Here is a 72,089-nt window from a genome sequence, read left to right as displayed (position 1 = left end):
TCAACTTCAGGTTTTCTACAACCGGACATTAACAAATTCCCATCTGCCCATAACCGCGGGCACGGCTTTCGAAAGTTCAAATCCCTGCAGGGTGTCCCAACTTAGCCCATGACAAGCTCTCACGGTCAACGAAGGAATAGACCTCCTCCCGAGACATTCCGATCAGACTCGGTATCCCGGTTCTACAAGACATCCTCGACAATGGTAAAACAAGTCCAGTAAGACCACCCGCTGTGCCGACAAATCCCGATAGGAGCTGCACATATCTCGTTCTCAGGGCACACCGGATAAGCTAACCGTACAGGAGCCGACGTAACCCAAGTTGCCAAGGGATGGCCCTGCACGGTGCTCTGGGTTGGACCAACACTCAGAGGAGCACTGGCCCGGGGGTTTAAATAAAGATGACCCTTGAGTCTGCAGAACCCAAGGGAAAGAAAAGGCTAGGTGGCAAATGGTAAAACCAATGTTGGGCCTTGCTGGAGGAGTTTTATTCAAGGCGAACTGTCAAGGGGTTCCCATTATAACCCAACCGCGTAAGGAACGCAAAATCCGGGAACATAACACTGATATGACGGAAACTAGGGCGGCAAGAGTGGAACAAAACACCAGGCATAAGGCCGAGCCTTCCACCCTTTACCAAGTATATAGATGCATTAATTAAAATAAGAGATATTGTGATATCCCAACAAAATATCCATGTTCCAAACATGGAACAAGCTCCAATCTTCACCTGCAACTAACAACGCTATAAGAGGGGCTGAGCAAAGCGGTAACATAGCCAAACAATGGTTTGCTAGGACAAGGTGGGTTAGAGGCTTGGTTCAACAATATGGGAGGCGTGATAAGCAAGTGGTAGGTATCGCAGCATAGTCATAGCAAAAGAGCGAGCAACTAAGCAAGAAAAGATAGAAGTGATTTCGAGGGTATGGTCATCTTGCCTGAAATCCCGCAAGGAAGAAGAACGAGTCCATGAAGAAGACCAACTGACATAGTCGAACGGTTCCTTACAAAAGCGACGTTACCGGAACCAACCCGAAGAAGCCACACCGGAAAGAAGCAAACAACATAGTGAACAACCACCACATAGACATGGCATGATGCACAACCAAGTATGATGCATGTCCGGTTTAATGAGGCATGGCATGGCAAAGTGCAACAAACAATACTACAAGTTAAGTGGAGCTCAATATGCAACTCCGTTGCATATTGACGAAACACCACGTGACTTATTTAGTTCGATCTTGTTTATGTACCCAACAATATTAAATGTTGTTAAACATGGCAAGAAGTGAAGCAAAGCAAAACTACCTATCTAGTCAAGTTTAAATGAGTCCGGGAACAACAAACAACAAATCCGGAAACTCCTCATGTGCATATATTAGGTTAGGTCCTGTTCTGCCCTAAACCATATTTTTGAGTTGTTTAACATGCAAGATGAGTGCACCATGTTAAACTAGGCAAAATTCTACCCCATTTACATATAAAGTTTATTAAATTCGGAGTTACGGTTATTTAGTTATGAATTAAAGCATTTTAACATGGCATAGGAGAAAATTTAATCAGACATCATTTTAAACATCTTAAACATGGGTGAAAGTTGCATATTGAGAAACTAGATGAAATTCTAAGCAAGTTTCATATATAAATTATTTAGATCCGATGCACGGTTGAGAAGTTATTAAATGCATGAAGTTTAAGGGCTATTCTGCTAAACAGGTCTTCTCTGGAATATTAGGAAAAACCTCCTAAACTAAAAAAAACATCACGGGCCGAATCTGCAGGCTGCTGGGGTGCTCACCATGGGCTGAGGCCCGGTTCGGTGAAGAGGTAGGCTAGAAGGGGCGGCGCGGATCTGGCCTGACTGGAAGCGGTGCTGGGCCGCGGTTGGAGAGGAGGCCGGCCCACCTGCGTGGACGAGGTCAGCAATGCGGATGCCGTTGTCCTCCTCCCGACAAGGACGAGCGGCGGCGGCTTGCAGCCTCCGGCGAAATGACGTGGGAAGGAGCTGGGGTTGAACGGCGGCATCAGATTCGGGCGGATCTGGACCCAGGGGACCCATTCCCGACGCCGGTGGCGCCCGACGATGCAAGGTTGGCCGGATCTAGCAGCAATAGCCTCACCTGCGAGAGAGAGAACGAGAGGTGAGCGCTGGGAGGAGAAGAAAGAGAGAAGAGAGGGGGACGGCGGAGCTCTGGCCTCAGGTGGAGGTCGCCGGCGGAAGCACTCCGGTGGCCGGTGGAAGGAGGCGAAGCGCGAGGCGGCGCATGGCTCCAGCGGGAGGAGGCATATGAGCGGGCGAGCGAGCGTGCTCGGGCGCACCGCGACAGGGCGATTCGGGCCCGGGCAGCCCGGAGCGGGGCTCCCATGGGCTCTGAGGGCCGCGGCGAAGTGGGGCGCAGGGGAGGACACGCGGCGATGCGGGATTGGGTGCAGGGGCGGCGCGGCTGATGTGGCGGCGGCGGCGGGTGGCTCTGGCGGCGACAAGTGGCGGCGGGGTGCTGGTTGGGCGCTGAAAGCGAGGTAGGAGATGACGGCGGTTGTGGGGGGAGGAGGTTTAGGCCATTTTTGGCAGGGGTAGGGCTATATATAGACAGATGATAGGGTTAGGGGGGTTAGGAGGGGTTTTCGGAGCCTCCGATCGCGATCTGACGGCTCCGGACACGAGGAGGGGTAGATTGGAGCGTGTGGGTTGTGCAGAAGGCCTCGGGCAGAGAGGAGAGAAGAGAGATAGAGGCCCGGCGACTGTTTCCGGAGACCGAAAACGTCCGACGTTTGACCGACTATAATGTCGCTATAGTTATCCGTTGGGGGATCAAATGAACTCCGAATGCGATGAAATTTGACAGGTGGTCTATCTACACTATAACAAGACCACACGCCAACTCTCATCTCATTCTGAGAACATTTTCCGACCACTTATAAAATAATATTCGGACATGCCGCGGGCGCGTGCAAGTGTGTCTGGGCTCAGAACGGACAATGGGGAGAACTGGGAGAACCCGGACGAATGCAAGTTTTGAAAACATGATGATGCAATGCACATGATGACATGATAATATGCAACACGCAAGCAAATGACATGGCAACAACATCGAATAACTGGAAGACACCTGGCGCATCGGTCTCGGGGCGTTACAACACTCCACCACTACGAGAGGATCTCGTCCTGAGATCTAGAATGGCACCGGAGGGAAAAACGGAAGATAAAGAGAAGAGGTAAAACTAAGTTGCTTCTTTGACAAATGAGTGAAACCAAAGAACCTTGCGAGGTTGAACAAATTCGAGACAGAATACAACGAAGGTGAACAAGGTCAAAAACACTCCTTTAGAAAAGAGGAACAAAGAACATTGCGAAAAAACCTTGAGGTTGAAGGGCAAGATAAATATTGAAACCACTCCGGTTAAAACAAGATAGAAAAGGATTAATAATGATATAATTTGGACAGCACTCCGACTGAAAAGAAAAGGAATTGAATAAGAACTTGATAAGACGAGAAGATACTTGGTGAAATCAACAACACACTGCCTCCGGAACTATTGAAAGAATGGCACAAGGGGGTAAGAACGATTTTAGACATCACTCCGGTTGAGAAAGGATGTAAAACTTGATAAGATGAGAGAACTGGCATGAAAACACAACACTCCGGTCGAATGGATAAGCAAAGGAAAGAACATGATCCTGACAAAACAAGAAGATGAGTTGAAGAGAGCAACATCCCAATGCCTCCGGAAGAAAGAAATAGATGATAGATAAATGAAAAAGAAGGAATAGAGAAGAAAATGACAACTTCTGCCACCCATGATCTTGGAAGGCACCCTTCCAAGAAGGTTAAAACGTAGTTGTTGGGAAAGACCAACAACAAAACGAATAAGTTTGTAGTGGGCTTATGGAAAAACATCTCAAAACTATGAGGTGAAATTTTTGCCACTAACGGAACCAATAGATTGGATTGATATCAGCAAGGAAACGAGAAACTATTTCACCGGAAGGATAAATGAAAAACTTGGGTCATTTATAAACACCATAAATGGCAACATTCCCAATGGAAGGCTTTCGGTGAAATCTAAACTGAGATAACTCCAATGAAGAGATTGGTGGATTTAAATACCTCACTCTTGAAAACATGTGAATCATGAAACATGAACTCAAATTATCAAAAATGACATAATACCACCTCCAAAGATACGGAAGAAAGAATTGCACTCCGGATAGCAAGATGAAGAATGCTTGAGCTCCCTAGAAATGAACCTCGATGAAAACTTCGAGAAGGAATTAAATCCTTGATGGATCCATCATGTAGAACCTTCATAAAGAACTCCGGTAATAAAAGAATGATCCCAAAATAATTGACTGATGAAAAGAATAAGATTGAAGCCTCGCAATGATTTAGATAGAGATCTCCGTGATAATAAAATTGAAAGAGGTTGGAACTCCGGAAAAGAAAGATGAACAAATGAGATCAAGAATTTGAAGGGCCTCCGGAATAAGGAATTAATCATTTGAATGAACAAGAATAAGAATTATGTTATTCTTATCCTTCACCAATTAAATTGATGGCAATCAATGGATTTGGCATATTACTTATTCTCGTAGAAAAGGATTAAGATAGATATGGCGCAAACTTGGAAGATCTTCAACGAACCACCGTTAGAGTTTGGGACAACGAATACATAGATATGATAAACGAAGGAAGAAGAAACTCTTGAACGAACCACCGTAAGAATTGGTTATGAACGAAGTAAGGATAAAGAAACACCGGGAAGAATTATGAAATGAACGAAGATACTTGAGAGGATTTAGATACATTAGAACGAAGAGATCACGAGCCGATAAAAGATCACTTGAACGAAGCACCGGTAAAATAGGAGACTGATAACTGACAGCTGAGAATGAATAAACCTGAATTGACGGACTCCGGATAACAAACTGAGAAGACTCTTGAATTGCTCCGGATAGGTGAAAAGAATTCTCACGAACAAAACAATTATGGGAGGATGGCAACAAGCTAGAATCATGAATCTTGAAGAGAATTGATTAGATTAGGAGGAAAAACTCTTCCTCGGTCTTCAAATCCTGAGAATGACGACGAGAAACACCAACAAAAATTATTTAGACACTCCGGAATGAAGAATGGAAAGGTTAAGCCAACGATGAAAAGAATTTAACCGATCTTGGAGAAAGGCATTTGACTGATGATAATCATTCTTACGTCAAACTTCGAAAAGAAATTTGAGGATAGCTCCGGTAAAATAAGAAGAGTCAGGTAAGATCCTGAGAAAATACCTGTGGGTTAGGGCCCACTCAAAAGAAACACCGTTGAAAAGATTTAAAGAGAGAATGCACCGGTTGAATTAAAAGACTTGAATGAGATAACAACCTCGAAAGAACTTGAACGAATGTAGAGTGGAAACACGAATCTTCTGAGATATCTTTAGCACTCCGAAACAAAAGAATAGCGAGAGGTGAACGATTATGAGGTGCACTGGCGTAAGAAAAGCATTGGACAAAAAGAAAAGACAATGCTCAATACCAAAGTTTGAATTGAAACCACCGGAGAAGGAAAATGAGTGACGAGAGACGAACTTGAAGCTTCATTAGCATCTTCATGAGAATCACCGGATAAGAATATTGATAGAAAAGAATGGAGAGACTTCACAACATTAAAATGAATAGTGATTAAGAAATCTGAATCCTTGAAGAAAAAGGGTGGGTGGGCGGGGAAAAAACAAAGGAAACTTGGAGACGAAAGAAACAAACACCATTGAGAAGAACTGAAATTGAATCTTGCAGATGTTGACAAGATTGGATCCACTTGAAGAGAAAAAACACGCCGGGTGAAAAGTTTTGACAAGACAAACTTGATGATCAAGAAGGATTGGTATCCACATCGGAGTATGAGAACACCATTTGGGGAAGGTATGGAATCAACATTTGACTTCGAAGCAACTCGAATACCACAACTCAAAAGCAAAACAAAGGATTGGCTTGCGAAATAAGCCGGAACAAACATATGATAGAGATTTCGTCCGAAGTTTTCGTGGTGGGGCCTACACGGGCTCGATCGTACAGCACCATCATGTACAAGGCAGTGCACATGACATACGAAGCGTCCCCGAGTCGGCATAGCCAAGGACTCTTTAAGACACAACGAGACCACTGTAAAACCGATCGTGGATAGGCGGACCACTAGACGTCGAACCCCAATTTCATATCATACACCTGTCGGAAAGATTTTCTAAGAGCTACTTGAATTCCCACCTATGAAACTCCCAAACCTTTCCGGTTATGCAATTAGGTGTTGGGGATACAGGGGAAGCGTAATATCTCACCCAAAACTAGCAAATCCTACATCCAGCTGTATCCATCCTTCAACACATAACCAAGAAACCTTCGGAAATCATCTACCTCAACCTTCGAAAAGCATCCGTTATACAAGTTATGGCAATACTCCCGAACTCCCGCCCCAGTACTGGGTGGCGTCGAGGTTATCTCACCAACAACTTCATAAAAGAGATTTTCGATGTCGGCGAAACTAATCTCAGGTGTTCCAGAACTGCAACGATAAAATTATGACAACAACACCTCAGAGCTCAACTCCCCGGGACACTTCCACAAAACCCCTGACAGGAGGCACCAAGACAATGTTCTCGTCACAAAACTATCGGAATGATTCCAAGATACCCGCGTGATCCTAAAAAAAATTAGTGAAATTTGTGAAGAGAAGAGTCAAAACTCTACGTCAAGATGCCTTACCAGAGCGATGAAGGGACTGGGAAGTAAAAAGAATTCCTAAACTCTCCGATATATAATTCCTAAATGACTCAAAACATTTTTCTAGACACAACTCGGCCGCTAAAAACAATCAAGCAATGGGGCTCCTAAGGTCAGGGAAGGCTCTGATACCAACTTGTAACGCCCTCGATGCGGCTATATCTCCCATGTGTCGAAGCACGACTTAGAGGCATAACCGCATTGAAAGCAATGTCGCAAGTGAGGTAATCTTCACACAACCCATGTAATACATAAGGGAAAGAGATACATAGTTGGCTTACAATCGCCACTTCACACAATACATGAATAAAGCATTACATCATCCAAATACAATCAAGGTACGACTACGGAACCAAAATAAAAGAAGAACCCCAAGTGCGACAAAGGTCCCCGACCGACCCCAACTGGGCTCCACTACTGATCAACTAGAACGGAACAACACAAAGGACAAGATCTTCATCGAGCTCCTCCTGAGCTTGGTTGCGTCATCTGCACAGACTCATCAGCACCTGCAAGCTGGTTTTGGAAGTATCTGTGAGCCACAGGGACTCAGCAATCTCGCACCCTCGCGATCAAGACTATTTAAGCTTATGGGTAAGGTAAAGGTATGAGGTGGAGTTGCAGCAAGCGGCTAGCATATATGGTGGATAACATACGCAAATGAGAGCGAGAAGAGAAGGCAAAGCACGGTCGATACAAGTATGATCAAGAAGTGATCCTAAAACAACCTACGTCAAGCATAACTCCAACACCGTGTTCACTTCCCGGACTCCGCCGGAAAGAGACCATCACGGTAACACACGCGGTTGATGTATTTTAATTAAGGTCAACTTCAGGTTTTCTACAACCGGACATTAACAAATTCCCATCTGCCCATAACCATGGGCACGGCTTTCGAAAGTTCAAACCCCTGCAGGGGTGTCCCAACTTAGCCCATGACAAGCTCTCACGGTCAACGAAGGAATAGACCTCCTCGCGAGACATTCCGATCAGACTCGGCATCCCGGTTCTACAAGACATCCTCAACAATGGTAAAACAAGTCCAGCAAGACCACCCGCTGTGCCGACAAATCCTGATAGGAGCTGCACATATCTCGTTCTCAGTGCACACCGGATAAGCTAAGCGTACAGGAGCCGACGTAACCCAAGTTGCCAAGGGATGGCCCTGCACGGTGCTCTGGGTTGGACCAACACTCAGAGGAGCACTGGCCCGGGGGTTTAAATAAAGATGACCCTTGAGTCTGCAGAACCCAAGGGAAAGAAAAGGCTAGGTGGCAAATGGTAAAACCAATGTTGGGCCTTGTTGGAGGAGTTTTATTCAAGGCGAACTGTCAAGGGGTTCCCATTATAACCCAACCGCGTAAGGAACGCAAAATCCGGGAACATAACACCGATATGACGGAAACTAGGGCGGCAAGAGTGGAACAAAACACCAGGCATAAGGCCGAGCCTTCCACCCTTTACCAAGTATATAGATGCATTAATTAAAATAAGAGATATTGTGATATCCCAACAAAATATCCATGTTCCAAACATGGAACAAGCTCCAATCTTCACCTGCAACTAACAACGCTATAAGAGGGGCTGAGCAAAGCGGTAACATAGCCAAACAACGGTTTGCTAGGACAAGGTGGGTTAGAGGCTTGGTTCAACAATATGGGAGGCATGATAAGCAAGTGGTAGGTATCGCAGCATAGTCATAGCAAAAGAGCGAGCAACTAAGCAAGAAAAGATAGAAGTGATTTCGAGGGTATGGTCATCTTGCCTGAAATCCCGCAAGGAAGAAGAACGAGTCCATGAAGAAGACCAACTGACATAGTCGAACGGTTCCTTACAAAAGCGACGTTACCGGAACCAACCCGAAGAAGCCACACCGGAAAGAAGCAAACAACATAGTGAACAACCACCACATAGACATGGCATGATGCACAACCAAGTATGATGCATGTCCGGTTTAATGAGGCATGGCATGGCAAAGTGCAACAAACAATACTACAAGTTAAGTGGAGCTCAATATGCAACTCCGTTGCATATTGACGAAACACCACGTGACTTATTTAGTTCGATCTTGTTTATGTACCCAACAATATTAAATGTTGTTAAACATGGAAAGAAGTGAAGCAAAGCAAAACTACCTATCTAGTCAAGTTTAAATGAGTCCGGGAACAACAAACAACAAATCCGGAAACTCCTCATGTGCATATATTAGGTTAGGTCCTGTTCTGCCCTAAACCATATTTTTGAGTTGTTTAACATGCAAGATGAGTGCACCATGTTAAACTAGGCAAAATTCTACCCCATTTACATATAAAGTTTATTAAATTCGGAGTTACGGTTATTTAGTTATGAATTAAAGCATTTTAACATGGTGAGGGAGTCCTGGATTAGGGGGTGTTCGGGTAGCCGGATTATACCTTCAGCCGGACTCCTGGATTAGGGGGTGTTCGGGTAGCCGGACTATACCTTCAGCCGGACTCCTGGACTATGAAGATACAAGATTGAAGACTCCGTCCCGTGTCCGGATGGGACTTTCCTTGGCGTGGAAGGCAAGCTTGGCGATGCGGATATTCAAGATCTCCTACCATTGTAACCGACTCTGTGTAACCCTAACCCTATCCGGTGTCTATATAAACCGAAGGGTTGTAGTCCGTAGGCAATCAACTCCATACACAACAATCATACCATAGGATAGCTTCTAGGGTTTAGCCTCCTTGATCTCGTGGTAGATCTACTCTTGTACTACCCATATCATCAATATTAATCAAGCAGGAGTAGGGTATTACCTCCATCGAGAGGGCCCGAACCTGGGTAAAACAAAGTGTCCCCTGTCTCCTGTTACAATCCGGCCTAGACGCACAGTTCGGGGCCCCCTACCCGAGATTCGCCGGTTTTGACACCGACATTGGTGCTTTCATTAAGAGTTCCTCTGTGTCGTCGCTTTTATGCCCGATGGCTCCTTCGATCATCAACAACGATGCAGTCCAGGGTGAGACTTTTCTCCCCGGACAGATCTTCGTCTTCGGCGGCTTCGCACTGCGGGCCAATTCGCTTGGCCACCTTGAGCAGATCGAAAGCTATGCCCCTGGCCATCAGGTCAGGTTTGGAAGCCTAAACTACAGGGCTGACATCCGCGGGGACTTGATCTTCGACGGATTCGAGCCACAGCCAAGCGTGCCGCACTGTCTCGATGGGCATGATATAGCTCTGCCACCGAATAGCGCCTTGGAGGCCGCACACGCATCGGTTCCGACCATTGATTCGGAGCCCACTGCACCGATCGAGGATCAGCGGTTGGACGCTGCCTCAGGGGCTGTGATCTCAGAGGCGATTGAGCCGAACTCCATCCCCGCACTCCGCATGGCCCATGACTCCGAGGAGCTGGATTCCTCTCCGAGCTCCGAGCCCCCCGCGCCCCTGCCGATCGAATCCGATTGGGCGCCGATCATGGAGTTCACCGCCGCGGACATCTTTCAGCACTCGCCCTTCGGCGATATCCTGAATTCTCTAAAGTCTCTCTCTTTATCAGGAGAGCCCTGGCCGGATTACAGTCAGCAAGGATGGGATACGAACGATGAAGAAATTCAAAAATTACATCCTTGGTACATTCATCCGCTACAAGGCGGGCACCCGCAAGAACATCCTTATAGTAGTTCTCAGGCTTGCGATGCTCCTTCCCCGGCGGCGGCCCGTCCCTCACAAGCTTCTCACCGTCCAGCTTACCCCAGTGCACCTTAGCACGGGCAAGGGCCCGACGGGCACCTTCGATGCAGACGGAGCGCTTGACGACCTCGAGCCTTGGACAGGCCTCCACCAGCCGCCGCACCAGCCCGAAGTAGCTCCCAGGTAGGGCCTCTCCGGGCCACAGCCGAACTATGAAGCCCTTCATGGCCTGTTCGGCCGCCTTGTGGAGCTCGACCAGCTGTTTCAGCTGGTCGCTCAAGGGCACAGGGTGTCCGGCCTCAGCATACTGAGACCAGAACACCTTCTCCGTCGAGCTGCCCTCTTCAGCTCGGTAGAATGCGGCGGCGGCGGATACGTTGCGGGGAAGGTCCGCGAATTCCCCTGGAGAGCTCCGGATTCGGGTAAGTAACAAGTAGTTTACTTTTATATTTCTGCTTTGCATAAAGAATGCCTTACCCGCTGCTATCTTTTTCACCTCCTCCAACTCTTGGAGGGCCTTTTGGGCTTCGGCCTTGGCAGACATGCCAGTCTCAAGGGCCGTCGCGAGCTTGGACACTTGGGTCTTTGACTCAAGCTCCAAACTCTCATGTTTTTTCATGAGAGCCTGAAGCTCTTGCTGCACCTCGCCGACCTGAGCCCCAAGTTTCTCTCGCTCGGTGCGCTCTGCGGCCGTTTTCTTTTCGGCCTCAGATAGCGCCTGCTTGAGGGTCGCCACCTCAGTCATGGCCCCTACAATAAGCAGTACAATCCTGTTATTTTTTGCAATCACGCCTCTCTATAGGCACTTTTTCTGTAAGGTATTTCTTACCTTCTTTCTCCTCGAGCTGCCGCTTGGCAAGGCCGAGCTCTTGCTCGGTCCGCTCAAGGTCCTGCTTCAGGACACCCACCTCCGCAGTCAGTGCGGCGGTGGATAGCAGCGAAGCCTGCATACGCATATTGACTCTTTTTGTTAGACTCCTGCGAAATTTACTAGATCCTCTATTCGGCTTTTCTTTCCGAACGCCAAACAGAGCATCAGGGGCTACTGTCTATGCGGTAATATTGTTACATATTTTTTTTACTTACCTCGAAGCCTGTTAGGAGGCTAGCACAAGCTTCACTCAGTCCGCTCTTGGCGGACTGAACCTTCTGGATCACCGTACTCATAATAGTACGATGTTCCTCGTCGATGGAGGCGCCTTCAAGCACCTCCAGCAGATTGTCCGGCACCTCTGGTTGGACGGAGGCTGACGGCTCAGAAGGCTTGCTCCTCTTTGAAGGAGTTCGCCTGCCGCGATCCGGAATTGTTGAAGATTCCGGCACGGTGTCCGGCTCAAAGCCGGACTTGGAGCCCTGGGGGGTCTTGTCCCCTTTACTCCTGGAGTCCGGGAGGTCGCCTTGCGGCTCCTCCAGGACCACTTCCTCCTGCCCCAAAGCTCGTTGCGACACCACTTCGGCGTCATCCGCAGTGCGGGGGGAGACAACGGGCGGAACTGAGTTCACGTCCGATGAATCCAAGGAGCCGCTCGACGACTCGTTGAGTTCGGCCCGGGGCGGGCTGCATGATTATGTTCGACATTAGGGAAAGTTGTGCAACAAAAGGAATATCATGAGTTACTCTGGTATCCGAACACTTACGATTTCGCCGGATGCCTGGCCCTGTCCGGCCACTCATCTTCGTCCTCGTCGGCGTCGGGGGCGTAGTCCGGCGGAGGGGTCTTCCTCTTCTTGGACCCTTCGGCCTTCCCCCTTGGGGCGGCCTTCCTTTTCTTTCCTCCCTCCGCTGGGGGGGGGAGAGCTTTCTTCTTCCTCCTCCTCGTTTTCACGGGAGGAGGGCGTCTCGGACTCGTCGGATGACGAGTCCGACAACACCACATTGCGGGTACTCTTTTGAGTCCCCGTGGTCTTCTTCTTCTTGGCCTTCTTTTCCGGCACCACATAAGGCGCCGGAGCCAGCAGCTTCACTAGTAGAGTTGGGGCTGGGTCTTCGGGCAGCGGAGCCGGATAGTTAACCGGTCCGGATACCGCCCGCCAAGCATGTCAAAGGTAAGGGAGTTTAGATCCCGCATAGAGTTAAACTATGAAAAAAGCTGAACATCCTGTAAAAGGTGAAAATAGCTTACCTCGCTAGCGTGACGCTGCGAGCTGTATCCGTGGTCCTCGGAAGCAGATGCGGGAGCCCTGGCACCTTTGATTAGCGCCTTCCAGACATCTTCATACGTCGTGTCGAAGAGCCTATTAAGGGTTCGGTGCTGTGCCGGGTCGAACTCCCACAGAGTAAAGTCCCGTTGTTGACACGGGAGGATTCGGCGAACGAGCATGACCTGGACTACATTTACAAGCCTGATTGACTTGTTTACCAGGGACTGGATGCATGTCTTCAGTCCGGTCACCTCTTTGTCGTTACCCCATGATAGGCCCGTCTCTTTCCAGGACGTGAGCCGCGTGAGGGGTCCGGATCGGAACTCAGGGGCTGCGATCCATTTCGGATCACATGGCTCGGTGATGTAAAACCACCTGGCTTGCCACCCCTTCAGGGTCTCTACGAAGGAGCCCTCGAACCACAGGACGTTGGCAATCTTGCCCGCCATGGCGCCTCCGCACTCCGCCTGGTTACTGCGCACCACCTTGGGCTTGACGTTGAAGGTCTTGAGCCAGAGGCCGAAATGGGGGCGGACGCGGAGGAAGGCCTCGCACACGACGATAAACGCCGAGATGTTGAGGATGAAGTTCGGGGCCAAATCGTGAAAATCCAGGCCGTAGTAGAACATGAGCCCCCGGACGAATGGATGAAGTGGAAAACCCAGTCCGCGGAGGAAGTGGGGGAGGAATACTACCCTCTCATCTGGAGAAGGTTGAGGTGAGAAGTGCGGGCTTGGGCGCTGGAGCTCGAGTGCACAGGAGATGGATAGGCAAAGGAGGAAGAAGGCGTAGTTAAAAAGGTGGATCCTTATCCCCTTATATGGGCGGATGCGGTTGTGCGTCCCCACCTGCCTAATAAAACTCGCTTGCCTCCCAAGCGCCGTGGTAAATGGCGCGGTTAGGGTTACCCACGTCCGTATTGATGAGAATCATGTAAAAAGGGTACACGATCTCTGCTTTGACAAGACGTACCAAGGAAACCGCCTCGCAAAACATGCTGAGGTGGAAAAGTAAAAACGATTCGAGTAAAGGACTTGGCCGTGGTGTGATAGCGCACTGCGGAATACGTCAGCAGATTTGATTTGTGTCAATATTATTCTCTCTATGGCAATATGTGGAAACTTATTTTGCAGAACCGGACACTACTCTTGGTGTGTACAAAACTTCTATGAAGGACTTGGAGGAGGAACCCGCCTTGCAATGCCGAAGACAATTTGCGCACCGGACTCGTCGTCATTGAAGCCTGGTTCAGGGGCTACTGAGGGAGTCCTGGATTAGGGGGTGTTCGGGTAGCCGGACTATACCTTCAGCCAGACTTCTGGACTATGAAGATACAAAATTGAAGACTTCGTCCCATGTCCGGATGGGACTTCCCTTGGCGTGGAAGGCAAGCTTGGCGATGCAGATATTCAAGATCTCCTACCATTGTAACCGAGTCTGTGTAACCCTAACCCTATCCGGTGTCTATATAAACCGGAGGGTTGTAGTCCGTAGGCAATCAACTCCATACACAACAATCATACCATAGGCTAGCTTCTAGGGTTTAGCCTCCTTGATCTCGTGGTAGATCTACTCTTGTACTACCCATATCATCAATATTAATCAAGCAGGAGTAGGGTATTACCTCCATCGAGAGGGCCCGAACCTGGGTAAAACAAAGTGTCCCCTGTCTCCTGTTACCATCCGGCCTAGACGCACAGTTCGGGACCCCCTACCCAAGATCCGCCGGTTTTGACACCGACACATGGCATAGGAGCAAATTTAATCAAACATCATTTTAAACATCTTAAACATGGGTGAAAGTTGCATATTGAGAAACTAGATGAAATTCTAAGCAAGTTTCATATATAAATTATTTAGATCCGATGCACGGTTGAGAAGTTATTAAATGCATGAAGTTTAAGGGCTATTCTGCAAAACAGGTCTTCTCTGGAATATTAGGAAAAACCTCCTGAACTGAAAAAAACATCACGGGCCGAATTTGCAGGCTGCTGGGGTGCTCACCATGGGCTGAGGCCCGGTTCGGTGAAGAGGTAGGCTGGAAGGGGCGGCGCGGATCTGGCCCGACTGGAAGCGGTGCTGGGCCGCGGTTGGAGAGGAGGCCGGCCCACCTGCATGGATGAGGTCAGCGATGCGGACGCCGTTGTCCTCCTCCCGACAAGGACGAGCGGCGGCGACTTGCAGCCTCCGGCGAAATGACGTGGGGAGGAGCTGGGGTTGAACGGCGGCATCAGATTCGAGCGGATCTGGACCCAGGGGACCCATTCCCGACGCCGGTGGCGCCCGGCGATGCAAGGTTGGTCGGATCTGGCAGCAATAGCCTCACCTGCAAGAGAGAGAACGAGAGGTGAGCGCTGGGAGGAGAAGAAAGAGAGAAGAGAGAGGAACGGCGGAGCTCTGGCCTCAGGTGGAGGTCGCCGGCGGAAGCACTCCGGTGGCCGGTAGAAGGAGGCGAAGCGCGAGGCGGCGCGGGGCTCCAGCGGGAGGAGGCATACGAGCGGGCGAGCGAGCGTGCTCGGGCGCACCGCGGTAGGGCGATTCGGGCCCGGGCGGCCCGGAGCGGGCCTCCCATGGGCTCTGAGGGCCGCGGCGAAGTGGGACGCAGGGGAGGACACGCGGCGATGCGGGATTGGGTGCAGGGGCGGCGCGGCTGACGTGGCGGCGGCGGCGGGTGGCTCTGGCGGCGACAAGTGGCGGCGGGGTGCTGGTTGGGCGCTGAAAGCGAGGTAGGAGATGACGGCGGCTGCGGGGGGAGGAGGTTTAGGCCATTTTTGGCAGGGGTAGGGCTATATATAGACAGATGCTAGGGTTAGGGGGGTTAGGAGGGGTTTTCGGAGCCTCCGATCGCGATCCGATGGCTCCGGACACGAGGAGGGGTAGATTGGAGCGTGTGGGTTGTGCAGAAGGCCTCGGGCAGAGAGGAGAGAAGAGAGATAGAGGCCCGGCGACTGTTTCCGGAGACCGAAAACGTCCGGCATTTGACCGACTATAATGTCGCTATAGTTATCCATTGGGGGACCAAATGAACTCCGAAAGTGATGAAATTTGACAGGCGGTCTATCTACACTATAACAAGACCACACGCCAAATCTCATCTCATTCTGAGAACATTTTCCGACCACTTATAAAATAATATTTCGGACATGCCGCGGGCGCGTGCAAGTGTGTCTGGGCTCAGAACGGACAACGGGGAGAACTGGGAGAACCCGGACGAATGCAAGTTTTGAAAACATGATGATGCAATGCACATGATGACATGATAAGATGCAACACGCAAGCAAATGACATGGCAACAACATCGAATAACTGGAAGCCACCTTGCGCATCGGTCTCGGGGCGTTACAAATTGTAATGAGTGTATCCACATGTCACTACCTGATAGAGGCAAAGGTGTCCCGATGTTTCGATGAGATGGTGGCTATCGTTTTCTGTGGGAGTCGACCTTGATGATCCGACTACGAACGTGCGAGACGTCGCGCCTTAACAATCGCTAAACCAACTTCCGAGGGTTATTGACCACGCCGGAGCACGATCAACCTGACCACGAGGATCTGTTTCCTGCGAGCAAACGAAGAACAAGCGAGAAACTGAGATTGCAATCTGGATATTGCGAATATAAGATGAAAGATTTATTGATCAAGGTGGGGTTCTGTGACGTCTTGGTCTGGTCGTTGGACACAAACGAAGTACGCGAAGTTGCAGCTATGGTGAACTTTTAATCTAAACAAAACCCAAGGAAAAAGATACTAGATGGATCTACTTATATAGGAGCAAGGGATAGCGGCCAAGGAGGTGGGAGGACGTCCCAAGGCAGCCTAAAACTAACCCTAGGTCGTACAAGGCTCATGGGCCCAAGTGGAGGTGATGCAACACCTTTGGGCTTGTAGTTTGACTCGGATTCTGCTGCAATGTCAGATTGTTTCGTCCGTAACTCAATGCTCCGGACGAATTTTAAGGTGAATCCAATTGGGTTGAAAAGATCACGAAATCTAGTTTCCAAAAAAAAGAATCACCCAATTCAGAGTCCGTATGAAAAAGTTGTTGGCGTTTTGAGTCAGGTATGTCTGTGCAGTCCGAATCTGAATCCAGAACGTGAGAGACTTGGGCTCTATCTTCTCTTGCCCCAAAAGTGACGCGAGAGGACTTTTTGAACACAACCTAAACTTCTCCTTTTCCCTTATCTTCATATGTGGATTGTACAAATGTCCCATACGCCTGCAATTAGACAAAACACGAAAGTGCGTGAAGTATTTTTGTTCTGGATAACATAAATAGATTATTGAATAGTTTGCATTAGAAATCACCTGAAAAATATGCATGTATGCAATATTTTTGGTCGTATCCAAGGTAGTCATGTCATCATCATCCTCCCCTTTTTGAAAACAAAGCCTTCCTCGGCATTGCTTAATCTGAAATGTGGCTAACAAAAGAGACAAGGTGTACATGTTGTATATGTATATGTCATCCATTTTAACTTCCCTTGATTTTTGCACATATGTCACATGTATACATGAGTAACTTTCATTGTTCATAAAATCTAAAGCCAAAAAATTATCACAAGAAGTAGAAGGCATGAAAATATTGCAACTCAGTTTGCACATATAAGTGAAGCTCTTATTCACTTCAAAAGATTGGCAATGTTCATCATTAAACCATCCTAATTTCGATGAATAAACCTTACTTGCATCAAATTTACATGCTACAACATGCTCAAATAAGCAAACATGCAATAAGTCATTGGACACAGAATCATCATCAAGATTAGAGGTCGCATCAAAATGATTAAACATTGGTTCTTTTGCATCAACAGTTAATTCAATGGGTGCACTCAAAATTGTTGATATTTCAGTTGTTTGATCACATGACGCATTCATGACAGTAACAAGAGTCTCTAAAATAGGTGGTGTGCTCAAATCAATTGGTAACTCAACACATGATGCATTCAAGTTAACTAGGCATGCTTCATTCTCATGTGAAGTTATATCATCAATACCTTTACTGTTACCTCGCAGAGATGTAGCTGATGTAGGTACAGACGTTGACAATGTACCATACTCTTGAGATGATATCGCGCTCACAATCTGAGGTGGGGCTGCTCTAGTAGGTGCAATAGTGGAGTAACCAACCGGCGGTGGTGAGCATGAACTGGAATAGTAGTTGTTGTAGTCACCCAATGCATCCTCCTGTATCTGTCTCTCAAAGGTGCAAGCACGGACATACATACCAGTAATGCAACGAGGAATATACTGACATCTTGCTTGAATATCATGGTTCAAACCACCAAAAAATCTATTCATTGTATCATCCTCAGATTCTTCTATGTCACAATGATGCATATAAGATTTGAACTCTTGGTAGTAAGCATGAACAGTGTTACTGCCTTGTTTTAATTGCTCAAATTTGCGACGTAATTCACGACGATAGTAAGGAGGAAAGAATTGTTGTCTCATTACAGCTTTCAAAACTTTCCAAGTTGTGGGTTGGTTATCAATGTTTTTCTTACAATGTACACTCCACCAAACAGAAGCAAAACCAGTAAATGCTCTAATGGTAGCTCGTACTCTCTCAAGTTCAGAAAAATCATGGCGACTAAAAACTTGTTCTACTTCAAGCTCCCAAACTAGATAAATAGCAGGATTAAATCTACCCTCAAATGATGGTAAAGAGATAACCTGACCATATGCTTGTGTGTGTTGTCCCAACTCTCGTGATGGTGAAGATGTGTCCGTCGTCCAAGAACTTCTATCTCTGGAACCTGTCATGATTAGTAGAAACAAGAACCAAAATTCGAGAATAATGTTCCTATGAACTACTAGGATGTGGTTGTAAAGTGCTCACAGTAAAGCAAATATCAATATCTTACAAGTTCTTACCATGCGGCAGGTGGTGACAGGCAACCAGCGGTGTCAAATAACTTCGAAGATTGTGTAAAGCGATTGCCAGGGGAACGTGCGTATACACGGTGTAGAAATATGTGGAGCTGGGTTGGCTATATATGGTAGCAAAAGATTAGCAATAATCAATTCAGAGATGCAATGTTGAATAAACGCTCAACGACGGTACTGTGCTGGTCCTAGGCTAGACCGAACTAGAGACGCGAGCCTAGAACACTAATAAGGTCACGTCGTAGCACAACTAGCATCAATGAAGGATACTAAGTAGCTCTGGACAGCAAGATATAAGTGAAGATCACAACGGCAGTAAAGATAATGATGTGAAACAACAGCCAAGCAGGATATATCAACAACTTTGTCTCCAACTTTCCTCTGAAAAAGTTTGTGCCTACTTTTTTAATTGTTTTTTTTTCAAGAATGGTATTGACTCAAGCTTTCAAACACAAAAGGAATCACTCAATTCCGAGTTGATATGAGGAGTCAAAAAATTCGAAAACTGGTCTGAAAAACTGGAATAAGTTGTGTTCATGAACTTCGGAGGGCAAAAAGACCTATTTAGAAGCCGATTTTGAGGTGCCAAATATTTAACTTGCTTCTTCAACTATTTAGATGCGGCTCGTCGCTAGCTTTCGTTTGAGTACTCGCGGAGGCAAAACGGACTTCGTATGAGGAAGTTATGCCTGTTTTACTGAATAGTGCACAAAACAGATTCCAATCCGAATTCAACTACGAGATTGAGTCTAAAAAGATCCGATTTTTTTTTGGCTTCTCTTTTTTTTCCTCACACTTTTTTTATCTCCTTTTTTTTCTCTGACTTTTTTTCTCTTTTTTTCTCTCGTTTTTTTCTCCCTCTTTCCAAAACAAACTAGATAAGATGCAGATTGGATCAAGTGAAGATGTGAACGATCTCAACTATTATTATGACAATGAATGGTGGGTAGCACGTGGTGGAAATTGATGGATGGGTGGTGGACAGTGGAAGAGATAATGATGCAGCGGTAGCGTGACTAATGTGAACAGAACTCGAAACTCTAAACGAACTAGACACTAAGACCAGCAACTCGACACGATGATGAAACCGATAATTCAACTATGCAAGCAATGAAAAGAAAATTGCAAAGGCTCAGACTGGCTTGGACCAAGGATAAATAGATCTAACTCTTTTTTGTGGCTTTTTCTTGGACAATAGGTAAGAAAATAAATCTAATCTAGGAAAAATGGAAATTCTCACCGAGCAATCTGAAAACTGATACCACTTGATAGAGGCAAAGGTGTCCCGATGTTTCGATGAGATGGTGGCTATCGTTTTCTGTGGGAGTCAACCTTGACGATCCGACTACGAACGTGCGAGACGTCGCGCCTTAGCAATCGCTAAACCAACTTCCGAGGGTTATTGACCACGCCGGAGCATGATCAACCTGACCACGAGGGTCTGTTTCCTGCGAGCAAACGAAGAACAAGCAAGAAACTGAGATTGCAATCTGGATATTATGAATATAAGATGAAACATTTATTGATCAAGGTGGGGTTCTGTGACGTCTTGGTCTGGTCGTTGGACACAAACGAAGTACGCGAAGTTGCAGCTATGGCGAACTTTTAATCTAAACAAAACCCAAGGAAAAAAATACTAGATGGATCTACTTATATAGGAGCAAGGGATGGAGGCCAAGGAAGTGGGAGGACGTCCCAAGTCAGCCTAAAACTAACCCTAGGTCGTACAAGGCTCATGGGCCCAAGTGGAGGTGATGCAACACCTTTGGGCTTGTAGTTTGACTCGGATTCTACTGCAATGTTAGATTGTTTCGTCCGTAACTCAACGCTCCGGACGAATTTGAAGGTGAATCCAATTGGGTTGGAAAGAGCACGGAATCTAGTTTCCAACAAAAAAAGAATCACCCAATTCGGAGTCCGTATGAAAAAGTTGTTGGCGTTTTGAGTCAGGTATGTCCGTGCAGTCCGAATCTGAATCCAGAACGTGAGAGACTTGGACTCTATCTTCTCTTGCCCCAAAAATGACGTGAGAGGACTTTTTGAACACAACCTAAACTTCTTCTTTTCCCTTATCTTCATATGTGGATTGTACAAATGTCCCATACGCCTGCAATTAGACAAAACACAAAAGTGTGTGAAGTATTTTGTTCTGGATAACATAAATAGATTATTGAATAGTTTGCATTAGAAATCACCTGACAAATATGCATGTATGCAATATTTTTGGTCGTATCCAAGGTAGTCATGTCCTCATCACTACCTGAACTGGTGATGAATTGAGACTTCTGTGATCTTCACTTAGTGAGGTACCTCTTGATGTTGCACTTCTTTTTACATATGTTTGTATTGTTAGAGTTATATTTGTTCTGGCATTTGGCCTCCCTTTGTTCATGTATATATGATGGCTTTAGCCTTCTCATAATACAAGTTGCATATTTTCCTGACATGGTATCATGAGCCTAGGTTGTTTTTTCGTTCGGGCACCGCAACTCGCCCTCACAATCGAGTTCTTCCTCTCGATCTCCCGGTCATATCTTACGCGCTGCTCCTCTCGTACTGCCGCTCTCCTCCTCTAGCCGGCAAGCTATTGCTCCTCCACATATCCCACCATGTGTTGATGTTCGATCTTGTAGCCCTGCCGCTCGATCCACATGTCTGCTAGCCTCCTGTCTCGATTAGCCGCTGCCCGCCCGATCTGCCCGTCGGCGTGTTGCGTTGACCAGTGGATCCCGCAGGAGTCTGGCTTTGTCCAGCAGCCGGCACCTCTCAGATCGATCCGTTGCTTGTACGTCCGCTCGTGGGATCCAGTCTCCGCTCATGCAAGCTAGCTTCTGGTTGCCCGTGTATGTGTTGATGCCTTGACGCTGTGCTAGTGTACTGCTCCTGCACTGCTTTGGCTTCACATGGTGATTCTCCAGTGCCTGTTGCATCTCTCGCCGGCGACTCCTGCAGGCCCGCGTCTGTTCCATCGTGCAGCAGCAGTTCATATTAGTTCAGGCATCTCTTTGATTCCTAAGAAAAGAGAGAGAGAGAGAAAAAAGAAAAAGATGCTATGGTGTTTCCGTCGGGCAAGCATATCAGTCGCTGCATGCAGACTTCTGACAGTGTTCCCTATATTGATCCTGTGTCGCATATTCGACATCGCTCGGTGCTTGGTGCTCGTCCGTCTACGACGTTGTCCCCTACAACGTCTTCAGCAGGCTGTGTTGGTCGCTATTCATCGATTCTTCTTGCGACTTCTGCCCGCGATGGTGGTGCCTGCTCTACGTTGACTCCTCTCGCGGCTTCCGCGTGCGACAATGACCGCTCTATGTCGACTCCCCCAATGGCTTTCACATGTGGCACTACATCGACTAACTACTCTCGGTTGACTCTACACGCGCCTTCCATGGGTGTTGGCGACTGTTCATCGCCGACCGATGTTTCTACCTCGACATCTTCCGTTGTGTCCCTGTCTACGAGTGAGATTATGCAGTTGAGATGACTTCTTGCTGCTTGGGATTCTTCACCGACATGTTCTGCAGGTTCCGTGACTGACTCTTCTAGCAATGAGAAACCACCTTCAAATCATTCAGGTACATCCCCATGGATTCTTGATACTGGAGCATCTTTTCATATGACTTATGATTCTTCTACTTTGACCTCTGTTCGACCTGTTGAGTCTCCGGTTCGTGTTCTTATGGCTGATGGCACTCCCCTTCATGTAGCTAGTTGAGGCATTCTTAGCACTTCTTCATTTCATGTTCCCTCTGTCGCTCATATTCCTCGACTTACCATGCAGCTCATATCTGGTGGTCAAATTGTTGACTCTAGTTGTAGGGTCATTTTGGACTTTGATTCATGTTCTGTTCATGATCATCGCATGGGCACTCTGCTTGGTGCTGGCCCTCGACACTCTGATGGTCTCTGGGAGCTTGACTGGCTTCGTCTTCCCTCAGCTACCGCCGCCGCTAGTCTCGCAGCCCCTGCTGCTGCATCTGCCAGTTCTTTTCAGCAATGGCATCATCATCTTGGCCATTTATGTGGTTCTCGTCTCTCATCTTTGGTTCATCGCGGCGTTCTGGGGTCTGTCTGTGGTAACGCTTCGTTGGATTGTCTAGGTTGTAGACTTGGTAAGCAAGTTCAGCTACCCTATCCTCACAGTGAACCAGTGTCCGAGCGCCCTTTCGATCCCGTTCACTCTGATGTTTGGGGTCCAGCTCCCTTCGCTTTGAAAGGGGGTCATCGCTACTATATTATCTTTATAGATGATTTTTCTCGGTACACTTGGATCTATTTCATGTCTTCTCATGGTGAGGTTTTATCTATATACAAAAAAATTGGTGCCATGGTTCGTACCCAGTTTTCCACTACCATTCGTGTTTTCGCGCAGATTCAGCTGATGAGTATATCTCCCATGCGCTGCGAGGATTCCTTGCTGAGCAAGGTACTCGTCCTCTGTTCTCTTGCCCTGGTGCTCATGCTCAGAATGGTGTGTCTGAGCGCAAGCATCGTCACCTTCTTAAGACGGCACGTGCGATGATGATTGCCGCCTCTCTTCCGCCTCACTTCTGGGCTGAGGCTGTTACCACTTCCACCTATATTAACATTCAGCCATCTGCTGCTCTACAGGGTGGTATTCCTCTCAAGCACCTTTCTGGTCGTTCTCCTGATTATTCGATGCTTCGTTTGTTTGGTTGCGTTTGCTATGTTTTACTTGCCCCCCGTAAACGTACCAAACTAACTGCTCAGTCTGTTGAGTGTGTCTTTCTCGGATACAGTGATGAGCATAAGGGCTATCGCTGTTGGGATCCTGTCGGTCGTCGGATGCGTATTTCCCGGGATGTGACCTTTGATGAGTCTCATCCCTTCTACCCGCATCCATCCTCCTCGGCCTTTTCCACGGAGGACATCTCTTTTTTAGTTTCCCGGATGCACCCCCCTCTGTACCTAGTATTCCTACTCCTCGTCCTGCTATTGCAGATCTGACACCGTCCTCTCCTATGATTTCTTCTACTCCATCGTATGACTCTCCACCTTCATCACCGATACCTTCCCCTTCTCCATCTTCATCATCGATACATTCACCATCTCCACCTCTAGTGATTCCACCTCTTCCCTCCTTTCCTTTCCATTATACTCGCCGTCTGCATGTTGTGGCTGAGTCTACTGATGTGCCCTCTACCTCTAGTGTGTCGTCTTCCTCTTCTCACCCAACTTATGGTCTTCGTTCTCGGCCTTGCCCGCCCCTTGACCAATATTCTCCTTCTCGCTATGGTCTTTCGACCGTTCTTGAGCCGACTTCTTATCGAGATGTTATTGTTCATCCTGAATGGTAGTTTGCGATGGTAGAGGAGATTGCTGCCCTTGAGCGCACCGGCACATGGGATCTGGTTTCTCTTCCTCCACATGTTCGTCCAATCACGTGTAAGTGGGTCTATAAGATTAAGACTCGCTCGGATGGTTCTCTTGAGCGCTATAAAGCTCGTCTTGTGGCTCGTGGCTTTCAGCAGGAGCATGGTCGTGATTACGACGAGACTTTTGCTCCTGTGGCCCATATGACCATTGTCCGCACACTTCTCGCCGTGGCCTCTGTTCGCCACTGGTCTGTGTCTCAGCTTAATGTTAAGAATGCCTTTCTTAATGGTGAGTTGTGTGAGGAAGTTTATATGCAGCCACCACCTGGGTATTCGGTTCCTGATGGCATGGTTTGTCGTCTTCGTCGCTCTCTCTCTATGGCCTTAAGCAAGCCCCCCACGCTTGGTTTGAGCGTTTTGCCTCTGTCATCACTGCAGCTGGTTTTTCGCCCAGTGTTCATGATCCAGCGCTGTTTGTGCACCTTTATGCTCATGGTCGCACTCTTCTTCTTTTATATGTTGATGACATGATCATCACTGGCGATGATCTTGAGTACATTGCCTTTGTCAAAGCCCATCTCAATGAGCAGTTTCTTATGTCTGATCTTGGTCCTCTTCATTACTTTCTTGGGATTGAGATTTCCTCCACCTCTGATGGTTTTTTATTTCCCAAGAAAAGTATATCCAGGATCTTCTTTCTCGTGCTGCTCTTAGTGATGAGCGCACTACTGAGACTCCTATGGAGCTTAATGTTCACCTTCGTGCTTCTGATGGTGAGCCCTTGTCTGATCCGACTCGTTATCGTCATCTTGTTGGGAGTCTTGTCTATCACGCTGTCACTCGTCCGGATATTTCCTATCATATCCATATCCTGAGTCAGTTTGTTTCTTCTCCCACTTCGGTTCACTATAGTCACCTTTTTCATGTTCTACGATATCTTCGTGGCACGATCTCTCACTGTCTATTCTTTCCTCGTTCCAGCTTGTTACAGCTCCAAGCCTATTCAGATGCTACCTGGGCTAGTGATCCTTCGGATCGCCGTTCATTTTTTGCTTATTGTGTCTTTCTTGGCGGTTCTCTCATTGCCTGGAAGACGAAGAAACAGACTGCAGTTTCCCGGTCTAGTGCTGAGGCTGAGCTGCGAGCTATGGCTCTTCTCACAGCAGAGGTGACTTGGTTACGCTGGTTACTCGAGGACTTTGGTGTTTCAGTTACTACACCTACTACACTCTTGTCAGACAGCACAGGTGCCATCAATATTGCGCAGGACCCCGTGAAGCGCTTACCAAGCATATTGGTGTTGATACTTTCTTTGTGCGCGCTAGTGTGCAAGACCGTGTTATTACTCTTCAGTATGTGGCTTTCGAGTTACAGTTGGCGGACTTCTTCCCGAAGGCCTAGACTAGAGCGCAACATGGATTTATGATAGAGGCGAGGGTCCCGATCTTTTGATGAGATGATAACTATCGATTTGGTGGAGATGACTTTGACGATCCGACTACAAACGTGCACGACGTTGCGCCTTAGCAACCGCTAAACCAATCTCCTGAGGTTACTGACGATGCTGGAAGCACGGTCAGCCTGACCACGAAGGTCTATTCCTGCAAGCAATCGAAGAACGAGCAAGAATATGATAAAGCAATCTTAATATCACAAATATATATGAAGTATTGATAATGGTGGGGATCCGTAAGCGGTCTTGGTCTGGTCGTTGGACACAAACGAAGTACACGAAGTTGCAATGGCTAACTTTTAACTAAACAAATCCCAACGAAAAAGCTACTAGATGGATCTACTTATATAGGAGCAAGGGGTGGCGGCCAAGGAGGTGGGAGGACGTCCCAAGGCAGCCTAAAACTAACCCTAGGTCGTACAAGGCTCATGGGCCCAAGTGGAGGTGATGCAACACCTTTGGGCTTGTAGTTTGACTCGGCTTCTGCTGCAACGTCAGATTGTTTCGTCCGTAACTCAACGCTCCGGATGAATTTGAAGGTGAATCCAATTGGGTTGGAAAGAGCACGAAATCTAGTTTCCAACAAAAAAAGAATCACCCAATTCGGAGTCCGTATGAAAAAGTTGTTGGCGTTTTGAGTCAGGTATGTCTGTGCAGTCCGAATCTGAATCCAGAACGTGAGAGACTTGGACTCTATCTTCTCTTGGCCCAAAAGTGACGTGAGAGGACTTTTTGAACACAACCTAAACTTCTCCTTTTCCCTTGTCTTCATATGTGGATTGTACAAATGTCCCATACACCTGCAATTAGACAAAACACAAAAGTGTGTGAAGTATTTTTGTTCTGGATAACATAAATAGATTATTGAATAGTTTGCATTAGAAATCACCTGACAAATATGCATATATGCAATATTTTTGGTCATATCCAAGGTAGTCATGTCCTCATCATCCTCCCCTTTTTGAAAATAAAGCCGTCCTCGGCATTGCTTAATCTGAAATGTGGCTAACAAAAGAGACAAGGTGTACATGTTGTATATGTATATGTCATCCATTTTAACTTCCCTTGATTTTTGCACATATGTCACATGTATACATGAGTAACTTTCATTGTTCATAAAATCTAAAGCCAAAAAATTATCACAGGAAGTAGAAGGCATGAAAATATTGGAACTCAGTTTGCACATATAAGTGAAGCTCTTATTCTGATGAGGACATCAATACCATTGTTACACCCACAGCCCCTACTGTTACATATACTGGACCAATTACTAGAGCTCGCGCACGCCAATTAAATTACCAGGTACTTTCGTTTCTTGGTAATGATTCTAATGTTCATGAGATTATGATGCTGCCTAAATTGGATACATTTGTTTTGCTTTCAAATGAAGGGCCTAGCTTGGAGAAGGATGAACATTGGAGCAAGAACACGCATGAAGTTGATGGCATGCGCAAGGGGATCAAGAACGGAGTTACAAGTGATGATTTCAGGACTTTGAAGCCGCCATAAGGAGTGCATGAAGCCATGGACGAAATATACAAGATGCCACTTCATAATATTCGTCCATAGGCTCTTCTAGGTGCTGCGTCACCTTATTAATGGGCCAGGCCCATGTAATTTCGAAATACTTAAGTATAGGCTATTTTTAGAGTCCGTATGTGTGGGGAAACAAGAGTTAGGGTTGGTTTCGGACCCCACCCTCAAGGGCCACGAAATTCCCCTCTCTTCCTCCATATATACAGCCCTTAGGGCGTCGTTTAGACTTTGGGTTTTGTTTAGATTAAAAGTTTGCCATAGCTGCAACTTCGCGTACTTCGTTTGTGTCCAACGACCAGACCAAGACGTCACAGAACCCCACCTTGATCAATAAAGCTTTCATCTTATATTCGCAATATCCAGATTGCAATCTCAGTTTCTTGCTTGTTCTTCGTTTGCTCGCAGGAAACAGGCCCTCGTGGTCAGGTTGATCGTGCTCCGGCGTGGTCAATAACCCCTCGGAAGTTGGTTTAGCGATTGCTAAGGCGCGACGTCTCGCACGTTCGTAGTCAGATCGTCAAGGTCGACTCCCACAGAAAACGATAGCCACCATCTCATCGAAACATCGGGACACCTTTGCCTCTATCAAGTGGTATCAGATTTCCAGGTTGCTCGGTGAGATTTTACAGTTTTTCGTAGATTAGATCGAGTCTGTTCTTCATACCTACAGTCCACGAAAAAGCCACACAAAAAAAAATTAGGGTTAGTTCATCATATCCGAACCAATCTGAGCCTTTGCATAATCTTTTTAGGGTTTTTGCTTTGTTGAATTTGCGGTTGCATCGTCGTGTCAAGTTGCTGGTCTTAGAGTCTAGTCTTTTAGAGTTTCGAGTTCTGGTCATAAGTTGTCACGCTGCCGCCGCACCATCATCATCGCCCATCTACCACTTTTGCTTATCCGCCACCGCTCTGAATCCTTATCCATATACCACTACCAATCCGTATCCATATACCACCATCAATCTCTATCCATATACCACCACCGCTACCATATACCACCACCGCTGCCATATACCACAACCATATATCCACCACCAATCCGAGTTCTTCTCCTATTCGGTTTGTTCTTGAGATCAATCTCAATTCCGATTCGTGTTTCCTTGCCTGCGTAGGTCTCGAAAAAAAAAAGAGTCTGGAGACCCCCGGGCAGTTTTTAGGCCAAAATTTTCACGGGCAAAAATATTTTTTCCCTATCCTATTTTTAGGCTTTTCTGAGTCTTTTGAGCCACGTGCCATCATAGTGATTTTTTGTCGCACTTTTTCGTCGTCGCTGCCCTGATTTCCGAAAAAAAAAGTGAAATATTTTTTCTCGTGCCCATCCTATCAGTTTGACGAGGGAAGAGTTTTGAGACACTCGCCATTATAGTAATTTTTCGCAAAAAAAAAGAGCGCAAAAAAAAAGAGGAGCGCAAAAAAAAAGCGAAAAAAAAAAGTTCTAGAGTGTGCTTTTCCCTTGTTTACGTGCAGCGCCGTGATTTTGTTAGTGTTCTAGGCTCGCGTCTCTAGCACGGTCTAGCCTAGGACCAGCACAGTACCGTCGTTGAGCGTTTATTCAACTTTGCATCTCTGAATTGATTATTGCTGACCCTTTTTGCTACCATACTATAAGCCTTTCCAGCTCCACATACCTCTACGTCGTGCGTTTGACTCTCCCTGGCAATCGCTCTATCCAAGCTTTTGAGAGTTTTGACTACAACGGTTGCCGATCACCGCCTGCTGCTGGGTAAGAACTGGTAAGAATTTGAGATTTGCTTGACGGATTTGTGACACCCGCCACCACCACCTCTTGTTAGTATTCTGTAGGATCATATTCTTGTGTGTTTTCTATCGTTGCTAACCATGGCAGGATCACAAGCCGACGAGACTGACTGGGAGAACATGACGAATCAGGAGTTGCATGATAAATTTCAGCAAATGATGAATGGACAGGTGCAGGATGTGCTAAACAGATTTGAAGAGGCCATGGAGAAGATAGACGACATGGAGAAGACGTTCGAAACAAAGCTCGATAACAGGTTTAATGAATTGCTCGCGCGTCTTCCACCACCACCACCGGCTGCACCTAACGCACCTCTACAACAACAACAACGACGACTACCTACACATCGTGAAACAGCCCTCCGCCGAGCGAGCCGTCTCCCTCTTGCACCTGGCCAAACTGTTGGTGCTGCTGTTGCTACTTCTGTGGCTCCTGCTGCTGATGCGGAGGAGGATGATTTTGCTGGCGATTACGAGGATGAGGTTGATCAAAATCAGAACTACGTGCCACCACCAGCACAGCAACCATCAGGTCGTCCACATGCAAATAATGGCAATGGTAGGGCTCACCCTCAGGTACGAGATCATGACCATCTCCCTAAACTAAAATTGAATATTCCACCATTTGAGGGTAGATATGTTCCTGATATATATCTTACTTGGGAGTTAGAAACTGAACAACGATTTACATGTTTACAATATCCCGAGGAGAGACGTGTTCCTGCTGCTGTTTGTGCATTCACTAGTTTTGCATGTGTTTGGTGGTCTGAGCATTGTAGATTATATCCTATTCCGGCTACTTGGGCTGCTTTGAAAACTGCTATGCGTACTCGTTGGGTTCCACCATATTGTCAACGTGAATTACTTCAAAAATTGCAGCGCTTAAGACAGGGAAAAAATTCTGTAGAAGAATATTATCAGGAATTACAAACTGGCATGATTAGATGTGGTATTGTTGAGGAGAATGAAGCTATGCTTGCACGTTTTATGGGTGGATTAAATAGAGAGATTCAGACGATTCTAGAGTGTAAGGAGTATACTAATATCACTCGTTTATTCCATCTTGCTTGTAAAGCTGAACGTGAAGTGCAGGATCGACAGGCATTGGCGCGGACTAACTTTTCTGCAGGTCGACCTTCTTCATGGACACCACGTGCATCATCTACTTCCACACGTTCTGCTTCACCGGCGCCTCCATCGGCTGCCACCTCCAACCGTGATACAATAAAGCAGGCACAATCACCACTATCTGCCAAGAGCACACCTTCTGGGCCTGCAAAGAGCTCTTCTTCATCCATGGCATCAACAGGGCAAACACATGATATTATTTGTCGACGTTGCAAGGGTGGAGGTCATTATGCGAGAGAATGCCCATCTAAGCATGTGATGATTGTTACTGAGGATGGTGGGTATGAGTCCGCTAGTGACTATGATGAGGAGACTTTGGCTCTTATTACACGTGACGAACACGGTGGAGACAATTCTGATCATGAGACGCAATACATGGCTCCTGAAGATGCTGACAGGTATGAATGTTTAGTTGCTCAACGTGTTTTGAGTGTGCAGGTTACACAAGCTGAGCAAAATCAGAGGCATAATTTGTTCCATACAAAGGGAGTTGTGAAGGAACGTTCTGTTCGCGTGATCATAGATGGAGGGAGTTGCAACAACTTGGCTAGCATCGAGATGGTGGAGAAGCTATCTCTCACCACAAGACCACATCCACATCCTTACTACATCCAATGGTTCAACAACAGCGGCAAGGTTAAGGTAACACGTACTGTTCGTGTGCATTTTAGTATCTCTACATATGCTGATTATGTTGATTGTGATGTGGTACCGATGCAAGCATGTTCCTTATTACTTGGTAGACCATGGCAATTTGATAAAAATTCTATTCACCATGGTAGAAACAATCAGTATACTCTTGTTCATAAGGATAAAAATGTTACTTTGCTTCCTATGACTCCTGATTCCATTTTGAAAGATGATATTAATAGAACTAATAAAGCAAAACAGGAGAAAACTAAGAGTGAAAATCAGATTGTGGCAAAAGAATTTGAGCAACAAATGCAGCCTAATAATAATAAACAATCTAGTGTTGCTTCTGAAATTAAATTGAAAAGTGCATATTTACTTGCCACCAAATCTGATATTGATGATCTAGATTTTAGCAAATCTGTTTGCTATGCTTTTGTGTGCAAAGAGGCATTATTTTCATTCGAGGACGTGCCTTCCTCTTTGCCTCCTGCTGTCACTAACATTTTGCAGGAGCTCGCCGACGTCTTTGCACAAGACGTGCCACCGGGATTACCACCTATTCGCGGGATTGAGCATCAAATTGACTTAATTCCCGGTGCATCATTACCCACCGGGCACCATACCGTACCAATCCAGAGGAGACGAAGGAGATTATGCGTCAAGTACAAGAACTGCTCGACAAAGGTTATATACGCGAATCCCTTAGTCCTTGTGCTGTTCCTATCATTTTAGTGCCGAAAAAGGATGGTACGTCGCGTATGTGCGTTGATTGTAGAGGCATTAATAATATTACTATTCGTTATCGTCATCCTATTCCTAGGCTAGATGATATGCTTGATGAATTGAGTGGCTCTACAATATTCTCCAAAGTTGATTTGCATAGTGGTTACCATCAAATTCGTATGAAATTGGGAGATGAATGGAAAATAGCATTTAAAACTAAGTTTGGATTATATGAGTGGTTAGTCATGCCTTTTGGGTTAACTAATGCACCTAGTACTTTCATGAGGTTAATGAACGAAGTTTTACGTGCTTTCATTGGACGATTTGTGGTAGTTTACTTTGATGACATATTGATTTATAGCAAATCTTTGGAGGAACATTTGGAACATTTACGTGCTGTTTTTATTGCTCTACGTGATGCACGTTTGTTTGGTAACCTTGGAAAGTGCACCTTTTGCACCGACCGAGTATCTTTTCTTGGCTATGTTGTTACTCCACAGGGAATTGAAGTTGATAAAGCCAAGATTGAAGCTATTGAGAGTTGGCCGCAGCCCAAAACGGTCACACAAGTGAGGAGTTTCCTTGGCCTCGCTGGTTTCTATAGGCATTTTGTGAGAGATTTCAGCACCATTGCTGCACCTCTCAACGAGCTTACAAAGAAGGATGTACCTTTTGTTTGGGGTACCGCACAGGAAGAAGCCTTCACGGTATTGAAAGATAAGTTGACCCATGCTCCTTTACTCCAACTTCCTAATTTCAATAAGACTTTTGAGCTTGAATGTGATGCTAGTGGAATTGGATTAGGAGGTGTGTTATTACAAGATGGAAAACCTGTTGCATACTTTTCTGAAAAATTGAGTGGGCCTAGTCTGAACTATTCTACTTATGATAAAGAATTATATGCTCTTGTTCGGACCTTAGAAACATGGCAACATTATTTATGGCCCAAGGAATTTGTTATACATTCTGATCATGAATCTTTGAAACACATTAAAAGTCAAGCAAAACTGAACCGTCGACATGCTAAATGGGTTGAATTCATTGAGACTTTCCCTTATGTGATTAAACACAAGAAGGGTAAAGAAAATGTTATTGCCGATGCCTTGTCTCGTCGTTATACTATGCTTTCACAACTTGACTTTAAAATATTTGGTTTGGAGACCATCAAGGATCAATATGTTAATGATGCTGAATTTCAAGATGTATTGCAGAATTGTAAGGAAGGGAGAACTTGGAACAAGTTCGTTCTTAACGATGGATTTGTGTTTCGTGCTAACAAGCTATGCATTCCAGCTAGCTCCGTTCGTCTTTTGTTGTTGCAGGAGGCGCATGGAGGAGGATTAATGGGACACTTTGGCGTCAAGAAGACGGAGGATATACTTGCTACACATTTCTTTTGGCCAAAGATGAGACGGGATGTTGAGCGTTTTGTTGCTCGCTGCACTACATGTCAAAGAGCTAAGTCACAACTCAATCCTCATGGTTTATATATGCCTTTGCCTGTACCTAGTGTTCCTTGGGAGGATATATCTATGGACTTTGTTTTAGGTTTACCTAGAACAAAGAAGGGGAGGGATAGCATATTTGTTGTCGTGGATAGGTTCTCGAAAATGGCACACTTTATACCATGTCATAAAAGCGATGATGCTGTTAATGTTGCTGATTTGTTCTTTCGTGAAATTATTCGCTTACATGGTGTGCCAAATACTATTGTTTCAGATCGTGATACTAAATTTCTTAGCCACTTTTGGAGATGTTTATGGGCTAAGTTGGGGACTAAGCTGCTTTTTAGTACTACTTGTCACCCCCAAACTGATGGACAAACTGAAGTAGTCAATAGAACATTGTCTACTATGCTTAGGGCTGTTTTGAAGAATAACAAGAAAATGTGGGAAGAATGCTTGCCTCATATTGAATTTGCTTATAATCGTTCATTGCATTCTACTACTAAGATGTGCCCTTTTGAAATTGTGTATGGTTTCCTACCTCGTGCACCTATTGATTTGTTGCCTCTTCTATCTTCGGAGAAGGTTAATTTTGATGCTAAAGAACGTTCTGAATTGATTTTAAAAATGCATGAGTTAACTAAGGAAAACATTGAGCGTATGAATGCTAAATATAAACTTGCTGAAGATAAGGGTAGAAAACATGTTGTGTTTGCACCTGGAGATCTTGTTTGGTTACATTTGTGTAAAGATAGATTTCCTAATCTGCGCAAATCAAAGCTAATGCCACGTGCTGATGGTCCTTTTAAGGTTTTAGAGAAAATAAATGATAATGCATATAAACTTGAGCTACCTGCAGATTTTGGGGTTAGTCCCACTTTTAATATTGCAGATTTGAAGCCTTATTTGGGTGAGGAAGATGAGCTTCCGTCGAGGACGACTTCATTTCAAGAAGGGGAGGATGATGAGGACATCAATACCATTGTTACACCCACAGCCCCTACTGTTACATATACTGGACCAATTACTAGAGCTCGCGCACGCCAATTAAATTACCAGGTACTTTCGTTTCTTGGTAATGATTCTAATGTTCATGAGATTATGATGCTGCCTAAATTGGATACATTTGTTTTGCTTTCAAATGAAGGGCCTAGCTTGGAGAAGGATGAACATTGGAGCAAGAACACGCATGAAGTTGATGGCATGCGCAAGGGGATCACGAACGGAGTTACAAGTGATGATTTCAGGACTTTGAAGCCGCCATAAGGAGTGCATGAAGCCATGGACGAAATATACAAGATGCCACTTCATAATATTCGTCCATAGGCTATTCTAGGTGCTGCGTCACCTTATTAATGGGCCAGGCCCATGTAATTTCGAAATACTTAAGTATAGGCTATTTTTAGAGTCCGTATGTGTGGGGAAACAAGAGTTAGGGTTGGTTTCGGACCCCACCCTCAAGGGCCACGAAATTCCCCTCTCTTCCTCCATATATACAGCCCTTAGGGCGTCGTTTAGACTTTGGGTTTTGTTTAGATTAAAAGTTCGCCATAGCTGCAACTTCGCGTACTTCGTTTGTGTCCAACGACCAGACCAAGACGTCACAGAACCCCACCTTGATCAATAAAGCTTTCATCTTATATTCGCAATATCCAGATTGCAATCTCAGTTTCTTGCTTGTTCTTCGTTTGCTCGCAGGAAACAGGCCCTCGTGGTCAGGTTGATCGTGCTCCGGCGTGGTCAATAACCCCTCGGAAGTTGGTTTAGCGATTGCTAAGGCGCGACGTCTCGCACGTTCGTAGTCGGATCGTCAAGGTCGACTCCCATAGAAAACGATAGCCACCATCTCATCGAAACATCGGGACACCTTTGCCTCTATCATATTCTCTTCAAAAGATTGGCAATGTTCATCATTAAACCATCCTAACTTCGATGAATAAACCTTACTTGCATCAAATTTACATGCTACAACATGCTTAAATAAGCAAACATGCAATAAGTCATTGGACACAGAATCATCATCAAGATTAGAGGTCATATCAAAATGATTAAACATTGGTTCTTTTGCATCAACAGTTAATTCAATGGGTGCACTCAAAATTGTTGATATTTCAGTTGTTTGATCACATGACGTATTCATGACAGTAACAAGAGTCTCTAAAATAGGTGGTGTGCTCAAATCAACAGGTAACTCAACACATGATGCATTCAAGTTAACTAGGCATGCTTCATTCTCATGTGAAGTTATATCATCAATACCTTTACTGTTACCTCGCAAAGATGTAGCTGATGTAGGTACGGACGTTGACAATGTACCATACTCTTGAGATGATATTGCGCTCACAATCCGAGGTGGGGCTGCTCTAGTAGGTGCAATAGTGGAGTAACCAACCGGCGATGGTGAGCATGAACTGGAATAGTAGTTGTTGTAGTCACCCAATGCATCCTCCTGTATCTGTCTCTCAAAGGTACAAGCACGGACATACATACCAGTAATGCAACGAGGAATATACCGAAATCTTGCCTGAATATCATGGTTCAAACCACCAAAAAATCTATTCATTGTATCATCCTCAGATTCTTCTATGTCACAATGATGCATATAAGATTTGAACTCTTGGTAGTAAGCATGAACATTGTTACTGCCTTGTTTTAATTGCTCCAATTTGCAACGCAATTCATGACGATAGTAAGGAGGAAAAAATTGTTGTCTCATTACAGCTTTCAAAACTTTCCAAGTTGTGGGTTGGTTATCAATGTTTTTTCTTACAATGTACACTCCACCAAACAGAAGCAAAACCAGTAAATGCTCTAATGGTAGCATGTACTCTCTCAAGTTCAGAAAAATCATGGTGACTAAAAACTTGTTCTACTTCAAGCTCCCAAGCTAGATAAATAGCAGGATTAAATCTACCCTAAAATGATGGTAAAGAGATAACCTGACCATATGCTTGTGTGTGTTGTCCCAACTCTCGTGATGGTGAAGATGTGTCCGTCGTCCAAGAACTTCTATCTCTGGAACCTGTCATGATTAGTAGAAACAAGAACCAAAATTCGAGAATAATGTTCCTATGAACTACTAGGATGTGGTTGTAAAGTGCTCACAGTAAAGCAAATATCAATATCTTACAAGTTCTTACCATGCGGCAGGTGGTGACAGGCAACCAGCGGTGTCAAATAACTCCGAAGATTGTGTAAAGCGATTGCCAGGGGAACGTGCGTATACACGGTGTAGAAATATGTGGAGCTGGGTTGGCTATATATGGTAGCAAAAGATTAGCAATAATCAATTCAGAGATGCAATGTTGAATAAACGCTCAACGACGGTACTGTGCTGGTCCTAGGCTAGACCGAACTAGAGACGCGAGCCTAGAACACTAATGAGGTCACGTCGTAGCACAACCAGCATCAATGAAGGATACTAAGTAGCTCTGGACAGCAAGATATAAGTGAAGATCACAACGGCAGTAAAGATAATGATGTGAAACAACAGCCAAGTTGTTTTACTGAACAGTGCACAAAACATATTCCAATCCGAATTCAACTACGAGATTGAGTCTAAAAAGATCCGAATTTTGTTTTTTTTTCTCTTTTTTTTTCCTCACACTTTTTTTCTTTCTCTCCTTTTTTTCTCTGACTTTTTTTTTCTCTTTTTTTTCTCTCGTTTTTTTTCTCTCTTTTTTTCTCCCTCTTTCCAAAACAAACTAGATAAGATGCAGATTGGATCAAGTGCAGATGTGAACGATTTCAACTATTATTATGACAATGAATGGTGGGTAGCACGTGGTGAAAATTGATGGATGGGTGGTGGACAGCGGAAGAGATAATGATGCAGCGGTGGCGTGACTAATGTGAACAGAACTCGAAACTCTAAACGAACTAGACACTAAGACCAGCAACTCGACACGACGATGCAACCGATAATTCAACTATGCAAGCAATGAAAAGAAAATTGTAAAGGCTTAGACTGGCTTGGACCAAGGATGAATAGATCTAACTCTTTTTTGTGGTTTTTTCTTGGACAATAGGTAAGAAAATAAATCTAATCTAGGAAAACTAGAAATTCTCACCGAGCAACCTGAAAACTGATACCACTTGATAGAGGCGAGGGTCCCGATCTTTCGATGAGATGATAACTATCGATTTGGTGGAGACGACTTTGACGATCCGACTACAAACGTGCACGACGTTGCGCCTTAGCAACCGCTAAACCAATCTCCTGAGGTTACTGACGATGCTGGAAGTACGGTCAGCCTGACCACGAAGGTCTATTCCTGCAAGCAATCGAAGAACGAGCAAGAATATGATAAAGCAATCTTAATATCACAAATATATATGAAGTATTGATAATGGTGGGGATCCGTAAGCGGTCTTGGTCTGGTCGTTGGACACAAACGAAGTACACGAAGTTGCAATGGCTAACTTTTAACTAAACAAATCCCAACGAAAAAGCTACTAGATGGATCTACTTATATAGGAGCAAGGGGTGGCGGCCAAGGAGGTGGGAGGACGTCCCAAGGCAGCCTAAAACTAACCCTAGGTCGTACAAGGCTCATGGGCCCAAGTGGAGGTGATGCAACACCTTTGGGCTTGTAGTTTGACTCGGATTCTGCTGCAACGTCAGATTGTTTCGTCCGTAACTCAACGCTCCGGATGAATTTGAAGGTGAATCCAATTGGGTTGGAAAGAGCACGAAATCTAGTTTCCAACAAAAAAAGAATCACCCAATTCGGAGTCCGTATGAAAAAGTTGTTGGCGTTTTGAGTCAGGTATGTCTGTGCAGTCCGAATCTGAATCCAGAACGTGAGAGACTTGGACTCTATCTTCTCTTGGCCCAAAAGTGACGTGAGAGGACTTTTTGAACACAACCTAAACTTCTCCTTTTCCCTTGTCTTCATATGTGGATTGTACAAATGTCCCATACACCTGCAATTAGACAAAACACAAAAGTGTGTGAAGTATTTTTGTTCTGGATAACATAAATAGATTATTGAATAGTTTGCATTAGAAATCACCTGACAAATATGCATATATGCAATATTTTTGGTCGTATCCAAGGTAGTCATGTCCTCATCATTTTACCTCTCCAAACTCAGTGTTGTGGATTCACCATCAGTTTGAAGGGGGGGGGGGGGGGTGTTAGAGTTATATTTATTCTGGCCTTTGGCCTCCCTCTGTTCATGTATATATGATGGCTTTAGCCTCCTGATAATACAAGTTGCATGTTTTCCTGACATGTATTTGCATTTGCACTTGACTACCTATTTACAATGATATAAATGCATTGGCATGCATGGGCTTAGACTCTGTTTTTGTGTCAACAAACTCCGCCCTACCTTAAATTCTATCTGTGCTTCGCTAAATGCATATGAAGATATTCTTTTAGGCCGCAAAGGCATTAAGACAATTCATGCCAAATCTATAGGTGCACAGCTATATCTCAACCAAACTTCCAGTTTTTCCACAGCTAACATCAGCTTTTTCAAAATTCACAGCACAACCAAACTCGCCGTTATGTTGTGTATTTGTTGGCTAACCCAGCATCGTTGGACTAAACACATCAAGATTAACATCCACGTATCAATAAGATTCAGATGATCTGTGGCATTAGCTACAAAAGGACAAAATACATCAGCAAAAAGCATGTTTACTTTAGAATATCGACGACACTACAGCTTCATTCCTTCTAATCCCAGAGAAGTAGAAGCTACACACTAAAATCTACAAATAACACACGCTCTCCTTTTTACCAATATATGATCGAAAATAATGTAATGGAACATTGATAATATACAAAACTACACCATTATATATCAATTACATCCGACACTAAAATAAACACAAACCATACCATGACAGTGCCAACACTGTAACATCGTGTAAATCATCTTTTTAGCTCAGCTCCAAATAGTACAGCAATCCACGAGGTCTCATGCATTTATGTTAAATACGTAACTACATGTATGGTGATCTGCACCTTTTTAGCTCGGTTCAAATGATACAGTCCGACAAGGTCATACTCTTATATTACCTCCATCTCAAAAAGTTTGCCTTAGATTTATCTAGATACGGATGTATCTAACATAAACGTGTCTAAATACATTCATATCTAGACAAATCTAGGAAAGCTTTTTTTGGACGGAGGGAGTATTAAATATGTGATCACATCCATGGTGATCTGCACCAGATTGCACTTTGGGCATGAGAATCGCAATGGATTTCAACCACCGGAACACAAGTGGCATCGAAGCAGTCAAAATAATAATCATCCAAGCATCCCATGCTAACCAAAATCATGTACTCCTACTTTACAGGGCCCTCTTCACAACCCTTGCTTGGTTAGATCCAACCACATACATTTGACGCTAAAGCCCATCTATGTTTAATAAGATGTCAACTTGCAAACTAAAAGCATCTGGCACAAAAAAATATTTCGTAAGAATCCCAATCTGGCACAAAAAACTTATAATTCAGCACATTAAATAGCAACTCAAGTGGACTTGAAAGTCAAACCAGCTATAAGTTCAGGAGATAACACTGGGGTGCCAAAAGGAGCAAACATTATCACACAAGCGCTGATCATAATTAAAGTTAAAGTTGTACAAGAGTCCCCAAGCTCTTTTTAAGCAAACAGCACCATCTATATTAGTTGGCAAAGAACCTGAAGCAATGAGCCCAGATGATGCTGACGATATAAACACTCAGGTAGAACACAAAAAAAGGGTATCAACAATCCTAAGTTTCCACATATTATGCACATAATAATATGGAAGGACAAACTTCTTGACTACTTACATGATAAGTGGTGTTGAATTCACATCATCACATCAACCACATATTCAACTAGTAGAGAGGACAGCTTAGAAACTTAAAATTTACATGTTGCCTTTGGATTATCAGCTGAAACCATACCCAGATGACCTGTAAGAGACAAAAAAGGAGATAGAAAAGAGTGAACCTAGTGTCATCACCAAAATAGGTTACAGAGACACTAAAAATATGAAATTGCTACAGCAAAGAAGAAAAGGTTTGAAAGCCAAAAGTAGGTTCCATGAGGGCATTATTATGCCATCATGCTTAAAACCTCGTAAATTCAATAAAAAGGAATATTTTCCAAATAAGAAAATTTCTAAGGATAAAATGCCAGGGGCATGTACATCAGCATTATTTACAAAACCACAAAATTGCTTCTATAGCCCAATTTATAAGCCTTTGTAAGATTATTTTTTTGAGAAAACGCATGAGCGTGCGTTTGATTTCATTGAAAAGAGAGAGTTGTAGTTACATTCCTCCTAGGAGGCGGATACAGCTTTCGAATTAATGGACATCCCATGTCTGGGGGTAATGGCTCTGAGCCCTAGTGCGCCTGCGCTTGCCCAAAGGGAGGCCTCTTCCTTGATCTTCGTTAGCAGGGCGTTCACCGATGGGCACGCTCCGTTGAAGACGCAGTCATTGCGGTGCTTCCATATCATCCAGGGGACAAGGAGGGTCATGGTACCCAGGCCCTTGCGCATGGGCGTTGGGGCGGATTGTCGTGCCGATTGCCACCAGTCCAGGAGTGAGGGCTCATTGTCTAGGGGGGCACACGGTATCCCCTCTGTCCAGAATATAAGGTGTATTAGTTTTTTTGGAAGTCAAACATGTGCATGTTATATTGTAGATATTGATGTGTTATTCTATAATCTTGGTCAAACATGAACTTTAACTTGCACAAAAACTTATGCACCTTATATTCTAAAATGAAGGGAATACCAAATTTGTGATATATTTGTCATTAAGAATTGTTAATTAACTGAGAGAAATATTAAGGCACACCAAACACTTTCCCCAGCCATCAGGATTAACAGCACGGCAGTCCTAAGGCTTGTTTAGAAACAGCCATGTCTAATCACACCTCCTTTGGATGTCAATATTTGGGCTAGAAATCGATGAATTGGAATTGGCAGGAACGAAAACCGCCGTTTGCATGTTTCCTGTCGACCACCGCCACCGTTAGTTCCTCTTTATCTCTGGTACACGTGAATCTCTCCCGGATTTCTGAATTTAGGGAAGGCTTAGTTTCAATGTCACTGATTCTTCGGCACCCAAACACTTCGACGCAATACCAACACCTTTCGAAATAAACCATGTTGTCATTTCCACAAAACCCAATTCAATTCGGACATCCAAACGGACCATTAATGAACTTAGCAGAACTACAACCTGACTCCCGGGTAATTCCAATGAGGAATAGGCCTCAAACACACATTTTCCCTCTAATTCTGAAAAACCTTTTTTCCTTTCCGCTTGACAATGTTGGTTCTGCATGTCCGCCACACAGAGGAATGTTTCAGGAGGCATCTTCACTACCGACATTATATCATCAGTGGTGCTTCAAAGATTGCTCATGAGGAGTTTGGTGACAACTACTAGGATGCGACCAAACATGCGACAAGGGAAGAAGAATAAATATCACCAAGACACCAGCATAGTTGTCCATAACATAGAAACATGAAAGGTGTAAGAACATAACAGCAACAAAAGTAGTCTCACCAATGGTTACTAAATAGACCGGCATGAACATAGGAACTGACTGATCAGAGTGCTAAAGGTGGTTTGAAGGTCCTGAGTTGGGATCGACAAGCCATGGTGTTTTGGAGATTGATCCGTTCTTCCTTGGGGCACCAGCATGGCCAAATGATGTTGATTGCAGCAATTCCCTATCAGTGCTAGCACTCACCCTCTGCAACAATGTAAGAAAGAAGAAAATTTAGAACCAAACAGTATAAACCAAACTTCTACCAGAAATTTATGTCAATGCCCTTTGTCCCTACAGGAATTCTCATCTCTGGACCACCACTACCACACACTTCGATCTCCTCCACCAGTAAGCCTCCCTCCAGTTCCTCCTGTATACTTGATCCAATCGACATGAGCTATGATTCCCGTCTCATTTTGGGCTCCATCACTCGTAAAACCCCCGCCATGCCAAAGTTCACCACCACCACTACTTCTGCTTGCGCCGTCACCACTCCGACCACCACCGACCCAATATGATCCCTACCAGCGGATATGTATTGTCGTCCTCGTCCCATTTTTGGCCTCTCCCAACCCCAACGGCAATTGCTTCAACGGCAAGCACAAAATTCTCCATGCCTGCACTAATTCCTCTGTTCTCTCTCAGACTCCCCACACACAGTAACGGTTGAAAATCGATGGCAATGGCAAAAATATATAAATGATTGAGAAGAGTATCATTTGCATAAATCTATACCAATTTAAAAAGAACAAGTTGCGGAGATCCAACATATCTCATACGTTCAAACGCACCTATTCAATGGTCTATGTTTCCCCAGTGTTTACCACTAAACAAGGTTAGCAACCTCCCCTAATTGATAGTATACCTAATATCAATGTCAGCACCAACCAATTAATTTATATTGCCTAATTTCAACGTGCAATTAAGATCTTGCCAAATGTTAGTGTAAATATTGCCAATTATTAGCGTGCATTGCACGTACACGATATTAATAAAACAACGGCATAATGAGAATTCGAGGACAGACTGTCATAAATTTCTCAATTTTAGTTTAGTAAACTACAATTCCTGTTTGTGAAACTTCATGAGAACTAAAAATTACTCTGACAAAAACTCTGTCGTGGATATTTCATCAGCATGAAACAGAAAAACATACCAATTTATCAGAATGTCGATTATTTGAACGGCTGTTCTCAGCAGTAGATCTTATTTGCATTCTGATTACTGGGCGTTGTTCTGCTTCAAGCTGACAAGAAGCTTCAGCTGCACGTAAACCACTAACTGAAAATTAAATGGAAACCATGATGTAGTTCCCAAACTACAAAAGGTGTCGAAGGGACAATACCAATATGATTCGAGAACCATATGTTGCAAGGTCAACAAATACACGTGATACTTCCAAGTTGCCAAAATATCAGGAAAACAAATCCCAATGTACATAGTGTGATAGCAATTACAAATTGTCATGACAAAAATGTCCATCTGTTTGCTGTGCAAAAATAGTTATTTTTTGTGTACACATATAGTTGCTATATTAGCCACTGATACCTTATGCATCACAATAGGCATATGTTAACTTCTTTACATACAATTGATACTCCATATTGTACATCCAAGATTTTTTTTTTTGAAAAAACTATCAGTGAGCATTCTAAAAGTAAAATGGAAATTCCAACTGATCATGAAAGATAAATACCATAGTTCCAAAAATGTGTATGAACATGACCGAGAAGTATTTTGCAAGGCATTTGACCAGCCAATATTTTAGGACTTCTTAATCAAGCATATAACTCACTACGGCAAGGAAAATTGTAGTGCTTATACAACAAAATTTCTACCTTGGTGTTTGTCCATATTCTTTGCAACCGGCTTGCTACTTACACCAGGATCTTGCTGTAATTGGCAGGACAGAGGGAGAGAGAGAAATCAGTGAAGGCGCTAAAATAGGGTTCACAAACACTCCCTCTTATTTTGGATCAGAGGGTAGAAGGATTTTCTATCAATAATTACCACAGAACTCGTTTAAGGTTCGATGGTGTAAAGTTCCCAAAAATCATGAAACAAATACTCAACATCACACCTATAATATAAGATGATCCAATGGTGGGACTGGGAAAATACAACTTTATGTGCCTTGGGCGAAAAAAACTAATAGTTGAGTCAGTAGCGAGTTCAAATGTTTGCTATTTTTGCCAAGGGCACAAAAACTCATATTTTCCCAATCGGTTCGTTGGATTCTGTTATATCACTCGAGTGATGTTCCCGTATTTGTTTCATATTTTTTGAGAACTTTTAAACCATTCAAAACTCAACGAGCCTTAACAGGTTCCCCAGAAAGCATTGATACAGACAATTTTACCTAGTTTTGTACTCCCTCCATTCCATATTAGTTGTCGCTCAAATGGATGTATCTAACACTGAAATACGTCTAGATACATCCGTTTCAGCGACAACTACTCCCTCCGTTCCTAAATATTTGTCTTTCTAGAGATTTCAGTAAGTGACTACATACGGAGCAAAATGAGTGAATCTACACTCTAAAATATGTCTATATACATCCGTATGTGGTAGTCCATTTGAAATCTCTAAAAAGACAAATATTTAGGAACGGAGGGAGTACTATGGAACGGAGGGAGTAGTTTAAGATGCATTAGTTTCTAACAATATTTCATCGTCATAAAAGAAAAATGAAGCACATTATACCTGTTGAGCCTTCACCTTCTGGGTTTGCTTACACTTCAACAACGTCCAGTCAAAGACATGATCGAATTGGTGCCCTGCAGCCGACGAAATAATTGAACAATCCTTGAACAATTGCATGCATATCGTAGAATATAATATAAAGATGACACAATAGTGCTCCTGAATGCTATACCTTCACGGTCCGACAGGTCTCTAAAGAGCCGTCGCAGAAAACCGTAGTCTGGCCGTTGATCAAATGTCAATGAATGGCAATAGTGGAAATAAGAAGCAAATTCCACAGGATGGGTTTTACACAAAACCTGTAACAAGAAAATCCATGAGAAGTCTCCAGCAATGGCTTTAAAAAGCAGAAAGACGTTTTACAAATCTAAAACATGTGAGCTTAAACAACCTCGATAGGTGTTGAAAGCTTCTTCTCACTTATTTTGTCATATTTCTGCTTCTTTGTGGCAGCTTTTAAACCCTGCCAAGGAAGACTGGAGAAAACATATACGAAGTTACAGAGATCATATATAAGGAAAAATCAGTAGTCGCTCTTCTCCTAATAACGACACGGATTGGGTGTGTGTTTGACAAAAGTACAGGAGGTATGTCAAAATAACGATCAAATAACAAAAATGGTAATACAGTGCATACGTACACACACGTGCGCGTGTGCACACACACACACATACGTACAATACATACATGCATACAACCAGGTGTATTTACACCCATGTCTTTCATACATTTTAGGTAGAGGTACGCATAGTACAAGGGGAAGCCTTGGCACAGCGGTAAAGCTGTTACCTTGTTCGAGCCCTCAAAATAGCCACTTGCAGAATTGTAGGAAAGGGCTGCGTACAAAAGACCCGAAGTGGTCGGACCCTTCCCTGGACCCTGCTCAAGCGGGAGCTATGGGCACTGGGCTGCCCTTTTTTTATATGTACGCATAGTATGTGGCATACAAGAACACTTTTGGTAGTATATATACAACTTTTTAGGTAGTATATGTACCATTTCTTTAGTACTAGCACAAATGCCCGTGCGTTGCAACGGGAGAGAAAATTGATGCATCGCTTGTGCTCGTGCGTTTCAACAAGAGAGAAAACTGGGCTATAATTAAATTGAGAATCATATATGCAAACATAAAACATATGTTTCATATGAAGAAAACACCGGTTCATGAAAATGTACACCAGCGCAGTACAATAATATCAAAATGGTTTATCAAGAATTCAAAACAACGTACTATGATAAAATAGTGGAATCCTAGAATCCCAATGCGTAGCACAGTAGAACCCTAAGCCCAGGGTGCGGCCAACTTTGGCGGTTCCGCCGTCCGAGCATTGATAGTGTTTGTTTTAGAACTGCTGGTGGCGCCGCAATTAGCATCTCTTAGCAATTTTTCCATCGAGACACTTTTTTTCATCACTTATGATCTGTTGGAGGTGTATTTTAGCCTCAAGTGAGGAAAGAATGCAGTTTCTTAGCCCAGCTATGCTTTTAGGGCTGCCGTTGAAGATATAACCAATTTTAGGGCCATGCTTATAACATTATCTTAGGCCTCGTCTCTTTAGGTATTTTATTATTGTACCTATCCATGCAGGCATGCAACACAAAGTATGTTGAATATAATTTAAGGCATCGTGCAACATGCATTCCTTTGATTACGATGAATCCGCTTAATTTGGCCACACCGTGCCAAAAAGTGCTTGCAGCTACCGGGCTCCATGGCTCTTGATATTTGAAATTTTTGAAGAACATACTTCGGTTGCTAAAAAAATCTTAAATCAAATACGTGAATACAAACACACATTCCTAAGGCCCGGTACAAATCTGAAAAAGAAATACTTTTTATTTTGAGAAATACAAAAAAGAGAAATTTCTGACAAAAATGGCACCTCTTTTCTCTTATACATTGTCAGAAATTTGTTTTTATTTCTATAGCCCAAAACAAAGCGAGATTTATACCAAAACTTGCCACGGGCATTGGGAATGTGTATATGTACCCTCAGGAAAAATTTCATATTTTTCTAAACCTCCAAAACACGAATTTCAAAATGTTTAAATATATAGAGCAACGGCCTTCTTCCTACCGTGCGCTCTTCTTCATAATTCTTCCTAGTTCCCTATATGGACGAATCCATTTAATTTGCCTGCACCATGCGACAGCCTTCCTAATTGCTTTAATCATGGGTGAATGCCTTAATTTATGGATGCCATATCTTAAAAAATAAAATCGGACGCCATATGCAGGAGCCTTCCTTCCTTTTCTTCATATTTCTCGTGGGTTGGCCCACTTAACCCCTAAGGCCCAGCGCCCCCACTACTCACTCTAACCCTAGCCCGATCCCCCAGCCTCCCGATCCCATCTCCTCCTAGCGCCATCACAAACGGAGGGGCAGTGCCCAACACGCCTCGATCCCGCTCGCCGCCACCCTCGGGCGTTCGTCACTCCGGCGAGGCCGCCACCCCTCCGACCTCCACCATCATCCGTTCGCTGCCTCCTTTCTTCCATGCTCGTCCTCTTCTCGTTCTTCGCCCGGACGCGCACCTCCTGCTGCCTCTGCCCATGGGGCCGCTGCACGGCTCGGCCCCGTCCGACATCACCCCTCCGACCTCCACCATCATCCGTTCGCTGCCTCCTTTCTTCCATGCTCATCCTCTTCTCGTTCTTCGTCGTTCTTCGCCCGGACGCGCACCTCCTGCTGCCTCTGCCCATGGGGCCGCTGCACGGCTCGGCCCCGTCCGACATCACACCAGCGCCCTGTCCGTCTCTTTTCGTCAGACATGAACTCGGCTGCACCTCGACACCCGCCTCTTGCTGTGTCACGCGACCACCATGGCCAATTTCTGCTCGCCCAAGCACCACGTTGGCTTGATCTGGATCACGGGTTGAATAATAAAAATGCAAGGACCTTTTTGTAAAAACAGAACGTTTTCTCACGTACTAACTTAAAATAGAACTGCGGTTTGATTACTCAAGATCACAGGGACCTTTATGTAAAAACGCCACGATGGTGAACCCGAGAGACTCAACCCGTGCTTTATTATTAGGGAGAGATTCTTTAGTATATACTGCTGTATACATACAAATATGCAGGTATTTCCAACATATACCAAAATTATGGACTCACTTCCAATTTTTTTCATGTAGCTTGCTTTGGAAATCTAAGATATAACATACTCAAAATGGTAAGGCAACTCCAACGCCATGCATCAAAGTGCCCGTAAACGTCCGGGACGCGGTCCTAACACTATAGGCCATCCAACATCGTGCACCAAACGTCTGAAATCCCACAAACCGAAAGCAAAGTTGGGGAAGGTTTGCGGGCGTCCGGACCTCCGCCACGTAGGCCTCTGACACCCCCGGCCCACACAAAACCCTCTCTCTCTCTCGTTCTGCTCCAACCGCCACTATGCTCTTCGCGCCACATTCATGCCAGTCCATAGCGGACATGACCTGTCACTGCCACATGTCAATCACTCCATGTGCGCTCACTCTCCTCACCACGTTAATGTCGGTTCAAAGCGGACGTGACCAGGCATGACAACAGGACGGCATCCTACCGCATTCAAGTTGGTCGTCCGCCTACCCAGCATTGACACCGGCGTGGCAAACAAGAAACCAACTCCAGGCGAACGCATTCAAGCCGCCGCTCTGTCGGCCACAACACAAACTGCATCACATCCAAGCCCCATCGCCGCCGTCTGAGCCGCCGAAACACCGCCTCTTCCCTTCTTCCTTCTTCGACCTTCGCGAGCAATGGCCGGGACCCGGCGTGTGTGGTGTAAGACACTCTCGACGCAGCGTCGTGACAAAATCAAAACCGAGATGGACGCATGGCGTCCTTAGCACGCGGCCAACATTATGGCGGGAGAGCCTTCGAGCTCTCCTGAGGAGCTCGGATGAGGACATGGCGATGAAGGAGGCAAAGGAGGAGGAGCAGTCGCCCGCGCCGGTAGCTGGGTTAACCATGGAGCAAGCGGAGGAGCACTGCAGTCGCGTCATGGCAGAGCCAATGGAGCAGGCGCCGCCGATGTCCGCGTTCCGGATGCTGCAGGAGGAGCAGCGGTACAACCTGCTGCTCCTCTCAAAGCACCAGTTGGCGGCCAGATTGAGGGCGAGCAGGTGTCCAATCAGTTGTCGCAACCATGGTCGTGAAGGATCCAGGCTTCGTGGACATGCAACGAGTGGTTCTCGAATCCATGTGCAGCGCCTACACCATCTGACACGAGCGGTGGCACCTCCGCGTCATGGAGGCAGAGCGCGACCGCCTCTTCAACCAGATCGCGGCGGAGGCGGCACAGGCAGTGGCAGACGCGACCGATACCAACATCAGCAGCTCAACGTCGTTCGCGCCGCACCGCAACAACCGCGAGGCCGGACCGTCTGGCTCAATGATCAATCTCACCTCTACCGGCGACATGGAAGGCCGGGCGGACTCTAGCAAAGAGTAGTGCGTGGGACACCTGCCCACGGCCGACAAAGAGTAGACTAGGGTCAGATCCTTTTGCTATGTAAAAGAATCCAACTATTAAATGAAAACTAGTGTCCGCTATTTTATTTGGTGCGCCAGGTTGGATGGTCATCCCCTATCCGCTGTTTACGAACGTTTGGTGTGTCCGTTTTGGTGCACGGCATTCAAGTTACCCTTTTTTGCAGGAAATTGTGAGAGCTTTATTCAAACACAAAAGCATTCAAGTTGCCCTTAAGTAGTATATATATACTACCACATGGTAGTATATGAGACATGGGTGCAACCACACCCGGTAGTAGGATGTATTTTTGGCAAACACATACGGTCGTTGGTTTTGGTGTTGCAAGGGGCTACGGTGACTCAACCACAAAATGACATAGTCCTAATAGATGAATTCAGTTTTAAAAATAATAGATTGAACAAAGAACTCGGTACCACATATATTAAACTATCTTAATTTTGCGTTCGAATTTATCTTTTATTTGTTTGGCATCCTGGCATTACATATGTGGTCTTGGTATGTTTAAATCAACATCAAAACAAACCGATAATGATGACAACACAGGGATCAGATGTAGATAGGCCTACATTGCTACTTAATAGCAACACATGGTTCACAATAATGAACATGAATGCATTCCAGATGTATAGGCCTACATTGCTACGGAACACAAAGATTTCAATAACGAAAATGGCTACAATTGCAGATATCTTTTACTCGGTGATGTACATATAATTTGTCCACAGAACAATCATACCTTCCCCTTAGAAAATACAAGAGAACATATCCAATGGACTCCAGATCATCCCTTCGGCTTTGCTCTGGTATGTGGTAACAACACTAATTTAGTGATACATGTCAAAAGATAGCAACAAAAAACATTTATGGTAGTGTCCCAGCAAAATAATGAGGCCAGCATTCAGGCATCTAAATTAGTAGTATATACAGAAATAAAAGGCCATAGTGCTCACCAATCCCAAGATGAGTGTTGCAGCTTGCATAGCGAGCTGTGCCAGTCAAATTTTTATTTTCTCTGAAAAATGTGAGTATGTTACGAATACTCAGACAACACATGGAATACCACAAAAAAATGAGAAGATCAAATAAACAAGAAAAGCAAATGCATGATAGTTCTACATGTATTTTGGTTCTAAATTATTACTAATTCACCTATAGGGTATATGGCGATTCGTGGTTGAGTCACGGTATCTCTTGGCAAGTCCGAAGTCAATGATGTAGACCTAGGAGTTGGACCATAAGTTAAACATAATGAATATATATGGCATAACTATCAGCGGCCAGCTTGTACAGACCTGGTTAGCTTTCCGACCAAGGCCCATAAGAAAGTTGTCGGGCTTGATGTCCCTGTGCAAGTACCCCTTAGAATGCAAAAACTCTATTCTTGTTATCTACAGTGGTAAATAAGTAATCAGCCATAGCCAAAGAACTATGACAAAATCAAATCCAGACAACATATACAAACTCCACTTCAAAAATCAGTGTATGAATATATAGAACGTAAAGCAAAAAATAGTTGCAATCAAGCATGGTTTCAACATGAAAAAAAAAGGCGGAGCAATAAAACATAACCATGAAAGAAAAATTGCAAGATAACCAAATGTTTGTTGAGGTAAACTGTACACCTGATCTCGAAGTAGACTAACAACTTGTTTCAAAAAAGCGATGCCTAGCCTTTATCTTTTGTTGCAGATTTTCATCTTAAGTATGAGCTACAGATAAGAGCACTATAAACAAGTCACAGACAGAACTCAGCAGAAAAAATTGAAAACAATCACAGCTGCAACACCGACTAACCACTAGGAAAAAGAACAAAGAGAAGAAAGCTGTGTATGAGCTACAGAGTAAAACCCTTATCAACAAGTCAGAGACAGAACACAATAGAAGAATTCGAAAACAATCACAATGTATCACCGATTCACCACTAGGAAACAGAAAAAAAGACATGAAGACTGTTTTTTCTTATTACCATCTGATCTGCCAACATCAAAACTGTCTTCAGTGAGAATCTCCGGCCACAATAAACAAACAGATCCTCAAGGCTTGGCCCAAGCAAATCAATAACAAGAACATTTTCTTCGCCATCAATGCCACACCATTTTATGTTTGCAATACCAGCTACAGCAATCCACGAGTACCAGAAGTTACCACCTTAGCTACGGTTCAGCAGTCGATGCAATAAGAAAATAATCACGGTTTAAACACATACTCCCTCCCTGAAGAGCATTATACAGTTTGGCCTCGTATAACAATTGGGGATGGTTGGTTTTGCTGTTTTCCTGAACAAAGCAATGAACATAAATCAGAAGACAGTGGGACTGCAAAAACCAAATAAATGCTATTGAACTTTTTTATCAACATAAAATGGGAGTCTTTTATCAATGCAAATCGCTTCAAGTTATAAAATGTTACAAAATTATTTCATTGCTTGCTTCTATATCTAACTTCTAGTATAGAATTATGAAGAAATTATTGTGTTTAGGATCAAGCCAGAAATAAAAGTGGGAAAAAACAAGATATGGAGCAGGCAAACCCAAGAGTGTCCATGTTAGAACAAGTTCTCTCACCAGGATACACTCACTGTTCCTCTCATACACACATGCACACATGGAACTAGTATGAAGCTCTGTAGGATTATATCATTAGCAACAAGCTTATATAGCAAAGGATGGCATGCATCAATATTTATAGCCTGAACAAACCGATCTTACTACCATCTACTGACTTAATAGCTAAGCCAGGACAGATCTTTTATTGGTTTCTGGGTCCTACTGCCATCTATCTACCTCAAAGTCAAATCAGATTTTGCTTCTCACTTCTGCCTGTTGCACTGGATGGATGTCTGTACTTCTAGCTGCTGCTCCTTGCTGACATGAAAACCTCATGCATAGCTAGCTAATTTTGCATGCCATACAGCATCCAGATAACTGATCATGACAAGATTAATACTAACAGTTAATTATGTGACTTCAGAATGGCCTTGGGAATAAGATAGACGTATTTTACTCAAAATAGAACCTATGACACAACAATACATTGCAGAGAACATGAACAGAACATGAGATACGCCACTATTCATTTGAGAAAACATGAAAAAAAAAGATGAGAGATTTGCCACTACTTATTAGAGAAAACATGAACAGAAGATGAGAGATACACCACTACCTGAACCCAGACAACAACTCAAAATCACACCAGACCATGAGCATGTTTGTTCTATAAAAGGTGCTTTGGGCGTGTTTGGTTCCCTGTGTTGCATCTGGCTCACACCCACCATGCAAAATACAGTTTGTTTCGTAGGCTGCACGTATACCTGGGCCTGGCCCAATTGATGCAAAAAGGGTCTCCGAGCCAGGCTGAGCGGAAACGCAAGTTTTGGTCGTTTCCCGGATCCAGGCTCGCGTTTGCATCCGCGCGTGCAGCGAGACTTGTCTCGCAATCTCGCCGCCCACGCGATTTGTCCGCCACTCTTCCACAGCCCCCCTCTCTTCTGCGATGCCGCTAGATCCACCGCACCATTGCCTCTGCCCTTGCCGCCGGCATGGCTCCTCACCACCGAGGTAGAGCTTCTCCTCCTTCCCTCCCTTTCCCTCCTGTTCCCGTGCTTCTCCTCCCCCCTCCCTCTCCCTCGTGCCCCCATCTATGTCTTCTCTATCCAGCCCCCATCCACCGGAGCAAGGCCTGCTTCGGCCACCCCATCCACCGGAGCAGGGTGGGTGTGAGCCAGAGGTGCCAGGACGTCTGTCGTGCTGCATCAAATAAGAAGCAGCAACAGGTTGTGTCGCAGCCATGAAGAAGCTTGCGTCCAATCCAAGAAGCAGCAGGAGCGGAGCTGACGTGCCCATCCAAGAAAGAAGCAGCCAACGAGGCTCCACCGGACCTAGATAATATAACCGTTTGAGGAATTTTTGATAAATAAATTGAAACTTGAGTTTTGGTTAAGATTTCAGATAAGATTTATTTTGAGGAATTTCTAATGCAGTCTACCAAACAACATCTCTCATGCACGCATACCGTACATTTCACCAAACACTCATCTCAGCTCATCCTTGCATCATCTCAACCAGGCTAGACTCAGCCAGGATCCTCCATGCGATGCAGGCTATAGCCACCTGGGCAACCAAACACGCCCTTTATGCGCCACTACTTATTCGAGAAAACATGAACAGAAGATGAGAGATACACCACTACCTGAACCCAGACAACAACTCAAAATCACACCAAACCATGAGCATGTTTGTTCTATAAAAGGTGCTCTATGCGGTACCTAGCCACTGGACAGGAGGGAACTGCCACAACTTTGGTTGTGCGCCCTCCACTGGAGCCTAGCCCAGTGCACGTAAAGCAGAGGAAGAGGCAGCAACAATAATAGAAACCAAGCAGAGAAACTTGTGAATTGGGAGTGAACCTTAAATATAAGCAGATGATATGGCCCGTCCAGCCCAGGAAAAAAATATAAGGACAGCAAGTGTATTATCATGATCTAGAGCTGTTTCATCACATGTAAAGGCCAATTTGTGCTTATTAACGGAACATTTATATGTTGGTTGCTGTATTAAATGATCCCTGTCCCTGACAGTAACACAACACTTTCCTCTTTTATGCTGTTATTATAGTTCAAAGCAACGCAGTATCTGCATAATCACTGAATAGACCACTATGGCGGGAACAGTTAGTTCGAACCATAACACCATTCCCATTTCAAAATATTACTGTGTACTTGTGTTGCAGAAGCATCAAGCAAGTCACAAAACAGCGCACCCTTCCTTCTAGGCAGAAACAACCCATAACCATGTGAATCCATGAAGTAACTGAAATAGATGTGTAATAAGTGCTACTTAACCCAAAAAAAAAACTTGAACGTTCTGTATACAAAGCATATAAAAATAAACACAAGGAACTATCTCCAAAAAGAAAACCAACCAGCAAGGAACAAGTTCTAAGTTTCTAACCCATCAATCTTAGCATAAACTTGAACTGAAAATTAACACTCCTATATCAGGGCATTTCTAACATGCACAGCAATGCGCCGGTTAAAATATATATCTGAGGAGCCCAACGGCTACATCTTCACGCAACTAGTGGCAATAGACGCCGCATAATCCAAACGGATTGAAGAAAATACAAAGCAAGCGAGGGAGGAGGAGCTCACGATCTTGACGGCTACAATCTCGTACGTGTCGACATGCGTGGCTGCAGACAGGAGCGAGATGACACCAAACCCCATCAGATCCATTAATTAATCCAACCACGGAGAAGGAAATCGAAGGATAAGGAATCAAGATCGAACCGAGATATATCTCCCCGAAGGAGCCGCTCCCGATCTTGCGGCCCAGCTTGTACTTGCTACCGACGATCCGATCCATGCTCGCTCGGGGACGCGTAGGCTAGGAAGCTAGGGTTTGGAGTTTGGGTGGTAGGAGGGGGGCAAAGAAGCGGCTGAAGCTTCTATAAGGTCAGACAGGGTTAGGCCACCTCTTACCGGCTGGAGTTCTTTTTGGCCGCAGCTTAAAACAACTCCAACAGTTCCGCTGTTCAGGGTAAGTTGAAGAAAAGAATCAACTTAAAAAAATCCGGTAAATTAGTCTCAATCTCTCGTCTCATGTTTACCAGAAATATCTTTCACATAACAGGCTAGAAAGGGTAACTTCAATTGGCCGACCCAAACGAAGAAAATCATTTGGGTCGTACCAGACGGGACGAACCCTTTACTTCGCTATGTCATTTCTATCAATAATGATAATTTGGCACATTTTCATCAAACGTAGCAAATATATTTATCTAAAAAAATCTAGCATTTTTTCCATTTAAACAAATAAAGAGGCTGCCCAACTCGCGTCCAAGAGGCTCCCTCGATTTGAAGCTTCGTTGGCCGTTTGATCTGGGTGAAATTGTTCTTCAACTTCATCTCGTTCGTTCGATCTTCGTTGTTATTTTTCTCACCGCGTGGTTGTTTCCAGGACCAATGGCCGATGGGCTCGTGCCTTGTGTACAGTAGATGATACTTCGCACGTTGTTGCGGGAATATTTGCAATACATTTCGATAATATGTGTTTTCTATGGAACGTGAATAGTGATACTACGTAAACTAAAATTGCAAATCCATACGCTTTATTGTGTTTGATTAATGTATTGTAAAATATCTAATATATGCTTGCATGTTGAGGTGGACATTTTCATGTGCACGAATGCATGTTGTGGTGGGCCTTTTGCCATGCATGTTGCTTGATGATGTGGCATGCTTGCATGTTGAGAGAAATATGTTAGTGGGGGCTAGCTATTTAGATGTTCTTCAACTTCATCTCGGTCGTTCGATCTTCGTTGTTATTTTTTCTTCACCGCGTGGTTGTTTCCAGGACCAATGGTCGATGGGCTCGTGCCTTGTGTACAGTAGATGATACTCCGCACGTTGTTGCGGGAATATTTGCAATACATTTCGATAATATGTGTTTTCTATGGAACGTGAATAGTGATACTGCGTAAACTAAAATTGCAAATCCATACGCTTTATTGTGTTTGATTAATGTATTGTAAAATATCTAATATATGTGTTGCATGTTGAGGTGGACATTTTCATGTGCATGAATGCATGTTGTGGTGGGCCTTTTGCCATGCATGTTGCTTAATGATGTGGCATGCTTGCATGTTGAGAGAAATATGTTAGTAGGGGCTAGCTATTTAGATATAGAAGATTGGGTGGATGAAACATCCGCGGGTGCGAGGAAGTCTATCCTCGGGCGCCGCGGGTCTTGCGGCCGGCGTGGGCATGCACAGCTGCCCATTGGGCACTACCCCCACAAACCCTAGCCCCAATCGTCTTTTTCCTTCCCGATCTCTCTCTTGCTCGTTGTCACCCTTGTTGTCGGTGTGCCGGGGAACCACCATGGTCGCGCCGCTAGAGGAAGCCGCCATCTGCGGTGTTGTTCCACTGCCTTGGAGTCGCGTCACGCTCGCTGGCTAACCTCCAAGCAGGAAGCCTGCAGGGAGCACACCAATGTGCACATGCCCGAGGCTTGCTTGGAGAGCCGTCGACAAGCCGGCGGGAGGAGCTACGGGCTGGTCCCCCGTCGTCGGTCGTGCCGTCATGCCAGTTGCCGTCAACCATGGCGTCGAGCAAGAGCGTCGGTTATGCCATCATGCCTGTCATCAGCGACCGTGGCGTCTGCAAGAGCGTCGGTCGTGCCGTCATGGGAGGAGGCTCATCATGAAGAGCCGCAGCAGGTGCCACAACGTCAAAAACGCTGCAGACGCGAGGAGGTGAGGATGGAACTACCTCTTCCCCATGTGAGCTCCCTTTTCTAGCTCCCTGCTTCACCTCTCCTCCTGCTCCCTCTCCCCCCTGCCTTGGAGTCGGGAAAGGAAACATAGTAACGTTGAGAGTCCTCGTCAAACTCCCACTTGAGCTCAAGCGCGTCTCCTGAAGCGGAATCATCAGGCCCTGCATCTGGTGTAATAGTAATCTGTGAGCCACAGGGACTCAACAATCTCGCACCCTCGCGATCAAGACTATTTAAGCTTATAGGTGAGGCAAGGTAAATATGTGGAGCTGCAGCAAGCGACTAGCATATATGGTGGCTAACTTATTTGCAAAAGAGAGCGAGAAGAGGAGGCAAAGCGCGAGCGAGAAACTAGAGAACAACCTGCGCAAGCATTACTCCAACACCGTGTCCGCTTCCGGACTCCGTCAAGAAGAGGCCATCACGGTAACACACTCATTTGATTCATTTTAATTAAGTTAAGGTTCAAGTTATCTACAACTGGACATTAACAAATTCCCATCTGCCCATAACCGCGGGCACGGCTTTAGAAAGTTCAAATCCCTGCAGGGGAGTCCCAACTTAGCCCATGACAAGCTCTCACGGGCAACGAAGGAAATAGACCTCCTCACAAGACGTTCCGATCAGACTCGGCATCTCGGTTCTTCAAGACACTTCGACAGGTTAAAACAAGACCAGCAACACCGCCCGAATGTGCCGACAAATCCCGATAGGAGCTGCACATATCTCTTTCTCAGGGCACAATCAGATAAGCAATTCGTACAACTAAAACTAGCCCTCAAGTTTCCCCGAGGTGGCGCTGCAAGGGGCTCTAGGTTGGACCAACACTCAGAGGAGCACTGGCCCGGGGGGGTTTAAATAAGATGACCCTTGGGCTCCGGAAACTCAAGGGAAAAATAGGCTAGGTGGCAAATGGTAAAACCAAGGTTGGGCATTGCTGGAAAAGCTTTAATCAAGGCGAACTATCAAGGGGTTCCCATTATAACCCAACCGCGTAAGGAACGCAAAATCCGGGAACATAACACCGATATGACGGAAACTAGGGCGGCAAGAGTGGAACAAAACACTAGGCGAGAGGCCGAGCCTTCCACCCTTTACCAAGTATATAGATGCATTAAGATAACATAGCAATATAATGATATCCCAACAAGTAAATAAATGTTCCAACAAGGAACGGCCTCCAATCTGCACCTGCAACTAGCAACGCTATAAGAGGGGCTGAGCAAAGCGGTAACATAGCCAATCAACGGTTTGCTACGACATGGTGGGTTAGAGGTTTGACATGGCAATTTGGGAGGCTTGAAATCAAGTGGTAGGCATAGTAGCAATGGCATAGCAAAAGAGCGAGCAAACTAACATAGCAAAGATAGTAGTGATTTCGAGGGTATGATCATCTTGCCTGCACAGTTGTCAGAGTTGACTGGATCTTCGAAAGCAAATTCAACGGGCTCCTCGTTAGCGAACTCGTCTTCCGGCTCTACCCAAACAAGACAAACAAGCAACAAGGACGCAATCAACCACGTGCAAGACTCAAACAAAATGATGCGATGATGGTATGCTATGCGGGATGCGACGCGGGATGCATATGCAAGATATGACAGGAAATGCATGAACCTGGCCTCAACATGGAAATCCAAGTGTTCCACTGGAAAGATGAGATGAAATCGCTTGAAAATGATATAAAGATCATCGGAATCGGAGTTACGGTTTGGAAAAGGCAAGCGATTCAAATATGACCCCGGTCTGCGATTTACAGCAAGTAGCCATCTAAATGCAATGAGATGAACATGCTACAGCACCCAAACAAGACAACAAAATACATGGCAGGGATGCATTCAAGATGCTTAACAAAAGTCTAGCACTGAGCTATGGCCAATTCATCCATTAAGAGGTTCAAACAAGCATGGCAAAAATGCATATGGCAAACATATCTCAGACTTAGTGAAATTAACACTTGTCTGGAATTTCAGATCAGGTAGCCCTCTTCGGAGCAACAAAACTACATGCTACAGGATCTGAACATGGCAAAGTAAAGCATGGCATGAAGCTACTCAAAGAGCTTAACAAAAGTCCCTTAGTGACCTTGAGCCAAAAGGGATCAGAAAATACAATTGCAAGCACGTGAACATAGCAAAAACATAATCAGTTTTCAGACTTAGTGAAAACTGACACCTGCTGAAATATAACTCAAGTAGGCATGTTTACGAGCTCGATGCACTCACTACGGTGCAAGTCATGGCAAGACAAGCATGCATCCATCAAGAATACACAAAATGCAAGCTAGACATGGCAAGAACAATAACATAGCATGCACGGATCAACTACAACATCATCGGCAAAATTGCAAAAAGTTGACAATCTGCCCAGATTCACAAAGTAGCAAAAGTAGAGCTCGATTGACTCAAGCTAGGGTGCTCCATAATTGCAAACAAAGAGATGGATGGATAGAGCACTACAAGATTAACAAAACATCCTTACCGATCATCCTCAAAAGATGCACGGATCACTAAAAAACAACATGAACATATGGCATCATAAGATAAACAGCTCAATGACTTAGTGGAATTGCTAAGTCCCTGAAAACAGAATTACCAAGTGCACCACTTTGCAAGCTTGCACTAGTCACCACACACGTCACAAAAATACATGGGTTGCACCTCTGGAGAGATGACAAAACCCTTAACAAAACATATGTAGAGCATCAGGGCATATCATGCACACATTAATCATGGCAAAAATGACAAAAAGCTAAATGGAGCAGCAGATCTGACAATTAACTCAAGTAGCCCTCTTCTAACAGCATTTCGGGCATCAAGATGAACTCAAATGAAAATGATACAATGGAATGAAATGATGTACTCTCTGAGATGAACATTTTGATATGCTATATGCATGAATCGGAGCTACGGATGCAAAGTTACGAGGCCATGAACAGGGGCACATGGATCTGGAATTTTCCGGGACTTAGAAGAAAAAAATGACCTAGGGTTTACTGTTCACCGGATCCGGATCTGGACCGCGGCACGCGGCCCGAGGATGACCATTGGCGGCTTCGCCGGAGAGGACGCCGGTGGCCGGAGCGGCGACGACCGGGGCGACGAGGGGCGGAGGCGGCGGCGGTGGAGAACGGCAGCGGTGGCGGCGACGCCGGGCCTTGGCACGCGGCGGCCGGAGAAGGAGGCGGCGGGCTCGGGCAACGAGGTAGGAGAAGGCGAGGCGGCGGCGATGGAGCATGGTGGCTGGCGAGGAGGACGAGTGGCGGCGCGGCGAGGGGACTTCGAGCGCGGGCGGCGAGGCGGCTTCGGGCCGGGGAGGGCCCGCGGCGGGCTTGCGGGCCAGCGCCGGGGAGATGCGGCCGGGCCAGTGGGGCGGCGACACGTGGCGGCGGCGGGACAAGTCCGACGCTGTCCGGTCCGCTCCGGACACGTCCGGCGGCGGCGGTGAATGGATCTAGGGTTAGGGGGAGAGTGGAACCGCGAATTTGAAGGAGGGGGGGGTTTATATATAGGCATAGAGGGAGCTAGGAGAGTCCAAATGAGGTGCGGTTTTCGGCCACGCGATCGTGATCGAACGCTCTAGATGATGGAGCAGAGTTTGGTGGGTTTTGGGCCAAATTGGAGGGGTGTTGGGTGTTGGGAACGTAGCATAAATTCAAAATTTTCCTACATGTCACCAAGATCTATCTATGGAGTCATCTAGCAACGAGGGAGGAGTGGATCTACATACCCTTGTAGATCGCGCGTGGAAGCGTTCAAGAGAACGGGGTTGATGGAGTTGTACTCGTCGTGATCCAAATCACCGATGATCCTAGCGCCGAACGGACGGCACCTCCGCGTTCAACACACGTACGGAGCAGCGACGTCTCCTCCTTCTTGATCCAGCAAGGGGGAAGGAGAGGTTGATGGAGATCCAACAGCACGACGGCATGGTGGAAATAGCGGGATTCCAACAGGGCTTCGCTAAGCGCTGCGGGAGGTGGGAGATGTGTCACGGGAGGGAGAGGGAGGCGCCAGGCCTTAGGTATGGTTGCTCCTCCTTTTCCCCACTATATATAGGGCCAAGGGAGAGGGGGGAGGCGCAGCCCTTGCCCCTTCCTCCAAGGAAGGGTGCGGCCAAGGGGGGGAGGAGTCCATCCTCCCCAAGGCACCTCGGAGGTGCCTTCCCCTTTTAGGACTCTCCCCTTCCCTCTCTCTTGGCGCATGGGCCTCTTGGGGCTGGTGCCCTTGGCCCATATAGTCCAAGGCGCACCCCCTACAGCCCATGTGGCCCCCCGGGGCAGGTGGCCCCACCCGGTGGACCCCCGGGACCCTTTCGGTGGTCCTGGTACAATACCGGTGACCCCGAAACTTGTCCCGATGGCCGAAATAGCACTTCCTATATATAATTCTTTACCTCCGGACCATTTCGGAACTCCTCGTGACGTCCGGGATCTCATCCGGGACTCCGAACAACTTTTGGGTTACCGCATACTAATATCTCTATAACCCTAGCGTCACCGAACCTTAAGTGTGTAGACCCTACGGGTTCGGGAGACATGCAGACATGACCGAGATGACTCTCTGGTCAATAACCAACAGCGGGATATGGATACCCATGTTGGCTCCCACATGTTCCACGATGATCTCATCGGATGAACCACGATGTCAAGGACTTAATCAATCCCGTATGCAATTCCCTTTGTCTAGCGGTACGATACTTGCCCGAGATTTGATCGTCGCTATCCCGATACCTTGTTCAATCTCGTTACCGGCAAGTCTCTTTTACTCGTTCCGTAACACATCATCCCGTGATCAACTCCTTGATCACATTGTGCACATTATGATGATGTCCTACCGAGTGGGCCCAGAGATACCTCTCCGTTTACACGGAGTGACAAATCCCAGTCTCGATTCGTGCCAACCCAACAGACACTTTCGGAGATACCCGTAGTGCACCTTTATAGTCACCCAGTTACGTTGTGACGTTTGGTACACCCAAAGCATTCCTACGGTATCCGGGAGTTGCACAATCTCATGGTCTAAGGAAATGATACTTGACATTAGAAAAGCTTTAGCATACGAACTACACGATCTTGTGCTATGCTTAGGATTGGGTCTTGTCCATCACATCATTCTCCTAATGATGTGATCCCGTTATCAATGACATCCAATGTCCATGGTCAGGAAACCGTAACCATCTATTGATCAACGAGCTAGTCAACTAGAGGCTTACTAGGGACATGGTGTTGTCTATGTATCCACACATGTATCTGAGTTTCCTATCAATACAATTCTAGCATGGATAATAAACGATTATCATGAACAAGGAAAAATAATAATAACTAATTTATTATTGCCTCTAGGGCATATTTCCAACAGTCTCCCACTTGCACTAGAGTCAATAATCCAGTTCACATCGATATGTGATTAACACTCAAGGTCACATCCCCATGTGACTAACACCCAGAGAGTTTACTAGAGTCAATAATCTAGTTCACATTACCATGTGATTAACACTCGATGAGTTCTGGGTTTGAACATGTTATGCTTGTGAGAGATGTTATAGTCAACGGGTCTGAATCTTTCAGATCCGTATGTACTTCGCAAATCTCTATGTCATCTTGTAGATGCAGCTACTATGCTATATTTGGAGCCATTTCAAATAACTGTTCTACATGGAGCTATTCTAAATTGTTGCTCCATTATACGTATCCGGTATCTCTACTCAGAGCTATCCGGATAGGTGTTAAGCTTGCATCGACGTAACTCTTTACGTCGAACTCTTTATCACCTCCATAACCGAGAAACATATCCTTATTCCTCTAAGGATAATTTAGACCGCTATCTGGTGATCTACTCCTAGATTACCTTTGTACCCTCTTGCCAGATATGTGGCAAGGCACACATCAGGTGCGGTGCTCAGCATGGCATACCGTATAGAGCCTATGACAAAAGCATAGGGGACGACCTTCGTCCTTCCTCTTTCTTCTGCCGTGGTCGAGCTTTAAGTCTTAACTTCATACCTTACAACTCAGGCAAGAACTCCTTCTTTGACTGATCCATCTTGAACACCTTCAAGATCATGTCAAGATATGTGCTCATTTGAAAGTACCATTAAGCGTTTTGATCTATCCTCATAGATCTTGATGCTCAATGTTCAAGTAGCTTAATCCAGGCTTTCCATTGAAAAACACTTTCCAAATAACCCTATATGCTTTCCAGAAATTCTACGTCATTTCTGATCCTTAATATGTCAACAACATATACTTATCAGAAATTCTATAGTGCTCCCACTCACTTCTTTGGAAATACAAGTTTCTCATAAACTTTGTATAAACCCAAAATCTTTGATCATCATCAAAGCATACATTCCAACTCCGAGATGCTTACTCCTGTCCTCAGAAGGATTGCTGGAGCTTTGCATACTTATTAGCATCTTTCAGGATTGACAAAACCTTCCGGTTGTATCACATACAACCTTTCCTCAAGAAAATCGTCGAGGAAACAATGTTTGACATCCTATCTGCAAGATTTCATAAATAATGCAGTAATCGCTAATATAATTCCAACAGACTCTTAGCATCGCTACGAGTGAGAAAGTCTCATCATAGTCAACTCCTTGAACTTATCGGAAAACATCTTAACGACAAGTCGAGCTTTCTTAATGGTGGCATTTACCATCATTGTCCGTCTTCCTTTTAAAATCCATCTGCACTCAATAGCCTTACGACCATCGAGCCGTTCTGCCAAAGTCTACACTTTGTTTTCTTACATGGATCCTCTCTCGGATTTTATGGCCTCGAGCCATTTATCGGAATCTGGGCCCACCATCGCTTCTCCATAGCTCGTAGGTTCATTGTTGTCTAGCAACATGACTTCCAAGACAGGATTACGTACCACTCTGAAGTAGTACGCATCCTTGTCATCCCACGAGGTTTGGTAGTGACTTGATCTGAAGTTTCATGATCACTATCATAAGCTTCCACTTCAATTGGTGTAGGTGCCACAAGAACAACTCCCTGTGCTCTGCCACACACTAGTTGAAGAGACGGTTCAATAACCTCATCAAGTCTCCACCATCCTCCCACTCAATTCTTTCGAGAGAAACTTTTCCTCGTGAAAGGACCCGATTCTAGAAACAATCCCTTATTGCTTTCGGATCTGAGACAGGAGGTATACCCAACTGTTTTGGGTGTCCTATGAAGATGCATTTATCCGCTTTGGGTTCGAGCTTATCAGCCTGAAACTTTTTCACATAAGCGTCGCAGCCCCAAACTTTTAAGAAATGACAGCTTAGGTTTCCCTAAACCATAGTTCATACGGTGTCATCTCATCGGAATTACGTGGTGCCCTATTTAAAGTGAATGTGGTTGTCTTTAATGCCTAACCCATAAACTATCGTGGTAATTCGATAAGAGACATCATGGTATGCATCATATCCAATAGGGTGCAGTTATGATGTCCGGACATCACACTACGGTGTTCCAGGCTGTATTAGTTGTGAAACAATTTCCACAATGTCTTAATTCTGTGCCAAACTCGTAATTCAGATATTCATCTCTATGATCATATCATAGATCTTTTATCCTCTTGTCATGATGATCTTTCAACTTCACCCTGAAATTACTTGAACCTTTCAATAATTCAGACTCGTGATTCATCAAGTAAATGTACTCAACATCTACTCAAACCATCTGTGAAGTAAGAACATAACGATATCCACTACATGCATCAGCACTCATTGGATTGCACACATCAAAATGTATTACTTCCAACAAGTTGCTTTCTAGTTCCATTTTACTGAAAAACGAGGCTTTCAGTCATCTTGCCCATGTGGTATGATTTGCATGTCTCAAGTGATTCAAAATCAAGTGAGTCCAAACGGTCCATTTGCATGGAGTTTCTTCATGCATATACACCAATAGACATGGTCCGCATGTCTCAAACCTTTCAAAAACGAGTGAGCCCAAAGATCCATCAACATGGAGCTTCTTCATGCGTTTTATACCGATATGACTTAAGTGGCAGTGCCACAAGTAGGTGGTACTATCATTACTATCTTTTGGCATGAACATGTGTATCACTACGATCGAGATTCAATAAACCATTCATTTCAGGTGTAAGACCATTTGAAGGTATTATTCAAATAAACAGAGTAACCATTATTCTCTTTAAATGAATAACCGTATTGCGATAGACATAATCCAATCATGTCTATGCTCAACGCAAACACCAAATAACAATTATTTAGGTTTTAATACCAATCTCGATGGTAGAGGGAGCGTGCGATGCTTGATCATATCAACCCTGGAAACACTTCCAACACATATCGTCAGCTCACCTTTAGCTAGTCTCCGTTTATTCCGTAGCCTTTTGTTTCGAGTTACTAACACTTAGAAACCGAACCGGTATCTAATACCCTGGTGCTACTAGGAGTACTAGTAAAGTACACATCAACACAATGTATATCCAATATACTTCTATCGACCTTGCCAACCTTCTCATCTACCAAGTATCTAGGGTAATTCTGCTCCAGTGGCTGTTCCCCTTATTACAGAAGCACTCAGTCTCGGGTTTGGGTTCAACCTTGGGTTTCTTCACTAGAGCAGCAGCTGAATTGCCGTTTCATGAAGTGTCCCTTTGTTCCCTTGCCCTTGTTGAAACTAGTGGTTTCACCATCCATCAACAATTGATGCTCCTTCTTGATTTCTACTTTTGTGGTGTCAAACATCGCGAATATCTCAAGGATCATCGTATATGTCCCTGATATATTATAGTTCATCACGAAGCTCAAGCAGCTTGGTGGTAATGACTTTGGAGAACCATCACTATTTCATCTGGAAGATCAACTCCCACTCGATTTAAGCGATTGTTGTACTCAGACAATCTGAGCACAAGCTCAACAATTGAGCTTTTCTCCTCAGTTTGCAGGCTAAGAAAATCGTCGGAGGTCTTATACCTCTTGACGTGGGCACGAGCCTGAAATCCCAATTTCAGCCCTCGAAACATCTCATATGTTTTGCGACGTTTCAAAACCGTCTTCGGTGCCTCAATTCTAAACCGTTTAACTGAACTATCACGTAGTTATCAAAATGTGTATGTCAGATGTTCGCAACATCCACAGACAACGTTCGAGGTTCAGCACACTGAGCGGTGCATTAAGGACATAAGCCTTCTATGAAGCAATGAGGACAATCCTCAGTTTACGGACCTAGTCCGCATAATTTCTACTATCAACTTTCAACTAAATTTTCTCTAGGAACATATCTAAACAGTAGAACTGAAGCGCGAGCTACGACATAATTTGCGAAGACCTTTTGACTATGTTCAGGATAATTAAGTTCATCTTATGAACTCCCACTCAGATAGACATCCCTCTAGTCATCTAAGTGATTACATGATCCGAGTCAACTAGGCCGTGTCCGATCATCACGTGAGACGGACTAGTCAACATCGGTGAACATCTTCATGTTGATCGTATCTACCATACGACTCATGCTCGACCTTTCGGTCTCTTGTGTTCCGAGGCCATGTCTATACACATGCTAGGCTCGTCAAGTCAACCTAAGTGTTTTGCGTGTGTAAATCTGGCTTACACCCGTTGTATGTGAACGTAAGAATCTATCACACCCGATCATCACGTGGTGCTTCGAAACGACGAACTTTCGCAACGGTGCACAGTTAGGGGGAACACTTTCTTGAAATTTTAATGAGGGATCATCTTATTTACTACCGTCGTTCTAAGTAAACAAGATGCATAAACATGATAAACATCACATGCAATCAAATAGTGACATGATATGGCCATCATCACTTTGCTCCTTTTGATCTCCATCTTCGGGGCTCCATGATCATCATCGTCACCGGCATGACACCATGATCTCCATCATCATGATCTCCATCATCGTGTCTTCATGAAGTTGTGTCGTCAACTATTACTTCTACTACTATACCTAACGGTTAGCAATAAAGTAAAGTAATTACATGACGTTTATGTTGACACGCAAGTCATAAATAAATTAAGACAACTCCTATGGCTCCTGCCGGTTGTCATACTCATCGACATGCAAGTCGTGATTCCTATTACAAGAACATGATCAATCTCATACATCACATATATCATTCATCACATCCTTTTGGCCATATCACATCACATAGCATACCCTGCAAAAACAAGTTAGACGTCCTCTAATTGTTGTTTGCATGTTTTACGTGGCTGCTATGGGTTTCTAGCAAGAACGTTTCTTACCTACGCAAAAACCACAACGTGATATGCCAATTGCTATTTACCCTTCATAAGGACCCTTTTCATCGAATCCGATCCGACTAAAGTGGGAGAGACAGACACCCGCCAGCCACCTAATGCAACTAGTGCATGTCAGTCGGTGGAACCGGTCTCACGTAAGCATACGTGTAAGGTTGGTCCGGGCCGCTTCATCCCACGATGCCGCCGAATCAAGATAAGACTAGTAACGGCAAGCATATTGAACAAAATCAACGCCCACAACTACTTTGTGTTCTACTCGTGCATAGAAACTACGCATAGACCTAGCTCATGATGCCACTGTTGGGGAACGTAGCATAAATTCAAAATTTTCCTACGTGTCACCAAGATCTATATATGGAGTCATCTAGCAACGAGGGAGGAGTGGATCTACATACCCTTGTAGATCGCGCGCGGAAGCATTCAAGAGAACGGGGTTGATGGAGTCGTACTCGCCGAGATCCAAATCACCGATGATCCTAGCGCCGAACGGACGGCACCTCCGCGTTCAACACACGTACGGAGCAGCGACGTCTCCTCCTTCTTGATCCAGCAAGGGGGAAGGAGAGGTTGATGGAGATCCAACAGCACGACGGCATGGTGGAAGTAGCGGGATTCCAACAGGGCTTCGCTAAGCGCTGCGGGAGGTGGGAGATGTGTCACGGGAGGGAGAGGGAGGCGCCAGGCCTTAGGTATGGTTGCTCCTCCTTTTCCCCACTATATATAGGGACAAGGGAGAGGGGGGAGGCGCAGCCCTTGCCCCTTCCTCCAAGGAAGGGTGCGGCCAAGGGGGGGAGGAGTCCATCCTCCCCAAGGCACCTCGGAGGTGCCTTCCCCTTTTAGGACTCTCCCCTTCCCTCTCTCTTGGCGCATGGGCCTCTTGGGGCTGGTGCCCTTGGCCCATATAGGCCAAGGCGCACCCCCTACAGCCCATGTGGCCCCCCGGGGCAGGTGGCCCCACCCGGTGGACCCCCGGGACCCTTTCGGTGGTCCTGGTACAATACCGGTGACCCCGAAACTTGTCCCGATGGCCGAAATAGCACTTCCTATATATAATTCTTTACCTCCGGACCATTTCGGAACTCCTCGTGACGTCCGGGATCTCATCCGGGACTCCGAACAACTTTTGGGTTACCGCATACTAATATCTCTATAACCCTAGCGTCACCGAACCTTAAGTGTGTAGACCCTACGGGTTCGGGAGACATGCAGACATGACCGAGATGACTCTCTGGTCAATAACCAACAGCGGGATATGGATACCCATGTTGGCTCCCACATGTTCCACGATGATCTCATCGGATGAACCACGATGTCAAGGACTTAATCAATCCCGTATGCAATTCCCTTTGTCTAGCGGTACGATACTTGCCCGAGATTTGATCGTCGCTATCCCGATACCTTGTTCAATCTCGTTACCGGCAAGTCTCTTTTACTCGTTCCGTAACACACCATCCCGTGATCAACTCCTTGATCACATTGTGCACATTATGATGATGTCCTACCGAGTGGGCCCAGAGATACCTCTCCGTTTACACGGAGTGACAAATCCCAGTCTCGATTCGTGCCAACCCAACAGACACTTTCGGAGATACCCGTAGTGCACCTTTATAGTCACCCAGTTACGTTGTGACGTTTGGTACACCCAAAGCATTCCTACGGTATCCGGGAGTTGCACAATCTCATGGTCTAAGGAAATGATACTTGACATTAGAAAAGCTTTAGCATACGAACTACACGATCTTGTGCTATGCTTAGGATTGGGTCTTGTCCATCACATCATTCTCCTAATGATGTGATCCCGTTATCAATGACATCCAATGTCCATGGTCAGGAAACCGTAACCATCTATTGATCAACGAGCTAGTCAACTAGAGGCTTACTAGGGACATGGTGTTGTCTATGTATCCACACATGTATCTGAGTTTCCTATCAATACAATTCTAGCATGGATAATAAACGATTATCATGAACAAGGAAATATAATAATAACTAATTTATTATTGCCTCTAGGGCATATTTCCAACATTGGGCTGCAACACACACGAGGCCTTTTCGGTCCCTCGGTTAACCGTTGGAGTAGCAAACGAAGTCCAAATGATACGAAACTTGACAGGCGGTCTACCGGTTGTAAACCAAGGCCGCTTGGCAAGTCTCGGTCTAATCCGGAAATGTTTAATCCCCACACACGAAAGAAAGCTAGAAATGACCACCGGAGGAGAACGAAGCGCCGGAATGCAAAACGGACAACGGGGAAAATGCTCGAATGCATGAGACGAACACGTATGCAAATGCAATGCACATGATGACATGATATGAGATGCATGACAAGGACAACAACACACGGAGACAAAAACCCGAACCTGAGGAAATAAATATAACTTAACGCCGGAAACGGCAAGAGTTGGAGTACAAATTGGGAAAGTTATATCCGGAGTGTTACAACACTCCACCACTACGAAAGGATCTCGTCCCGAGATCTAGGACTGAAAGAACGCCAGGTACTCAGAACGGAGGTGATCCTCGCGTTCCCAGGTAGCTTCACGGTCGGAATGGTGTGACCACTTGACTTTGAGAAATTTGATTGACTTGTTGCGAGTCTTGCGTTCAGTCTCTCTTCAAGAATAGCAACTGGGTGCTCACGGTAAGGGAGATCTTCTTGGAGCTCAATGTCCTCGAAGTTGATGGTGCGGTCAGGAGTCTTGAAGCACTTTCGAAGCTGAGAGACATGGAATACGTCATGAACATTTGCAAAGTTTGAAGGAAGCTCGAGTTGATAAGCGAGGTTGCCTCTCTTGCTGACAATCTTGAAAGGTCCCACGTATCTAGGGGCAAGCTTCCCTTTGATACCGAAGCGACGAGTATGTTTCATAGGAGAGACGCGGAGGTAAACATGATCTCCGATCTCAAAAGCCAAATCACGGTGCTTACTATCATAGTAGCTCTTCTGGCGGGATTGGGCTGCTTTGAGGTTATCACGAATGACTTTGCACATTTCCTCTGCCTCTGTGATTAAGTCATTACCCAAAAGATGACGTTCACCGGTTTCAGACCAGTTGAGAGGGGTACGGCACTTCCTGCCATACAGAATTTCAAATGGGGTCTTGCCCCAACTTGCTTGAAAACTGTTGTTGTAGGAGAATTCAGCATAAGGAAGACAATTCTCCCACTTCATGCCGAAGGAGATCACACAAGCCCTGAGCATATCTTCAAGAATCTGGTTGACACGCTCGACTTGACCGCTAGTTTGAGGATGGAAAGCTGTGCTGAAGCGGATGTTGGTGCCCCTGGCCTTCTGGAAAGAATCCCAAAACTTCGAGGTAAAAATGCTGCCACGGTCTGAAGAGATCACTTGTGGAATACCGTGCAGAGAGACAATACGAGAGGTATAGAGTTCCGCCAATTGAGCTGAAGTGATCGACTCTTTGATAGGCAGAAAGTGAGCCACTTTGGTGAGTTTGTCGATGACAACGAATATAACATCATTGCCACGCTTGGACTTTGGAAACCCAGTCATGAAGTCCATTTCAATGTGGTCAAACTTCCATTCTGGAATGGCAAGAGGTTGGAGGAGACCTGCTGGCCTTTGGTGTTCTTCCTTCACTCTTCTGCAGACATCACATTCATTCACGAATTGAGCAATCTCGCGCTTCATTTGAGTCCACCAATAAGCCTGCTTGAGGTCCTGATACATCTTCGTGCTCCCAGGGTGGGTGGAGAGGAGAGAATTGTGAGCCTCGTTCATGATCTCTTTACGGAGGTCACCTTTGGGTACCACAATACGATCCTCGAAGAAGAGAGTGTCCTTGTCATCAAGGCGGTAGCACTTGTACTTGGGTTGACTCTTGGCAATCCCAATCTTCACCTTTTTCACCATAGCATCAAGAAGCTGGGCTTGGCGAATCTGATCTTCCAAGGTAGGAGAGACTTGAAGGTTGGCGAGGAAACCTTGAGGAACAACTTGCAGATTCAGTTTGCGGAAAGCTTCACAAAGCTCAGGTTGATGAGGCTTGAGTATCAGACTGTTGCAGTAAGCTTTTCTGCTCAATGCGTCAGCAATCACATTGGCCTTGCCTGGAGTATACTCAATACTCGGATTATACTCTTGAATCATTTCAACCCATCAAGTTTGCCTGAGGTTGAGATTAGGCTGAGTGAAGATGTACTTGAGACTCTTGTGATTAGTGAAAATGTCCACTTTTCTTCCCAATAGAAGATGTCTCCAAGTCAAAAGAGCATGCACAACTGCCGCCAACTCGAGATCATGAGTGGGGTAGTTCTTCTCATTGGGCTTCAACTGGCGAGAGGTATAAGCAACAACTTTCTTCTCTTGCATCAATACTGCGCCAAGACCTTGGAGAGAGGCATCACAAAAGACCTCGTACGGCTTGGATACATCAGGCGGAGTCAGAACTGGAGCAGTGATCAATTTCTCTTTCAAAGTGTTGAAAGCAATGTCACACTCCGGAGACCAAACGTACTTGACGTGCTTCTGGAGAAGATTAGAGAGAGGCTTCGCGATCTTAGAAAAGTTTTCAACGAATCTTCGGCAATAGCTTGCGAGACCGAGGAAGCTACGGAGTTGCTTCACGTTCTGAGGAGGTTCCTAATTCACAATTGCAGACACCTTCTCAGGATTCACGGCAATGCCCTTGGCAGAGATGATATGACCAAGATAAAGAACCTCATCAAACCAAAACTCACACTTGGAGAACTTGGCGTAGAACTGATGTTCCCTGAGCTTATCAAGCACCAAACGCAAATGCTTGGCATGATCTTCCTTGTTCTTCGAGAAAACCAGAATGTCGTCGAGATAGACCAAAACGAAGTCATTGGTGTAGGCGTTGAAGATGAAGTTCATCATGCGAGAGAACGTCGGAGGAGCGTTGACGAGGCCAAAAGACATGACAGTGTATTCATATGAACCATAGCTTGTCCTGAAAGCCGTCTTGGGAATATCTTGCTCACGAATTCGAATCTGATGATAACCCATACGGAGATCAAGCTTGGAGAATACTTGGGCACCTTTGAGTTGTTCGAACAGCTCATTGATGTTGGGAAGTGGATATTTGTTCTTGATGGTCTTCTTGTTCAATGGACGGTAATCAACACAAAGTCGGTCCATTCCATCCTTCTTCTTTACAAAAAGAACACCACAACCCCACGGAGAAGAACTAGGCCGGATGAGACCCATTTTGTAACACCCTCGATGCGACTATAGCTCCCACATGTCGAGGCATGACTTAGAGGCATAATCGCATTGAAGGCATATGTCGCAAGTTAGGCAATCTTCACAACATCCCATGTAATATAAATAATAATAAAGGGGAGATAACATAGTTGGCTTACACTCGCCACGTCAATCAAGTACATAAATAACATTACATCATCCAAACACTCATGGCCCGACTACGGCGCCAAAATAAAAGAGAACCCAACATGCGACACGGTCCCGTTCACCCCCAACTGGGCACCACTACTGATCATCGGGAAAGGAAACATAGTAACGTTGAGAGTCTTCATCGAACTCCCACTTGAGCTCATACGCGTCTCCTGGAGCGGAATCATCAGGCCCTGCATCTGGTGTAATAGTAATTTGTGAGCCACAGGGACTCAACAATCTCGCACCCTCGCGATCAAGACTATTTAAGCTTATAGGTAAGGCAAGGTAAATATATGTGGAGCTGCAGCAAGCGTGACAGAGGCTAAGGTGTCCCGATGTTTCGATGAGATGGTGGCTATCGTTTTCTGTGGGAGTCGACCTTGACGATCCGACTACGAACGTGCAAGACGTCGCGCCTTAGCAATCGCTAAACCAACTTCCGAGGGTTATTGACCACGCCGGAGCACGATCAACCTGACCACGAGGGTCTGTTTCCTGCGAGCAAACGAAGAACAAGCAAGAAACTGAGATTGCAATCGAGATATTGCGAATATAAGATGAAAGCTTTATTGATCAAGGTGGGGTTCTGTGACGTCTTGGTCTGGTCATTGGACACAAACAAAGTACGCGAAGTTGCAGCTATGGCGAACTTTTAATCTAAACAAAACCCAAAGTCTAAACGACGCCCTAAGGGCTGTATATATGGAGGAAGAGGGAGGAATTTCGTGGCCCTTGAGGGTGGGGTCTGAAACCAACCCTAACTCTTGTTTCCCCACACATACGGACTCTAAAAATAGCCTATACTTAAGTATTTCGAAATTACATGGGCCTGGCCCATTAATAAGGTGACGCAGCACCTAGAATAGCCTATGGACGAATATTATGAAGTGGCATCTTGTATATTTCGTCCAAGGCTTCATGCACTCCTTATGGCGGCTTCAAAGTCCTGAAATCATCACTTGTAACTCCGTTCTTGATCCCCTTGCGCATGCCATCAACTCCATGCGTGTTCT

At 45.2% G+C, this 72,089-nt stretch overlaps 1 protein-coding gene across 6 annotated transcripts; it reads right to left on the bottom strand.

Moving 5' to 3' along the window:
• Window positions 1-37,626: 37,626 nt before the first annotated feature.
• LOC125513743 (casein kinase 1-like protein 3) lies at window positions 37,627-53,694 on the bottom strand. 6 transcript variants are annotated; one of them, XM_087527838.1, is made up of 16 exons: window positions 53,465-53,694; window positions 53,327-53,367; window positions 50,384-50,453; window positions 50,144-50,292; window positions 49,470-49,565; window positions 49,327-49,397; window positions 49,128-49,189; window positions 48,914-48,977; window positions 44,084-44,168; window positions 43,865-43,991; window positions 43,693-43,766; window positions 42,828-42,882; window positions 42,146-42,270; window positions 41,004-41,193; window positions 39,267-39,392; window positions 37,627-37,645 (listed from the first exon to the last, which is right to left on the bottom strand). In XM_087527838.1, the coding sequence occupies exons 1-14, from the start codon at window positions 53,538-53,540 to the stop codon at window positions 41,056-41,058; spliced, it is 1,233 nt and encodes a 410-aa protein (XP_087383964.1). In that variant the 5' UTR covers window positions 53,541-53,694; the 3' UTR covers window positions 37,627-37,645; window positions 39,267-39,392; window positions 41,004-41,055. The 6 variants fall into 6 exon arrangements, with proteins under 6 accessions (XP_087383964.1, XP_048534890.2, XP_048534889.2 ...); XM_048678933.2 differs by lacking the exon at window positions 37,627-37,645 and adding an exon at window positions 38,032-38,886; XM_048678932.2 differs by lacking the exon at window positions 37,627-37,645 and having other exon boundaries at window positions 39,010-39,392.
• Between the last annotated feature and the right edge of the window lie 18,395 nt (window positions 53,695-72,089).

This window comes from Triticum urartu, chromosome 6A (genome assembly GCF_056163025.1).
Source record: "Triticum urartu cultivar PI428250 chromosome 6A, HENAU_Tu73, whole genome shotgun sequence".
In the NCBI taxonomy this organism is placed as follows: domain Eukaryota; kingdom Viridiplantae; phylum Streptophyta; class Magnoliopsida; order Poales; family Poaceae; genus Triticum; species Triticum urartu.
The sequence above is the reverse complement of the archived record's forward strand: the minus strand, read 5'-3'. Positions and strand labels throughout refer to the sequence as shown.

Coding starts and splice junctions, on each gene's coding strand:
- LOC125513743 (XM_087527838.1), bottom strand. CDS start 53,540: ATGGATCGGATCGTCGGTAGCAAGTACAAGCTGGGCCGCAAGATCGGG. Junction 50,293..50,383: donor TAATGCTCTTCAGGGAGGGA/GTATGTGTTTAA, acceptor GGATTGCTGTAG/CTGGTATTGCAAACATAAAA. Junction 41,194..42,145: donor ATCGACATTCTGATAAATTG/GTATGTTTTTCT, acceptor ACATTGTTGCAG/AGGGTGAGTGCTAGCACTGA.